The 72,089-nt window shown below is 42.3% G+C and overlaps 1 protein-coding gene across 1 annotated transcript; it reads left to right on the plus strand.

Annotated features, from left to right (window-relative positions):
- Positions 1-13,099: 13,099 nt before the first annotated feature.
- PRSS38 (serine protease 38) lies at positions 13,100-42,650 on the plus strand. Its single transcript, XM_024560648.2, has 5 exons — positions 13,100-13,265; positions 13,518-13,680; positions 14,411-14,682; positions 41,794-41,936; positions 42,396-42,650. Exons 1-5 carry the CDS (start codon positions 13,100-13,102, stop codon positions 42,648-42,650), a joined length of 999 nt encoding a protein of 332 aa, XP_024416416.2.
- The last annotated feature ends 29,439 nt before the right edge of the window (positions 42,651-72,089 follow it).

Below are 72,089 nucleotides of genomic sequence, written 5' to 3' on the forward strand. Positions count from 1 at the left end.
TGCTCCTTTATCTATGTTTGGTCTTCATCTAGGAAAGTCCAAGATGGCCTGTTATGTGCCAAAACAATAGAATAAAGGTTTCTTGTAAAGTGAGAGCCTCCATGAAGTATGGGGACTTGTGGCAGAAATGAGAGGTGAAAGGTAACAGTTTTAAAATGTTTTAGCATATGAGGGCATGCTGTCACCAAACAGGAGCTTGCATTAGAGTCTAAGTACGGGACATGGGCTCTGGGATCACCACTCACACCTGATCTGAGTAATAGGAAAGCACCTGCAGGGACTCACCCGGGTTATGGACCAGCAGGCAGAAAATCAAGCCCCCCACCCCAGCCAGGGGTGCCCAGAGTCCTGAGGCCCCAGCATTAGTGAGAAGAGCCCAGGGCTACATGCTTTGCTAAACTCGGTGGCCCAAAGGAAGAGGGAACAGCATCATATGTGCCCCCAGCCCACCAGGCTGCAGCAGGAGCACTTCCAGTGCCCTGTCTTCACCAGGCCTCCTGTGTCCTGAGAGGCTCCAGCTCTGCATACAGGGACTGCCACTCCTGGGCTCTGGGACCCCTGAGGGCGGGGGGGTGGGGGGTGGCAGGACTGAGCCCTGTCTCAACACCTGCATGGGTGAGCCAAATACAGCATTTGACTGCTTCCCAGTTCAGCCACACAGTCACTTGGCCATGAAATCCTGGGGACTGGGTTGTGGGTACAGGAGACAGGCAAACCCACTTTTTCCCTAACTCAGAGCAAACTCCTTCCTTCTTCCCAGGATGTTATACTTAGGGGGAAAATGGTCATCAGTTAGAATGATCATCTGGCCCAAACTGCTTGGGGATAAATGGAAACACGCTATATCCATATGTTTCATCTGTGTCGCCAGCTGTGTGGACAGGTCAGTATGACTCTGCAGGAGTCCTACTGACTCCTGCATCTAACCCCAAAAAGGTGCAAGCTCCACCCTGGGGACTGTGAGAGGCTCACCCACCCTCCTCAAGACCCTCATCCCCTCACCTCTTCAAACAGGGCAGCTTCTTCTCCAAATGCTCTTTACCTTCTTCCAATTGCACAGACTGTCTGCGGGCCATCCACGGGCATGGGTGCTGCACCCTGGGGGTCTGGAGAGGGCTCAGCAGGTGAGATCAGGGTGTCGAGTCCCTGAAAACATGACGTGGGTGCAGCAAGCCTCCAAGGGCAGTGGTCCCGAGCTGCATGCTGGGATGCGGGGCATTTGGGGGTGGCCCGCAAGCGAGAATGGGCTTACTGGGCAGGAGAGCTGCCTCTGAGATACTGATGGAGTCCTGAATGGGTTACAACATGAGCGACCCTAGGAATTTTGCATTTGACCTGTACCAACAGGACCCCATGGTCCTCTGGAGGAACACAGGAGTGGAGTCCTGGGAGCCCTGTGAGAATGGAGCAGGGCAACTTGCAAGGAGAAGGGGGCTCTAAAGGTGCCATGGTGTGTCAGAATGGTAGCATTGGCTTCCCTCTCAGCTCAAGAGGATCCAGGGGTATGTTTCCCCTCCCATTGGAAGGGTGAAAGAAGGAATAGCAACCAAAGCTGCATCACTTCAGAAAGAAGGGTAAGGAAGAAACTGCATTAAGTGCACAATGCATTTCTCATCAAAACATTTAAAACAGTAATTTATGGATGTATAATATTCATGATGAGTATATACATTCCACCCTCCAAATCATCATATCTCCTAAGGGAAAGTCCCAGATTCATTCCCTGTGAAGCAACTATGCTTCTGAATCACCCAGCACTGAAATTATTAGCTTGATATCAGATAGGAGAAAATAACCTGAAGAACTGGGAAAGAATGGGTTTGAACTGTCTCTTGCTGATATTTAAATATATTGTTCAATCATAAAGATTCAATGTGATTTAACTGCACTGACCAAGAGAAACAAAGAGAGAACATTCAAATTACTAAATGCAGGAATGAAAGTGGAATCACCATTACTGACCCTAACAATAAAAAGGATGAGAAGGGAGCCCTAAACGGTGTGGCTCAGTGGGTTGGGTATTGTCCCACAAACCGAAAGGTCTCCCAGTTGATTCCAGTTCAGGGCACATGCCTGGGTTGTGGGCCAGGTCCCTGGTTGGGGGCGTGAGAGAGGCAACAGATCAATGTTTCACTTGCACATCAATCTTTCTCTCCCTCTATTTCTCCCTTCCTTCCCCTCTCTCTGGAAATTAATTAATTAATTAATTAATGGGTGAGAAGGGAAACTAAGAATAACTACACCAACAGATAAGATAACTTAGATGAACTAGACAATCTTAAAATTGACTCAAGAATAAATACAGAATATGAATAGGCCCAGAACAAGTAAAGTCATTGGGTTAGTAATTGAGAAAATTCCCACTAATAAATGCCCAGGCCTAGGTGGCTTTGGTAGTAAATTCTACCAGACACTTAAAGAAAAATTAGCACCACAACTTCACAAACTATTTTAAAAAATAGAAGAGGAGGGAATGCTTCTCAACTTATTCTTTGTGGCTAGTATTTCCCTGACACTGAAGCCAAGAAAAAAAATCACAAGAAAACTATGGACCATTATTTCTTATGACACAGACACAAAAGTCCTCAACAAAATGCTATCAGAGTGAATCCAGTAACATATTAACATATTATACAACATGACCAAGTAGGGTATTTGTCCCAGGGATGCAAGGTTGGGTGAACATCCAAAAATTAACCAGTGTAATGAACTGTATGAATAGGATAAAGGCCAAAGCCTACATGATTATTTTATAGATGCAGAAAAAGCATTTGACAAAATCAAACACCCTTTCATGATTTAAGAGAAAAAACGTTAATGAATTAGGAATATAAGAAAATTCCCTCAACCTGATAAAAAGCATCTAGGAAAAAAAACACAGCTTTCATTGTAGTTAAGATAAACTCCTGGAAGTTCTCCCTCAAAGATCAGGAATAAGATAAGGATGACTGTTCTTGCTACTTCTGTTCAAAATCACATGAGAGAAAGAAGTGAAAGAAAATTAAACTTCTCATCAAGATTGGAAAGGAAGAAGTAAAATGACCCATATTTGCAGATGAGATGATCTTGCATGTACAAAAATCCTAAGGAATCCACTGAAGAATGTTGTAAGTAATAATAGTCATAGGACCTAATATCAATACACAGAACTCAGATGCATTTCTGCACACTAGCAACAGTAATCCAGAATGGAGTTAGGAAATCACTGCATTTACAACAGCATCGAAAAGGGTAAAATCCTTAGGAACAAATTTAAGAAAGAAATGCAAGATTTGTAAGAAATCATGATATTCAAAATCTATATATATGTTTCTATACATAGATTTTAGCAACTAAAATATATAGATATATAGAAACAAAAATCTAAATAAATAAAAACACATTCATGTCCCTGGACCTGATTTAATACTGTTAACATTATGTATTACTGTCCTGACCCTGGTCTAGGGGTCTTAGCTCACAGGAAGGGATGCTATCAAAAGGAAGCCCAACAACAATGCCATTGAATGGCAAGTTAAGGCTATTGCCAAGCTTGTCTTGTTGCCTCATGCCTCATGCCATCAACAAGCAAAAAAGGAGAAGCTGTGCTGGCTGGGTGATTGATCCTGATTACCAGCTGATCAAAGTGGAGTGAAGAACACAGGAGGTCCCTTACAGTGTCTCTGGTGTCACCATGCCCCATGGGTAAAATAAAAAAACTGGAACACCCCAACTTAGGCAGGACTGCTGATGGCCCAGATCCTTCAGGGGAGAAGGGTTTGAGTCCCCCATGAGGTAAAAATGATGCCCAGCTAAGGGGCTTGCTGAGAGCAAAGGGACTATGTAATGAGTAGTGGAAGAGAAAAGCTGTAAGTCCCTGCCAGGACCATTTGAAGAAACCAGGACTATAAAAGTTATGAGTATTTTTCCTCCCTTTGTTATGAATGTTTGTGTGCGTGTGTGTGTGTGCACACACAAGCATCTATGTGTGTATGTGTTACAGGATGTGAAGGAGAAAAGCACGCCTCACCTGAGGACTCTGCATCCTCTCTTGGGGAAAGGGCTAGTGCTTTTCAGTTGTTCAGGGTGGCTGTGTGACATTACACAGAAGGGCGACTTGGCTTTATTTATTGCCTTTAACTGGAGATTAAGTCTGGATTGGGAGATCTTGGAAAGGGAAGAATGTCATGATAACTTTATATTTCAACTTGATGGGGCCACGGTGCCCATTGTTTGTTCAGGTATTGTTTCAATGTTGCTGAGGGGTCTTTTGTGGAAGTGATCAACAATTATATTCAGTGACTCTAAGTGAAGGAGATTCCCCTCAATATGTGAGTGGATAGAAACATACATCAACAAAACAGAATTAAGAGTCCAGAAATGAACCCTTACATTTATGGCCGATTGTTTTTGGTCAAATATTCCGAGACAATCAAAGAGAAAATATCAGTCTTTTCAAAAAATCGTACAGGGATAACCAGATATCCACAAACAAAAGAAAGAAATTATATCCCTAACTCAAATCACACACAAAATTTAACTCGAAATTGATCATAACCATAAATGTAAAAGCTAAAATTATAAAAACACTTAGAAGAAAACATAGGAGTAAATCTTCATGATCTTGGGTTAAGCAATGGTTTCTTAGACATAAAACCCAAAGTATCAATGGCAAAAGAAAATAGATAAATTGGACATCTTTAAAATTAAAACTTTTGTGTGTTATAGAACACATTCAGGAAGCTGAAAAGAGAATACACTACTATGAGAAGACATTTGTACATCATATATCTGATGAGACTTGAATCAAAAATTTATAAACATCTTACAACTCAATAGCAAAAAGAGAATCAATGTGAAAGAATCACTCTCATCACAAAATGAAAGAAAATTCAGTAAAGCAGTATACAAAAACAAAGAAACAATAGCCTTCATACATGTATATAAAGCAATAATCAGTTAAAAGCCACCAGTATCATAAATGAAGGAGGGTCATTACTACAGGCATAAAAAGGATAAAAAGGTAATATTTACTAATAACTTTATGCCCATAAATTCAACAACTCAAGTCAAAGGACAATATTCTTTTTTAAAATTTAATTTAATTTAAATTATTTTATTGTTGTTCAACTACAGTTGTCTGCATTTTCTCCCCACCCCTCTCCCACACCCGAGCCAAACCCACCTCCTTCCCTTCCTTCCACCCTCCCCCTTGGTTTTGTCTATGTGTCCTTTATAGTAGTTCCTGAAAACCCTTCTCTCCACTGTCCCTTCTCCCCTCCGCTCTGGCTATTGTTAGATTGTTCTTAACTTCAATGTCTCTGGTTATATTTTGTTTGCTTTTTTCTTCTGTTGATTATGTTCCAGTTAAAGGTGAGATCATATGGTATTTGTCCCTCACCACCTGGCTTATTTCACTTAGCATAATGCTTTCTAGTTCCATCCATGCTGTTGCAAAGGGTATAAGCTCCTTCTTTCTCTCTGCTGCAGAGAATTCCATTCTGTAAATGTACCATAGTTTTTTGATCCACTCATTTGCTGATGGGCACCTAGGTTGCTTCCAGTACTTGGCTATTGTAAATTGTGCTGCTATGAACATTGGGGTGCATAAGTTCTTTTGGATTGATGTTTCGGGGGCTTAGGGTATAATCCCAGCAGTGGAATTACTGGGTCAGAGGGCAGTTCCATTTTTAGTTTTGTGAGGAAATTCCATACTGTTTTCCACAGTGGCTGCACCAGTCTGCATTCCCACCAACAGTGCACTAGGGTTCCCTTTTCTCTGCATCCTCTCCAACATTTGTTTGTGGATTTGTTTATGTTGGCCTCTCTGACTGGTGTGAGATGGTACCTCATTGTGGTTTTAATTTGCATCTCTCTGATGGCTAGTGATGCTGAGCATCTTTTCATATGTCTCTGGGCCCTCTGTATGTCCTCCTTGGAGAAATGTCTGTTCAAGTCCTTTGCCCAGTTTTTAACTGGGTTGTTTGTCTTCCTGAAGTGGAGTTCTTTATATATATATTTTTAGAGACTAGACCCTTGTCTGAGGTATCATTGGCAAATATGTTTTCACATATGGTTTGTTCCCTTTTCATTTTACTGCTGTTTTCTTTAGCCATGCTGAAGCTTTTTATTTTGATGAGGCCCCATTTGTTTATTCTTTCAAAAGGACAATATTCTTTAAAGACACAAAGTACTGAAACTCACTCAAGAAGAAACCAATAACCTGGGCAGTCCTATATGTATTACAGAAGTTGAATTCATAGTTAAAACCCCTTTAGAAAATAACATCCAAGGCCAAGTTGGTTTTACTGGCCACCCTGTGGGTGAATCTAAAATGTGTTATGCTAAGTAGAGAAGCCAGACTCTAAAAACGATATATACAATGTTCTGGAAAAGGCAAAACTATGTGGATGGAAAACTAGATTCGTTATTTCAAGGGGCTGGGGGTAGGAGGGTTTGACTGTAAGAGGGCACAGGGGACTGGGGACAGTGAGACTTTTATGGCTTGACGGTGCTGGTAATGTAACTGTCAAAACTTGCATAATTAGATAAATTTTACTGTGTGTAAGTTATACCTTGACAGAAAAGGTTTTGATGGCTGGATGACAGATCTAGAAATAGTAATTGACCTAACAGAATTGGGTGAGCTGTAAAGAAAGCTGAAAACCTCAGGATCTATAGCATAGACTTCTCAAAAAGAACCAATATGTCTAGATCTGACAAAGGGAGGGAGTGCTAACCCTAGGAGGATTTGGGGCAGGAACTATTTGAAAGCAATTACCATACCCCTAAGTCTTCTTCCCACACCATACTTCTGGACTTGTGTACCTTCCTATTGCAGAAATCTGGAGTTTCATTTTCTGCAAAGAGTGAAACAAGTTATCCCACTAGGGAGTCCCAGACACAGTTTAGGGCCTGGGTGCCAACTTTGGATGGTTAGGAGATGATGAACATACTTAATGCAGAATGTTTAGGCATAAACACCTTCCACCTAAGCTGCCAGAGCACTGCAATGAGACAGACCCTGGATGTGCAGGAAAGGTCTTTTGATCGCCTGTGAAGCTGACACGCCTAAGAGAGGTGTCACAGAGATACTGACGTCAGCAGCTCCTGTGACTCACCCACTTCTCTCACTAGGAAGCTCCAAGTAAATAAGCAATGCCTACAGCCCAAAGCTTCCAATCCCTTTTTATTCTAACAGTTGTAATTTCAAACAGAAGACAAAGGAATGCCAGATCTCTACAAGAAGGGCCTCTAACATGAAAAATAAACACCAACTCAATCAAGTGGAAAAATGGCAATTTGTGAGAAACAAACTTAGCTGGGAAAAGAAAAAAATTAAAGTTACAGAGTGCTTCCAGTTTTTTAAGATTTAAGACAAGAACGATGAACACATTCCATCTTATTCCTGCCACTAATCACACCACTACAAGTCACCTACTGAAAGATTCTGAAAGGTGAACAAAAGGAGGTAGACTAGCTGGGGACCTCTGGACCAGAAGAAGATCCCAGCAGGGAGTTCTTGGGGTGTTTCTTCTCCCCATGGGTCCAACTTGGAGTTATAGAAGTCTTCAACCTGGAAATGCCAACAGACTCCACCCTCCCAACCTCTACACCCCCCTCCCCCCACCCCCCCGGCCGCACACACACATTGGCCATAAGAAAAGCCAAAGGCTAGGAAAGGGTGGCCCAAACTGACAGAAACCTGCTCACCATCCTGCCTGTTCTTGAGGCAAACACGAGGAAAGCTGCATCCCTCTGTCCCCTGAAAAGCACTGAAGAGGTGGTGGGAGGCGATGTGCCAAGCCCTTCCCCTGCAGCAAGGTGGCCCCAGTTGAGCCTGCAGGCCAAGATATCTCAACCTCAGCATTACTGACATTTGGGGCTGGAAAATTTGTTGCTCTTCAAAGTGTCTTGTACACTATAGAATGTTTAGCAACAGCCCCCTGCAGAATTTTATAAACACAACTGCCATTGGAACTACAGTCCACTACTGTGAGCCAGGATATGCATTCTGAACTTAACAGGTTGACTGCCTGCTAAAATAGATTTAAGTGGAAACCACAGCATCATAAAATTATACTCAAAATGCATATGATATAGTCCAAAATTACTTGTCACATTGAGAACTAGGAAAATCTCAACTGTAATAAGAAAAGGCAATCGACAGAATTATTGGACAAAGATTTTAAAGCAGCCATCATAAAAATTCTCCATTGAGTAATTATGAACACACTTTAAACATATCGAAGTGCAAGTAACAGTGAAAGAAGAGAAATTATTGGCATTACAGATGTTCCTCCACTTATGATGAGGTTACATCCCAATAAACCCATCAAAAGTTGAAAATATCATAAATCAAAAATGCATTTAATACAACTAACCTACCAAACATCATTGCTTAGCTTAGCCCAGCAATTTTCAATCAGTATGCTGCATGAATTTTTAAAACATGCAATACCTGGGTTGTCAAATTAAAAAATAGCAATAGCCAACACAACAAGAGCTGTTCAGTGTGAATGAATCAAAATTTTACCTATTTTTTATCAGATAAGCAAAACATATTATTTTAGCGGGCTGCAGAATTTTAGTAATTAGTATGTATATTGTGAATTGAAAATCACTGGCCTAGCCTAACTTGAACATACTCAACACTAACATTAGCCTACAACTGGGCAAAATCATCTAACACAAAGGCTATTTATATTGAAGTATTAAATGTCTCATGCAGTTATTGAATACTGTACTGAAAGAGAAAGGAAGAATGGTTTTATGGGTATCACTTTTACACTGTTGTAAAGTAAAAAGAAATCCTTCTCAAAGCATTATAAGTCAGGGACCATCTATAAAAGACAAGGGATGAATATCAAGAAATATAAGGTACAGAGATTTCCCAATACCCCCTGACCCCACACATGCATAGCCTCCCCCATTATTGACCTCTGTACCTTCTTATTGGTTTTGCTGTGAATCCAAAACTTCTATAAAAAATAAAATCTATTTAAATAATAGGTATATGTGTGTGTATACATATATATACATATATGTATACATATATGTATATGTGTATGTGTATATATACACATATACACACACACACACACATATATCATCTGTCCAGAAGGTATCCAGCCACATACTATGAAAACAGAAACATTTATTGAAGAAGATACAATATACAGGAAGCACTGTACATAGGACAATGATGCCCCAGCCACCTTCAAAGTAGGCACCTTGGGACCTCACACAGTTCTCCCAATCACCATCAGCTGCCTCCTCGTATTTTCCTGAAATTCATCCATGGTATGAAATCTCTTCCCTTTCTTTCTTTTTCTTTTTTTTAAATATATTTATTGATTATGCTATTACAGTTGTCCCATTTCCCCCCCACTCCACTCCATCCTGCCCACCTCCTCCCTCCCACATTCCCCCCCTATACTTCATGTCCATGGGTCATACTTATAAGTTCTTTGGCTTCTACATTTCCTACACTATTCTTACCCTCCCCCTGTCTATTTTCCACCTATCATCTATGCTACTTATTCTCTGTACCTTTCCCCTCCCTCCCCCTCCCACTCCCCTATTGACAACCCTCCATGTGATCTTCATCTCTATGGTTCTGTTCCTGTTCTAGTTGTTTGCCTAGTTTGCTCTTGTTTTTGTTTTAGGTGTGGTCATTAATAACTGTGAGCTTGCTGTCATTTTTACTGTTCCTATTTTTTATCTTCTTTTTCTTAGGTAACTCCCTTTAACATTTCATATAATAAGGGCTTGGTGATGATGAACTCCTTTAACTTGACCTTATCTGGGAAGCACTTTATCTGCCCTTCCATTCTAAATGATAGCTTTGCTGGATAGAGTAATCTTGGATGTAGGTCCTTGCCTTTCATGACTTGGAATACTTCCTTCCAGCCCCTTCTTGCCTGTAAGGTCTCTTTGGAGAAATCAGCTGACAGTCTTATGGGAACTCCTTTGTAGGTAACTGTCTCCTTTTCTCTTGCTGCCTTTAAGATTCTCTCCTTCTGTTTAATCTTGAGTAATGTAATTATGATGTGCCTTGGTGTGTTCCTCCTTGGCTCCAGCTTCTTTGGGACTCTCTGAGTTTCCTGGACTTCCTGGAAGTCTATTTCCTTTGCCAGACTGGGGAAGTTCTCCTTCATTATTTGTTCAAATAAGTTTTCAATTTTTTGATCTTCCTCTTCTCCTTCTGGCACCCCTATAATTCAGATGTTGGAACGTTTCAAGATGTCCTGGAGGTTCCTAAGCCTCTCCTCATTTTTCTGAGTTCTTGTTTCTTCATTCTTTTCTAGTTGGATGTTTCTTTCTTCCTTCTGGTCCACACCGTTGATTTGAGTCCCAGTTTCCTTCGCATCACTATTGGTTCCCTGTACCTTTTCCTTTGTTTCTATTTGCATAGGCTTCATTTTTTCATCTACTTTTCGAACAGATTCAACCAATATTGTGAGCATCTTGATAACCAGTGCTTTGAACTGTGCATCCGATAGGTTGGCTATCTCTTCCTCGCTTAGTTGTATTTTTTCTGGAGCTTTGAAGTGTTCTGTCATTTGGGCCTTTTTTTTTTTTTTTTTTGTCTTGGCGAGTCTGTTACTTTAAGGGGAGGAGCCTTAGGTGTTCACTGGGGCGGGGTAACGCTGGTAGCTGCTCTGTGACGCTGTATGTGGGGGAGTGGCCGAGAGGGAGCAATGGCGCTCACTTCACTCTCCACCGGACTCCAATCTTTCACTCCACTACCCACAATCAAACTGGGCCCCTCTGGTGCTGGTTCCCGAGTGGGTGGGCTTGTGCACAGTCTAGGCCCCTGTGGGTCTCTCCATCGACCTCTCCTGTGAGGCTGGGAGTTTCTCCTGCTGCTGCCCCAACCCCCATGGGTGTTTTCACTCCGAGGTTTCAGGCTTTATTTCCCCTTGCTGGAGCCCTGGGTTGTGCACTCTGCTTCGCTCCCCCGCTGTTCCTCCTGGTTTATCTATGCACGAATGTGGGGCCGTGGGGTGCTACCCGCTGCTCTGCCTGCCACTTTCTCTGCCACTCTGAGTCCGGCCCTCTGGGTTTATCTGTGCGAATGTGGGGCCGCAGGGTCTGCTAGTTCTCGGACTGCCTGCGCCGTTCGTCCCACACTTCGCCAGTCTCAGTCCCGCCATGGCCACGCGAGTCCTCTCCACCCCGGCTGCCTGTCTCCGCCCCTCCTACTGGTCTGGATGAATGTTTATTTTTTATTTCCTTGGTGTCGGACCCCCTTGCCGTTCGATTTTCTGTCAGTTCTGGTTGTCCGAAGAGACGCAGTGTGTCTACCTACGCCGCCATCTTGGTTCTCTCTGAAATCTCTTCCCTTTCAAAGGCAATTTTAGTTTTGGGAAAACCTAGAAGTCTCAGGGTGCCCAATCTGGGCTGTAGAGGGGCTGAGTCACCTGGTTGATTTGATGTTTCACCAAAAAACTCTGCAGAAGATGTGATGCATCAGCAGGCATGTTGTTGTGATGAAGCTGCCAATCACCATTTGTACATAGCTGTGGGCTTCTGAATCATTCCAATAGTTTCCATGGAGGAACGTTTAAGCTTAACCCCAAAATTTGATTTAGATTCATTGCTCTATTCAGTCATTTTGAATGTGACAGCCACACAGTACACATGCTCACTCAATGGCGTCTACTGCCCCCACTGACTAGTACAGTGAAGTTGTCATTGTTCATGCATGTGCATTCTGTCCATGCTCCTTGGCTGCCAGGTTACATCAATGTTGTGCAAAACGTAACAATGGCTGGTTTTCTTCTAGACAGACCTTGTGGGGGACCCAAAAAAACAGGATTATCTCCTGTGGTTCAGACTGCTTTGTAGTATAGGCTTCCCCTGCTACGTGAATGTCTTAGGAACCCATCTGTATCAGTGTACCAACTGGCATTGTTGGGAGAGATTAAGTTCAGCTTCAGTTAATTTTTTTTTTTTGAAGACTCTTTCCTGAAGGGTGATTTATGAGCTCACCTACCCACACCATGCTGAGTGTTCAGCAGTTTTTGACCCAAAACCGCACAACCCACCCTGTGCCCCACCCTCTCTATTCACCCAATCTCACCCTAAGTGACTTTTTTGTTTGTTTGTTTCCCAGGATGCAAAAAGTCCTCAAAGGGAAACATTTTGCTGGTATAGAAGAGGTGAAACTACAAACAGCAGAAGCACTAAAAGGCATCAAAATCAATGAATTAAAAAACGTTCTGGGCAGTGGAAAAACATCTTGATAGGTGTATTGCATCAAATGGAGAGTACTTTGAAGGTGACTGAAGTTTAAACATGTAATAATACATTTACAATTTTTTATTAATAAATTCCATTTTGGGGGGGTCCCCCCTCATATGAAACACCCAGAGGCTGGCAAACTACTTCTGTACAACTCATGAGCTAAGAATGGTTTTTACATTTTTTTTAATGCTTGAGGAAAAACAAAAGAATATTTCATGAAATGAAGAAATGAAATGAAATTCAAATTTTGGTGTCTGTAAATGAGGTCTTATTGGAACACAGTCCTGTTCATTTGTGCACCTACTGTCACAAAAGCAAGAGCTAAGTTTTCACAGGGTTCAGTGGTATCATGTACTTTCCTGGCCCCTTTTTCTCTGACGATCACATAACTTGCTGTGTTCAATGTCACATTAGCACATATGATCAAGATGAGCAATTGCGCTTGCATATTTTTGTTATACAGCGACATATGACCAAACCTAATCTTGCTGGCTGCATGTTGGAAGACACTGTGTGGAAGTTATCCCCACTGCAGCAGCCAAGAGCCAGCCAGCTCACCAGAGCGAAACCACTGGAGACTACCGACCACAGCCTTCCGTGGAGCGAGGTCACCAGAGACCCCGGACCACAGCTCTAGTGGGTGCCCTAACACGTAAAGACAGAAGGACAGAAGGAGAGATGGGGGCAGTTCCAGCACATGTGGGCGGTTCCTGCACGGGCTGAGCCAACCCATTCCTGCGCTCAGGCGCATGCGCGTGTATCAGGCCCTCACGCCTCGCTTGCTCAAGCTCTGGCGCCCTCAGGCGTCAAGTGCTGGCAACCATCGCGAGAGCAGTGGCTCCGCCCTCATCCCCAAATCCTCTGCCACATGGCTGCCCTGCTCTTTTGCCCTTATGCTGGGCCAACACCTTCGCGCACAGTCTCAACCCTCCTTTTGCAGCTACTGCTGCAACTACTTCTGTCCCCCTCTTGGGACGCAGCCACGGTGCGCAGGCCCCCTGACGGCCAGGGGCTCACCTTGAGCCGTGACATGGGTAGGCAGTGGTTGAGGGCAGTATGGCGCTTCCCTCCTCCACCCCATAGCATCAGAGGCCCTTTCCCTCACCCTTTCTACCCGTCCCCGTCCCCCGCCCCCCTCTCCGTCTCCTAAGCTCCTCTCCCCTCCTCCCTCCTCTATGCTCCCTGCCACACTTCTCCCCCCACCCCCCAGTGTCTCCACTCGCCTTGGTGGGGCTGGCCTGCGCCCGCGGAGCTGCCCCTCATGCGCACCTCTCTGGTCCACACAGCTTGTGGCCAGCGTCACGTGCAGGGGAAGGTCCTAGGGGGCATGGACGCCCCAGAGAAGAAGTGGCCATGGCAGGTCAGCGTGCACTACAGGGGCTTCCACATCTGTGGTGGGTCCATCATCAATGAGTACTGGGTCTTGTCGGCAGCCCACTGCTTCAGCAGGTGAGTGAGTGGTGCCTGGGCTGTTCTGGGGAGGCCCAGAGCGGAAGGCTTGCTTTCGAGACACATGCAGCAAGACTTCTTGGCTTTGGAGAGAGAGTGGGGCCCATACAGCTCAGCCCACTGTAGCTCCTGCTTGCTCCGGGCGGCGAGGGATCCTCAGGGCCATCTGCATTTTTAGATGGGTGTGGAGCCAAGTCACAGGATGAGAGGGGAGGTGAGAAGACCCATCAGAGGATAAGCGGTAAAGAGACTCATCAGAGGAGGGGAGGCTCACTACAGGATGACAGGCTAGGAGACATGTGCCTCGCGGGGAGGAGAAGCAGCACAACAAGGGATGAGAGCTGAGCAGAGGCCTCTGAGCAGTCCTCTGTACACCTGACGAGCTCACCATCCTGGGCTGCTGGTGGCCAGTAGGTCCTGATGTTTCCCCCACCCTCCATGGGCCCGGGTCAGGACTTCTTTGGGGGCAACTCTGCAGACAACCAAGTCCCCACTGTCCTGCAAGGGATTGCTTTTCCCCATCCTGGCCGAGAGCCAGGATACCAGGCTGCCTCTGGAGCTCCAGGCCTGCCTGGGTCTGTGAGCTATTGACTTGTCATTAATTGACTTTTTTGTCCATTAAATTACTTTTTTGTCATTAATTGACTTTTTTGTCTGTGTCTGGAGGCGGTGGAGCCTCCCCGGGTTCAAGGTGCTTGAGCCACGGTGCCTTTTTTCTCTGTCCCCACAGGAACAGGGATATGGAGGCCTATGATATGTACGTGGGCCTTGTGGACCTCATGGTCGCAGGCAGTCACACCCAGTGGTTTGAGGTCAATAAGGTGATCCTGCATGACTCATATGAAGCACACCACCCTATCGGAGGTGATGTTGCTCTGGTGCAGCTGAAAACTCGCATTGTGTTTTCTGATGCTGTACTCCCCATCTGCATTGCCACCCCAGATGTGAGCCTTCAGAACCTTACCTGCTGGGCTACAGGATGGGGACTCATCTCCCAAAAAGGTAAGAGAACAAAAGTGTAGCGTCAGTACCTGCTTTATGGCTCTACAGGAAAGAAAGCGTGCTGTCAGTTATAGGGTTGCAGGCACCTGGGGACTGGAATTCCAACCTATTAATCACTTTTTTTAATGCCAGTGGGAAGTTTTGTTTTATCCCTGGCTGGCTTTGTGGTATATGGGGAAGTAGTTACTTCTGCTTTGAGTGTGGAAATAATATTTAGTATATGAAAACCACTAGTTTCACAGTAAAGTTTCTTAAGATTGTAAACTTAACTTAGAAGTAACCTTTTCAGCCTATTAAAAAAACTATTAGTTATTCTCACTTTCTGCATAAAAGCCTTGTTTTTCTCTCTAGGTTTGTACCTGGGTACTTTAGAGTTTGGTTTTTTTTTAAATTTTTATTGTTATTCAATTACAGTTGTATGCCTTTTCTCCCTATCCCTCCACCCCACCCCAGCTGAACCCACCTCCCTCCCCCACCTCCACCCTCCCCCTTGATTTTGTCTGTGTGTCCTTTATAGGTACTTTAGAGTTTTTATGTCTAAGTAAAAGATTATTTTATTTTTTGTTTTTTTAAAAATATTTATTTATTTATAATTTTAATTGTATTTTTTCCATTACCATTTACCCCCCTCATACTCTCCTCCCCCCTGCAATCACCACACTGTTTGTTGTCCATGTCCATGAGTCCTTTTTCCTTTTTGCTCCATCTCTTCACCCCTTAAACCCCCCTGCCAAAGCTGTCAGCCTGCTCTCTATGAGTCTGTCTCTATTTTGCTTGTCATCAATCAACAAACAACAAGTGCTGATGAGGCTGTGGAGAAAGGGAACCCTTGTGCACTGTTGGTGGGAATAGAGATTGATAGTCACTGTGGAAAGCAGTATGGACATACCTCCAAAAACTAAAAATGGAACTGCCTTTTGACCCAGTGATTCCACTTCTTTTATCCAAAGAAACCCGAAACACTAATTCAGAAGAACATAAGCACCCCTGTGTTCATTGCAGTGTTATTTACAATCGCCAAGATATGGAAGCAGCCCAAGTGTCTATCAGTAGATGAGTGGATAAAACAACTATGGGACATTTACACAATGGTGTACTACTCGGCTGTAAAGAAGAACATTTTACCCTTTGTGACAGCATGGTTGGACCTGGAAAGATTCTTTTAAATTGCATTTACTAATCAGTCATAGCTATTGATTTTTGCACATTGATCTTCTTTCCAGCTACCTTACAGAACTAATTTTTAATAGCTTGTGAATTGATTTTTTGACTGTTCTAAATATTTTAAAATCATATTTTTCTTCAAATAAGATTGTTTCATCACTTCCTTTCCTATATTTTATCTCATTTCTTTTTCTTATTGCATTGGTTGGCAACTCTAGTAGAAATTATACTAGGTCTCTCGTTATTTTATTTCATTTTAATGGAAACACTTCTAATAGCTTACTATTAAGTTTGTGGTTTGGCCCAGAGATTTTAGATTGGTATCTCATTCCAAGTTAAGAAAGTTTAAAATCTTGTTTATTTAATTTTAGAAAATGTTACTGAAGGTAAGCTGCTTTAAGTTAAAATTAGGATGGTAAATGTAATCCCCATGGTAACCACAAAAAGCTACAGAATATACAAAAAAGGATAATTTAAGGTAACTTAAACACTTCACTACAAAAAAAAATCAACTAAATGCCATGTAAGACAGAACGCTGGAAAGGAGGGACAAATTGCACACCTGCTGTGGACAATATTATGGAAGTTCATCAGAAATTAAAAATAGAATTGTCACTTGACCCAGCAGTTCCACTTCTGGGCATATACCTAAAATATTTGAAGGCAGGGTCTTAAAGCAGTTATTTGCACAACCATGCTCATAGCAGTATCGTTCACAATAGCAAACCAAGCGCCCACTGACCAGTGAGTGATGGATTACCAAAATATGGCATACACATACAATGGAATATTATTTAGCCTACAAAAGGAAAGAAACCCTAACATGGATGAACCTTGAGGACATTGTGTTAAGTACAATAAGCCAGTCACAAAAAGTCATATACTGTATGAGTCCATTTAAATGATATACTTAGGGTATATCATTCTAAATAAGTTTAAATTGTTCTCTACTAAAAAGAACAATTTAAACTTTATATTTAGAGGGGTTTTTTTTACCTATAATGGTAAGTAAGATGGATCTAGAATTTTCATAGCTGACCTTGACTTTTTTGACATCTGACTTTGCACAATGCGTTGTCTGCTCTGGAGTAGTTCCTATAAATGGAAATTAGCTGCTCCTTAAAGGTATGATATGATTTATCCATAAAACACTGTGCCCCTGGTACTTCTTATGGGTATAAATTATTACTACTATCTTTAATTTCTGTTGTTACTGGTTTATTTCATTTAAGAATTTATTCTTAGACCAATTTTTATGAATTATATTTTTCTAGAAAGTTATCCATTTCAGTCCAGGTTTTTAATATAATGGTATTATATAATAATGTAATTCACATATTCTCCTCTTATTTGTTTTTTTAAATATATTTATTGATTATGCTATTACAGTTGTCCCATTTCTCCCCCACTGCACTCCATCCTGCCCACCCCCTCCCTCCCACATTCCCCCCCCATAGTTCATGTCCATGGGTCAACTTAAAAGTTCTTTGGCTTCTACATTTCCTACACTATTCTTACCCTCCCCCTGTCTATTTTCCACCTATCATCTATGCTACTTATTCTCTGTACCTTCCCCCCACTCTCCCCCTCCCACTCCCCTATTGACAACCCTCCATGTGATCTCCATCTCTATGGTTCTGTTCCTGTTCTAGTTGTTTGCCTAGTTTGCTCTTGTTTTTGTTTTAGGTGTGGTCGTTAATAACTGTGAGTTTGCTGTCATTTTTACTGTTCCTATTTTTGATCTTCTTTTTCTTGGGTAACTCCCTTTAACATTTCATATAATAAGGGCTTGGTGATGATGAACTTCTTTAACTTCACCTTATCTGAGAAGCACTTTATCTTCCCTTCCATTCTAAATGATAGCTTTGCTGGATACAGTAATCTTGGATGTAGGTCCTTGCCTTTAATCTTGGGTAATTTAATTATGATGTGCCTTGGTGTGTTCCTCCTTGGGTCCAGCTTCTTTGGGACTCTCTGAGCTTCCTGGACTTCCCAGAAGTCTATTTCCTTTGCCAGACTGGGGAGGTTCTCCTTCATTATTTGTTCAAATAAGTTTTCAATTTTTTGATCTTCCTCTTCTCCTTCTGGCACCCCTATAATTCGGATGTTGGAATGTTTCAAGATGTCCTGGAAGTTCCTAAGCCTCTCCTCATTTTTCCGAGTTCTTGTTTCTTCATCCTTTTCTGGTTGGATGTTTCTTTCTTCCTTCTGGTCCACACCGTTGATTTGAGTCCCAGTTTCCTTCTCATCACTATTGGTTCCCTGTACATTTTCCTTTGCTTCTCTTAGCATAGACTTCATTTTTTCATCTGGTTTTCGAACAGATTCAACCAATTCTGTGAGCATCTTGATAACCAGTGTTTTGAACTGTGCATCTGATAGGTTGGCTATCTCTTCCTCGCTTAGTTGTATTTTTTCTGGAGCTTTGAAGTGTTCTGTCATTTGGGCCTTTTTTTTTTTTTTTTTGTCTTGGCACATCTGTTACTTTAAGGGGTGGAGCCTTAGGTGTTCACTGGGGCAGGGTAACGCTGGTCTCTGCTCTGTGACGCTGTATGTGGGGGAGGGGCCGAGAGGGAGCAATGAAGCTTGCTCCACTCTCCACCGGACTCCAATCTTTCACTCCACTACCCACAATCAAACTGGGCCCCTGTGGTGCTGGTTCCCGAGTGGGTGGGCCCGCGCACACTCTAGGCCCCTGTGGGTCTCTCCGACGACCTCTCCCATGAGGCTGGGTGTCTCTCCTGCTGTCGCCCCTCCCGCCAGGGGCGTTTTCAATCAGAGGTTTGAGGCTTTATTTCCCCAAGCTGGAGCCCTGGGTTGCGCGGTCTGCTTTGCTTCCTGCCATTTGTTGGGCTTATCTATGCACGAATGTGTGGCCGCGGGGTGCTACCCGTTGCTCTGCCTGCCCCTTTCTCCGCCACTCTGATTCCGGCCCTCTCAGTTCATCTGTGTGCGAATGTCAGGCCGCAGGGTCTGCTAGTGCTGGGACTGCCTGTGCCGTTTGTCCCACACTCCGCCAATCTCCGTCCAGCCACAGCCACGTGAGTCCTCTCCACCCCAGTGTCAGTCTCTGCCCCTCCTACCGGTCTGGATGAATGTTTATTTATTTTTTTTTCTTTGGTGTCGGACCCCCTTGCCCTTCGATTCTCTGTCAGTTCTGGTTGTGCGAGGAGGCGCAGTGTGTCTACCTACGCCGCCATCTTGGTTCTCTCCTCTTATTTGTTTTTCCTATCCCTTTTTTCCTGTCAAAATTTATCTATTGTATTGTCTTTTCAAAAACTACCTGCCAGAGATTTTATTTGTGTTGAAGTTATAGTGGTGGGTGGTATTTCATGGATTGGTTGCTTTGCTCTTTGTTCAGCTAGCCTTCTCTTCATTTTTCTACATTAAACTTTGAGTTTGCTGAGCCAACCTTTTCCAACCTTTTGAATTGAAAGTTTTGGTGATGTACCTTCAATCCTTTATACTTGTTCTATGAATGAATTTAAGATTATCAATTATCCTGGCTAAAGGACTCCGTTGTTCATTTAACATATTGCAGATGTATTTGAATAGCCTCTTGACACTTCCAAAATTTTTTTCTGCTTTCTTCCTCCTACAACTTATCCAACATCTTGAATATTATGTTTAATATTCCCATGCATGCTTTCATACATTTCCTGTTAGAAATGACCCATTAACTTCTGGTCAATATGGCAGCATAGGTAAGCACGGCTTGCTTCCTCATACAACCACATCAAAATTAAAACTAGAATATAGAACAACCATCACTCAGAATTGTCAAAATCAAGTTAAATGAAAGTATCACAACTATGGAATTTAGGAAACCACATCCATTCAGATTGGTAGGAGGGGTGGAGATGCGGAACTGGCTGTCCCACGTCGGTGAGTAGTAGATAAAAATTCAGGAGGGATATCTTGGGAGCAAGGAGTCCCAGACCCACCAGCCCAGGGTTCCATTGCCAGGAAGATAAGTCCCCATAAGTTCTGGCTGCAAAAACCATCAGAGATTGAGTTGGTGGAAGAAACCTCTGGAGTCCCAAGCAGTTCCTCCTAAACCCACACACGGACTTACTCAGACTCACTCTCTCTCAGCTCCAGCACTGGGAGAGCAGCTTGAAATGTACTAGTGGCATACAGGGAGGAACAGAAGTATCTGGCAGCAAGGCAGGAGCTGGAGGACAGCTTTCTCCCACACAGAAAGGTAGGCAGAGTCCACTATCCCTTTTCTGAGCCTTCCCCCTACACAGATCTGGCAGGCAGGTACCATATATGAGACCCCATCAATCTAGCTAACACTGCCCCGCCCTGGTGATACCCTGAGACCCCATCCCATTCCATCCCACCCAACAGTATGGGCCCACCCAAATTGTTAATGACTTTTCCATGTGAATGGCTGGTCTTGGCTCATTGTGCACAACTTCCCTAAACCCTATCAAGCAAGCAACAGCCAGCTTCAGTGAGCCCCCCGCCCCTCTACCACTTGCTAAATGGCCCCAGGCCCAGTGCTAGCAGCTGCCAGCCTAAATTAACAGCTTGGCTTCACCTGGGAATCTCCAACCCCAGCTCAAGTAGCTACCATCACAGATTGCTTTATAGTGCGTTCAGGGTGGCCCTGGGAAGAACACAGGAAGGGCTGACCTTGGCCAGCACTACCCGGGAAACCCCAGAGCCTGTGTACCCAGTGAACAGTTAAAGACCATATAGGAGCATCATCACCCTGCCCCTGCAGAGTTGATCCTCCACAGAGGGCAGAGGTTGATGGTCAGTGGTCACAGCCACTCCTTGCAGCTGACTGGCTTGGTTAAGTCCATCCCATTGACTTGCCTAAAGCAGTCAAAGGTCAGCTACAAGAAAAGGTATACTCAGCCAACATGGAGAGTGCACCTCGAGTACCCACCTTGGGTGATAGGGGAGGCTGTGCCATTGGACCCTATAGGACACCTACCACATTAGACCACGCTACCAAGATGGAGTCATAGCAGCTCTACCTAATACATAGAAACAAACACAGGGAGGCTGCCAAAATGAGAAGATGAAGAAACATGGCTCAAATGAAAGAACAGATCAAAACTCCAGAAAAAGAACTAAACAAAATGGAGATAAGCAATCTATCAGATGCAGAGTTCAAAACACTGCTTATAAGGATGTTCAAGGAGCTTAGGATTTCAACAACCTTAAAAAGATCCAGTCAAAAACAAAGGATACACTCATTGAAATAGAACAGTTTAGAGGGAAACAATAGTAAAGTGGATGAAGCTGAGAATCAAAGCAATGATTTGGAACATAAGGTAGCAACAACCAATCAGAACAATGAGAAGAAAAAGGAATCCAAAAAAAATGAGAATAGCATAAACAGCTTCTGGGACAAGTTCAAGAGGTCCAACATTCACATCATAGGGGTGCCAAAAGGAGAAGAGAAAGAGCAAGAGATTGGAAATCTATTTGACAAAAATAGTGAAAGAAAACTACCCCAATTTTGTAAAGGAAATACACATGTAAGTCTAGGAAGCACAGAGAGTCCCAAACAAGATGGATACAAAGAGGAACACACCAAGATACATCATAATTAAAATGCCAAAGGTTAGAGATAAAGAGAGAATCTTAAAAGCAGTAAGAGAAAAGAAGGTAGTTACCTACAAAGGAATTCCCATAGATTGTCAGCTGATTTCTCAAAAGAAACTTTGCAGGCTAGAAGGGATTGGCAAGGAATATTCAAAGTCATGAAAAGCAGGGACCTACAGCCAAGATTGCTCTACCCAAAAAAGCTATCATTTAGAATTGAAGGGAAGATAAAGAGCTTCCCAGACAAGAAAAGCTAAAGGGGTTCATCAACACCAAACCATTACTATATGAAATGTTAAAGGGACTTAAGGAAATACCAAAATTATGAACAATAAAATGGCAATAAATATATACCTGTCAGCAACTGAATGTAAAAGTCAAACTCAGCAAACAAGATCAGAGAGAGAGTCATGGATACAGGAAGTATTTTGATGGATGCCAGATGGGAGGGGGATGTAGTGGAATGGGTAAGGAGGTGACGGGATTAAGAAGTACAAATAGGACTTCCAGCCAAGATGGAGGTGTAGGTAGACACACTGTGCCTCCTGGCACAACCAAAAGAAGGACAACAACAATTTAAAAACAAAAAACAACCAGAACTGACAGAAAATCGAACTGTATGTAAGTCCAACACCAACGGATTAAAGAACACACATTCATCCAGACCGGTAGGAGGGGCAGAGAGCACAGCTGGGCGGAGAGGACCCAGCAAGGCAGCGGATTATGAAGCTGGGCAGGGAAGACTGCAGCTGGCCAGTAAGGAGCAGCTGGCAGATCCTGCAAGGCAGTGGCTTGTGGACTGGGTGGTCCCACATTTGCGCGCAGATAATTCAGCAGGAACAAAGGGGGGGTGAAACAGACCATGCAACCCTAGGGCTCCAGCGCAGGGAAATAAAGCCTCAAACCACTGATTGAAAACCTCTGGGGGGTTGAGGCAGCAGCAGGAGAAACTCCCAGCCTCACAGGGGAGTTTGTTGGAGAGAACCACAGGGCTCCAGAATGTAAACAAACCCACCCACACAGGAATCAGCACCAGAAGGGCCCACTTTACTTGGGTAATGGGGGAAGTGACTGAAAACTGGCAGAGAGCGGAGGAAGCGCCATTGTTCCCTCTTGGACCCCTTCCCCACATACAACGTGACAGCACAGCGACGTGGTTTGCCCCACCCGGGTGAACACCTAAGGCTACGCCCCTTTATGTAACAGGCACACCAAGACAAAAAAAAGTGGCCCAAATGAAAGAACAGATCAAAGCTCCAGAAAAAATACAACTAAACCACAAAGAGCTAGCCAACCTATCAGATGCACAGTTCAAAACACTGGTAATCTGGATGCTCACAGAATTGGTTGAATTTGGTAGCAAATTAGATGAAAAAATGAAGGCTATGCTAAGTGAAGTAAAGGAAAATGTACAGGGAACCAATAGTGATGGGGAGGAAACTGGGACTCAAATCAACGGTATGGACCAGAAGGAAGAAAGAAACATCCAACCAGAAAAAGAATGAAGAAACAAGAATTCAGAAAAGTGAGGAGAGGCCTAGGAACCTCCAGGACATCTTGAAACGTTCCAGCATCTGAATTATAGGAGTGCCAGAAGGAGAAGAGGAAGAGTAAGAAACTGAAAACTTATTTGAACAAATAATGAAGGAGAACTTCCCCAGTCTGGCAAAGGAAATAGACTTCCAGGAAGTCCAGGAAGCTCAGAGAGTCCCAAAGAAGCTGGACCCAAGGAGGAACACACCAAGGCACATCATAATTACATTACCCAAGATTAAGCAGAAGGAGAGAATCTTAGAAGCAGCAAGAGAAAAGAACACAGTTACCTACAAAGGAGTTCCCATAAGACTGTCAGCTGATTTCTCAAAAGAGACCTTACAGGCAAGAAGGGGCTGGCAAGGATTCAAAGTCATGGGAGGCAAGGACCTACATCCAAGATTACTGTATCCAGCAAAGCTATCATTTAGAATGGAAGGGCAGATAAAGTGCTTCCCAGGCTAGGTCAAGTTAAAGGAGTTCATCATCACCAAGCCCTCATTATATGAAATGTGAAGGGGACTTATCTAAGAAAAAGAAGACGATCGAAAATATGAACAGTAAAATGACAACAAACTCACAACTATCAACAACTGAACCTAAAACAAAAACAAAAACAAGCTAAGCAGACAACTAGAACAGGAACAGAATCACAGAAATGGAGATCACAACAGAGGAGTGGGAGGGGGAGAGAGGGGGAAAAGGTACAGAGAATAAGGAGCATAAATGGTAGGTAGAAAATAGACGGGGGACAGTAAGAATAGTGTAGGAAATGTAGAAGCCAAAGAACTTATATGTATGACCCATGGACATGAACTAAAGGGGGGAAATGTGGGTGGGAGGGGGTGTGCAGGGCAGAGGGGAACGAAGAGGTGAAAATGGGACAACTGTAATAGCATAATCAATAAAATATATTTTTTAAAATAAATAGAATAAATAAACAAATAAGTACAAATAGGTAGTTACAGAATAGCCATGGGGATCTAAAGTACAGGGCGGGAAATGGAGTAGCCAAAAAACTTATTATTATATGCATGAACCATGGGGTGGGGATTGCCTAAGGGAGTGGGTGGTGCTGGGTGGAGGTGGCAAAGGGGAAAAAATTGGGACAACTAGCATAATAGTAAAATATTATTTTAAATGAAGTGACCCATTGTTTTCTTTTTTTTTATTTTTAGTATATTTTATTGATTATGCTATTACAGTTGTCCTGTATTTTCTCCCCTTTATTCCCCTCTGCCCTGTACCCAGCCTCCCACCATCATTCCCCCACCTTAGTTCATGTCCATGGGTTGTACATATAAGTTCTTTGGCTTCTCCATTTCCTATACTATTCTTAACCTCCCCCTGTCTATTTTGTACCTACCATTTATGCTTCTTATTCCCTGTACTGTTTCCCCCATTCTCCCCCTTCCCACTCCCCACTGATAACCCCCCATGTGATCTTCATTTCTGTGATTCTGTTCCTGTTCTAGTTGTTTGCTTAGTTTGTTTTTGTTTTTGTTTTAGGTTCAGTTGTTGATAGTTGTAAATTTGTTGTCATTTTATTCTTCATATTTTTGATCTTCTTCTATTTCTTAGATAAGGCCCTTTAACATTTCATAAAATAAGGGCTTAGTAATGATGAACTCCTATTATCTTTACCTTATCTGGGAAGCACTTTGTCTGCCCTTCCATTCTAAATGATAGCTTTGCTGGATACAGTAATCTTGGATGTAGTTCCTTGCCTTTCATGACTTGGAATATTTCTTTCCAGCCCCTTCTTGCCTGTATAGTTTCTTTTGAGAAATCAACTGATAGTCTTATGGGCACTCCTTTGTAGGTAACTGTGTCCTTTGTTCTTGTTGCTTTTAAGATTCTCTCATCTTTAATTGGGTAACTTGATTATGATGTGTCTTGGTGTGTTTCTTCTTGGGTCCAACTTCTTTGGAACTCTCTGAACTTCCTGGGTTTTCTGGCAGTCTTATTTCCTTTGCTAGATTGGGGAAATTGTCCTTCGTTATTTTTTCAAATAAGTTTCAATTTCATGCTCTTCCTCTTCTCCTTCTGGCACCTCTGTGATTTGGATGTTGGAGCATTTAATGTTGTCCCAGAGGTTCCTCAGCCTTTCTTCATTTTTTTTTTTTTGAATTCTTGTTTCTTCATTCTTTTCTGCTTGAATGAAGAAAATTCTTTTGTTTTGTTTTATTTCTTCCTTCTGGTCCATACTGTTGATTTGAGGCCCTGTTTCCTTCCCTTCACTGTTGGTTCCCTGTACATTTTCCTTTACTTCACTTTGTATAGCCTTCATTTCTTACTTCATTTTGTGACCAAACTCAGTCATTTTTGTGAGCATCCTGATTACCAGTGTTTTGAACTCTGCAACTGATAGGTTGTCTATCTCCGTATCACTAGTTCTTTTTCTGGAGTTTTGATCTGTTCTTTCATTTGAGCCATGTTTCTTTGTCTCTGTGCCCCTGATACATTGTAAGGGGCATAGCCTTAGAGTTTTGCCAGGGCCAGGCAATCCCCTTTGCTGCGTTGTGGCACTATCTGTGTGGGAGCCATCAGAGAGGGAACAATGCCACTTGCTTGGCTCTTGCCCTACTTTCAGTCACTTCCCTTGCTTCCCACAAGCTGATTGTGCCCTTTCACATGCTAATTCCCAGGTGGTTGGTTTTGTGTACTTTCTAGGACCCCATGGTCCTCTCCAACAGACTCTCCTGTGAGGCTGGGAGTTTTTCCTGCCACTGCAACCCTCACAGGTTTTTACAGTCAGAGGTTTTGAGTCTTTAGTTTTCCCTGTGGAAGCTTTGGGTTTTGTGGTCTGTCTTGCTCCCCAGTTGTTCCTCCCAGCTTATCCGTGAATGAATGTGGGACCCTTCAGTCAGCCAGCACCCACCTCACTTGCACAGTCAGATGCCTTGCCATTCTCTCCTCCCCTTACCTGTCTGGGTGGATGTTTCTTTAACTCCTTCATTGTTGGACTTCCATGCAGTTTGATTTTCTTGCAGTTCTGGTTGTTTTCTGTTTTTAAATTGGTTGTTATCCTTCTTTTGGTTGTGCAAGGAAGTGAAGCATTTCTGCCTACACTTCCATCTTGGCCAAAACTCCCTTTTATTTTTTATTGTTTTCTGGATTTTTCTTTGTATTTGGCTTTAGCAGTTTAGTCATTATTTGTCTAGGTGTGCATCTCTTTGTGTTTGTCCTTCCTGAGCATCAGTGAGCTCCTTAGGTATAAAGATTCTTTTTCCCCAAATTCAAGAAGACTTGAATTACAATTCCTTCAAATTTTTCTTGTCTCTTCACTCTCCTTCTCTCCCCTCCTCTATTTCTGGGAGTCCTGCTAGTATATGTATGTTGGTGTGCTTCATGTTGTCCAAAGATCTAGACTGTTATCTTTTCTTCATTTTTTTGCTCAGTCTTTAAACTTGATAACTTATACTACTCTATTCCTGATTTTACTGATTCTGTTTTCTGCTGTCTCATGTCTTCTGTTGATCTAACCTGTTGAATTATTAGTGTTGATTACTGTACTTTTCAAGTCTATAATTTTTATTTTATTCTTTTTTTTAGTTATTGTTTTTCTCCTGAGATTCCCTATGTGTTGACTCATTATATGACATTTTATTTAACTTACATGTGGTTTAAAAGTAATTTTTTGAATTTTATAACAGCTGTTTTGAAGTCTTCATCAGCCCCTGGGTTCAATTTTGGTAATTTGTTTTTATGAATGTTTCCATTTCATGTAAGTTATCTAATTTGTTGACATAGAATTATCTGTAGAATTCTCTTATAATCCTTTTCATTTCTGTTAGTTTGGTCATGATGTTCCCTTTACGTTTCTGATTTTTGTCTTTATTTGTACCTTTTCATTTTTTTATAGTCAGTTTATTTAAAAGTTTATTGATTCTTTTGATTTTTTTCAAATAACTAACACTTGTTTCATTGGTTCTACTTTTTTCAGTTCTGTATTTCATTTTTTCTGCTCTAATCTATTCTTTCATTTTTCTTGGTAGCTTTGAGTTTACTTTACTCTTCTTTTCATAGTTCCTTAAATCATAAAGTTATTTTTTGAGGTCTTTCCTCTTTATTAAATGTAGGCATTTACAAGCTATAAATTTTCCTCTGAGTACCATTTTCACTGCATCCGATAAGTTTTGGTAATGTGTGTTTGTTTTAATTCATCTCAAAATATTTTCCAATATAATTTATTTCTATTGATTATTTAAAAGTTGTAGCATATTCTTTGAAATAAGGAATTGAAAGAAGCATAAATCTGGGAGTAAGTGGATTGGGTTAACATGTGCATGTTCCCAAATGAGCATGTCATCTATAAACTAACAGTAGAACGGTTGTGGTTGTAGGAAAACAACAAGATAGAATTCAAATACTGGGAAACAATAATGTACAAACTGAAAGGGACATAAAACATGTAAAGCAGGGTTCTTTTATTCCTTTGAAGAATGAGTATGTTCAAGTGTGCATGCTAAAAGTTTAAGAAGGAAGATTAAAATTAGATATTTAACTTATAAAACAGAGAATAAATAAATAATATAAAAAATCAGTCTACTGGGAATGGAGAAAGGCAGGAAAATATTTTTTAAAAAGCAGTAAACATATAGTAAAAAAATAAGTATTTAGAAATAAATCTGTACCTGGGGCTTCTGGCTCTGGTGGAGTGAAGATGTCAGCAAATCCTTTGCCAAATAAACAAGTATAAAATGGGACAGAATAGTTTAAAAAATGTTTTAGGGCTTCAAAGATCAACCAAAAGCAATGAAAATTAGAAAAGTGTTTATTTATGAAAAATTGGTAGAACTTTGGTCAGGAATGGCAGAAGTCTTTACCTCTTCACTGAGGCTTCACCACCCTGACCATCCCTTGTTTTGTCAAACTGGTGGGTTTACTATGGTTGGTCTGGCTGGGAAGACACTCAGCCTCTCCACCTGAGGGAGAGAACTTGGTTTGGAGAGGATGCTAAAACCCACACTTGGTACCATAAGTGAAAGAATCAAACTCTGTAAGAAATGAATGAGGAAAACTTAGTACTGTTTGTCTGAGGTTGTGGTTCTGGGTGAGGTTAACAGTGTCCCCAACAAAATTTATGGGGATACTGGAAATAAGAGAGCTATAGAAGGATTGGGTGAATCTTCCATTCATCTTAGCTCTGACTGGGAAACTATATGTATACATATGGAAGACAGGTGGGCTAAGTGGAAATAAAAGCTGGAGCAGACGTGGGAATCATATAGACTTGAAATGTGCTCACCAGCCCCCATGCATGGTGTACTGGCAGGCAAAAGCCTTAGCAGTTTCAGTGGTTAAGCATAATTTCTGCCCAAATTATTGGGTAACCAAGGAGCTATTGAGAATAGGGTAACCTGGAGAAGATGGCGGTGAGATAGGTGGGAGTGGAGTCCACTTCCCCTCAGGCACCAGTGAAACACCTAGCTGATCTGAGAAACAGAGCAAACAGCCAACGGTATTCCAGCATATATGAAGATCAGAGACCAAAGATAGAGGACATTGAAAGATCAGACAGTAAGAAGAATGCTTAAGGACAATAATGTCCCTGGGACCAGCACGGGGACCAGGGCGGCTGAAGCCCCCGGCTAGGGTGCAGGGTCTGCTGCAGGATTCTTGGGAGAGAGCCAGGCTGGCCTGTGTGAGAGGCCAGGTGCTTGTTTGGACAGGGAAGGGGGGGGGGCACTTGAATAGGAGGAATTTCTCCAAAAGAAAAAGAAAATAGAGGACTCAGTGGCTGTTTAGAGAATTCTCCACAGCAGCCCTGGCCTCTTGTACCCCCACCCTCTCAGCCCCTGGACTGTGAACACCAGATAAGCAGCCCCAGCACACACCTGAAGCACAGTTGGTGCGCACCCAGATTAGCTGCCTGGGCGCCCACACCTGAAACCCTGGGTGGGCATGCACCCTGATCAATGGCCTGGATGCCTGCGGGTGACCACACCTGAAGCACTGGGACTGAACATCTCCCACCTAGCCCCTGCGCAGAGAGCCCTGCAGGGCCTACTTGCTCTCTAGGAGGAAGGCAGAACGCCCAGCAGAGGGGAGCTACAGGGCTAGGGGACACTGCAGTCCCCGGAAAGACTCAACCCAGTAGGGGGCTGAACTACCCCATAGCAGCACCAAGAGCCCCTAGCATTTAAGACACCAAAGAGCAAGAAGGGGGAGTGTGAGTTGCTCCTAATTGGTGCAACTCAAGGACAGCACAACTGGTGAACTAAAGGCCTAGTGGGGAGCAGAAGAACCCTGAGGAACTGGACTGGAGGCTGGACAACAGTGAAGAGTGTGGCTCAGGAAGGGAGAAAAGTGAAACCAATCCCTCCACCCACCCCCTCCCTTTTCACAGACAGGAAGACCAGCAGAACTGACCTGACCGGTATTTAAAGCCAGCAGAAGACTTTTTTTTTCCCTTTCCCCCTAAATTTCTTCTTCCTTTCTGTCCTCCTTTCTTTTTTACTCCTTCTTCCTTCCTTCATTTGCTTTTTTATTCCTTCTTCCTGCCCTCTTTTATTTATTTTAATTTTTGTTAAAATTCTTTCTTCTTATCTTTCCTCTGATCTTTTTTTATTCCTTCTTCCTTCCTTCCTTCCTTCCTTTCCTTTTCTACTCCTTTTTCCTTCCTTCCCTTCTCCTTTTTTCCCCCCCTTCTTTCTCCTTTTCCCACAGGTGAGACAATAAAACCTGGAGTGCTGAAAAGACCAGAGTTAGACCCTGTTAGACCCATAAACGTCAGCTCAAACCAGTGAGCTCAGGAGATTAAGGAGATGGCACCACTGAATCCCACTGCCATTCTACCATAGAAGTTCATACCATAAACCCAGGGAGTCAGAACAGATCAATTTAAGAAGCAGAGGCTAACAAGAAAAGTCTCACAAACAATGGGAAGACAAGAAACAATCCCCAAATGAAAGAAAAGGAGGAAGCCTCAGAAAGAATGCTAACTGAAAAAGAGACAAATCAACTATCAGATACTGAGTTCAAAGCAATGGTTATCAGGAAACTCACTGAACTCACAGAGAACTACCAGAAACTACAGGGAAACTACAATGAACTCACTGCAAACTATATCAACATGAAAAAGGAAATAGAAACTATCAACAAGAGCCAAGAGGAAATGAAGAATACAATTTCTGAACTGAAGAACACAGTAGAAGGAATGAAAAGCAGACTTGATGAAGCAGAGGATCACATCAGCGAGCTGGAGGACAAGTAGAAAAAAACACCCAGAAAGAGCAAGGAAAGGAAAAGAGGCTCAGAAAGAATGAAGAGGGATTAAGGGAAATGCAGGACAACATGAAACGTAACAATATCCGTATAATAGGGATACCAGAAGGAGAAGAAGAGCAAGGGATAGAAAACCTGTTTGAGAAAGTAATGATGGAAAATTTCCCTAATGTGGTGAGAGAGAAAGTCACACAAATCCAGGAAACACAGAGAGTCCCAAGCAAGAGGAACCCAAAGAGACCCACTGCAAGACACATCATAATTAAAGTGGCAAAATTCCAACACAAAGAAAGGATCTTAAAGGCAGCAAAGGAGAAACCGGAAGTAACATACAAGGGAGCCCCAATAAGGTTAGCAACTGACTTCTCAATGGAAATGCTCCAAGCCAGAAGAGAATGGCAAAAGATATCCCAAGTAATGAGAACCAGAGGCCTGCAACCAAGACTACTTTACCCAGCAAGGCTCTCAATCAAGATAGAAGACCAAATAAAGAGTTTCCCAGACAAAAGAAGTCTAAAAGAATACAGCTCCACCAAACCAGCTCTGCAAGAGATGCTAAAGGGACTGCTTTAAGGAAAGGAAGGAAAAGAGAAAGACAGAGGAACACAGGTAGGAAATAATGGCAATGAATAACTACCTATCGATAATAACCTTAAACGTAAATGGATTAAATGCTCCAATCAAAAGACATAGAACAGCTGAATGGATAAGAAAACATGACCCACACATATGCTGCCTACAAGAGACCCATCTCAGGACAAAAGACTTACACAGACTGAAAGTGAAGGGCTGCAAACAAATTTTCCAAGCAAACGGACAGGAAAAAAAAAGCAGGGGTAGCAATACTCATATCAGACAAAATAGACTTCCAAAGAAGGGCCATAAAGAGAGACCCAGAAGGTCACTTCATAATACTCAAAGGAAGAATCCACCAAGAAGATATAAACATTGTAAATATATATGCACCCAACATAGGAGCACCCAAATACATAAAGAAAATCTTGGAGGATTTCAAGAAAGATATTGACAGCAACACAATTATAGTAGGGGATTTTAACACCCCACTATCAAAAATGGACAGGTCTTCCAAACAAAAGATCAACAAAGATATTGTGTCACTTAACAATACCCTAGAGGAAATGGACTTAACTGATATATACAGAGCTTTTCATCCCAAAGAAGCAAAATACACATTCTTTTCAAGTGTCCATGGAACTTTTTCAAAGATAGACCACATGATAGGACACAAAGCAAGCCTCAACGAATTCAAGAAAATTGAAATCATATCAAGCATCTTCTCTGACCACAAGGGGCTGAAACTAGAAACCAACACCAAAGGAAAAAAACCCAAACACTCAAAATCATGGAGACTGAATAGCATGCTATTAAACAATGAATGGGTCAAGAACGAGATTAGGGAAGAAATCAAAAACTTTCTGGAAACAAATGAAAACAAACTCACAACAACCCAAAACCTATGGGACACAACAAAGGCAGTCCTGAGAGGGAAGTTCATACCAATACAGGACTACCTTAAAACGATAGAAACATTCCAAACTAAAAACCTAACCCTACGCCTACAAGAACTGGAGGAACAACAACAAAGACAGCCCAGAGCAAGCAGAAGGAAGGAAATAGCCAAGATCAGAGCAGAACTAAATGACATAGAGACTAAAAGCACAATTGTAAGGATCAATGAATCCAGGAGCTGGTTCTTTGAAAAGATAAACAAAATCGACAAGCCTTTAAGTAGGCTCATCAAGAAAAAAAGACAGAGGATCCAAATAAACACAATTAGGATAGAGGAGAGATTATAACTGATATCACAGAAATACAAAGGATTGTAAGAAATTACTACAAAAAAGTGTATGCCAAGAAATTTGAAAACCTAGGTGAAATGGACACATTTCTGGAAAAATATAATCTTCCAAAACTGAAGAAGCAGAAAGCCTGAACAGACCAATAACAGCAGTCAAAATTGAAGCAGTAATCAAAAAACTCCCAGCACACAAAAGCCCTGGACTAGATGGTTTCACAAGAGAATTCTACAAAGCATTTAAGGAAGAGCTAACCCCCATCCTCCATAGACTATTAGGAAAAATGCAAAATGATGGAAGACTCCCAAACTCTTTTTATGAAGCCAGCATTATCCTAATCCCAAAACCAGACAAGGACACAACGAAGAAAGAAAACTTCAGGCTAATATTGCCGATGAACACAGACGCCAAAATTCTCAACACATATTAGCAAACCGCATCCAGCAATACATTAAAAAGATCATACACCATGACCAAGTGGGATTCATCCCAGGGATGCAAGGGTGGTACACTATTCACACAAATAAACATAATACATCACATCAACAACAGTAAAGACAAAAATCACATGATCATATCAATAGATGTGGAAAAAGCATTTGATAAGATACAGCACCCATTTCTGATAAAAACACTCAGCAGAGTGGGAATAGAGGGAGCAGTCCTCAACATAATAAAGGCCATATATGAGAGACCTACAGCCAGCATCATACTTAATGGGCAAAAACTTAGAGCTTTCCCACTAAGATCAGGAACAAGACAAGGATGCCCTCTCTCACCACTCCTATTCAACATAGTATTGGAAGTCCTAGCCACAGCAATCAGACAAGAAAAGGAAACAAATGGCATCCAAATTGGAAAGGAGGAAATGAAACTGTCACTGTTTGCAGATGACATGCTAGTGTACATGGAAAATCCTATAGACTCCACCAAAAAACTACTCGACCTAATAAATGAATTTGGCAAAACATCTGGATACAAAGTCAATACTCAGAAATCAAAGGTATTCCTGTATACCAACAATGAAACAGCAGAAACAGAAGTCAGGAAAAAAAATCCCATTTGATATAACAACAAGAAAAATAAAGTACCTAGGAATCAACCTAACCAAGGAGGTAAAAGACCTGTACTCAGAAAACTACACAACACTGAAGAAAGAAATTAAGGAAGGCACAAACAAATGGAAGCATGTACCGTGCTCATGGACTGGAAGAATTAACATCATCAAAATGGCCATACTACCCAAAGCGATTTATAGATTCAGTGCAATCCCTATTGAAGTACCCATGACACACTTCACAGATATAGAACAAACATTTCAGAAATTCATATGGAACCATAAACGACCCCGAATAGCTGCAGCAATTTTGAGAAAGAAGAACAAAGCAGGAGGGATCACAATACCTGATATCAAACTGTATTACAAGTCCACTGTAATCAAAACAGCCTGGTACTGGCATAAAAACAGGCACATAGACCAATGGAACAGAACACAGAGCCCGGAAATAAACCCAAGTCTTTACGGTCAGTTAATATTTGACAAAGGAGGCAGGAGCATAAAATGGAGCAAAAATAGCCTCTTCAACAAATGGTGTTGGGAGATCTGGACAGCTACATGCAAAAAAATGAAAATCGATCACCAACTTACACCATACACAAAAATAAATTCAAGGTGGATAAAAGACTTAAATATAAGTCGTAACACCATAAAAATCCTAGAGGAAAACATTGGCAGGAAAATCTCACACATTCCACGCAGCAACATCCTCACAGACACGTCCCCTAAAGCAAGGGACATGAAGGAAAGAATAAACAAATGGGACCTCATCAAAATAAAAAGCTTCTGCATGGCTAACGAAAACAGCATTAAAATAAAAAGAGAACCAACAGTATGGGAAAACATATTTGCCAATGATACCTCAGACAAGGGCCTGATCTCCAAAATATATAAAGAACTCACATGACTCCACTTCAGGAAGACAAACAACCCAATTAAAAAAATGGGCAAAGGACCTGAACAGACACTTCTCCAAGGAAGACATACAGAGGGCCCAGAGACATATGAAAAGATGCTCAGCATCACTGGCCATCAGAGAGATGCAAATTAAAACCACAATGAGGTACCATCTCACACCAGTCAGAGGGGCCAACATAAACAAATCAACAAACAAATGTTGGAGAGGATGCAGATAAAAGGGAACCATAGTTCACTGATGGTGGGAATGCAGACTGGTGCAGCTACTGTGGAAAACAGTATGGAATTTCCTCAGAAAACTAAAAATGGAACTGCTCTTTGACCCAGTAATTCCACTGCTGGGATTATACCCTAAGAGCCCTGAAATAGCAATCTAAAAGAACCTATGCACCCCAATGTTCATAGCAGCACAATTTACAATAGCCAAGTACTGGAAGCAACCTAGGTGCCCATCAGCAAATGAGTGGATCAAAAAACTATGGTACATTTACACAACAGAATTCTATGCAGCAGAGAGAAAGAAGGAGCTTATACCCTTTGCAACAGCATGGATAGACCTGAAGAGCATTATGCTAAGTGAAATAAGCCAGACGGTGAGGGACAAATACCATGTGATCTCTCCTTTAGCTGGAACATAATCGACAGAAGAAAAAAGCAAACAAAATATAACCAGAGACCTTGAAGTTAAGAACAATATAACAATAGCCAGAGGGGAGTGGGGAGGGGATAGTGGGGAGAGGGGATTACAGGAACTACTGTAAAGGACACATGGACAAAATCAAGGGGGAGGGTGGAGGTCCTTGAAGAGGACACCTAGGTTTCCAGCAGCCCTCCATCTCATCTGGCCAGAATCTCCACTGATTTTCACAGCCAGTTGTTGTGGGGTCTCCTCTTCCTGGCACTGATACTCTGGACTGGGGATCCCAGGGTGGGGCTGTGATGTTTGGTTCTGAGGGGGGACCTCCATGGCTGAGATATCCCTCCCTATTCTCAACTACCACGCGTGGGTGTGGGGCCAGCCCATTTCACTTATCCACCCCTCCTACCACTCCCAGTGTGGCTTCTTGTTGATATCCTTAATTATAGGGTTTCTGTTCAGCTAATCCTCAGGCCGTTCTCATGGGGTGTTTTTTCTATAATTTAGTTGTAATTTTGTTGTGGTCATGGTAGGGAGTGAGCATAGCATTTACCTCCTCCACCATCTTGACCAAAAGTTGAGTGGCTTCACTGGTATTCCATATTGTATCACACTCTAGAGAGATACATTAGGCAATAAGGAGAAATAAAAGGTTTCCAAACTGGCATGAAGAAGTAGATCTACGTCTTCACAGATGACAAGATCCTATATATAGAAAATCACAGTGAATCCTCAAAAAAACTACAGACAGTAATAAATTTAGCAAAGTTACAGGGCACAAAAATAAGTTCTGTTTCTATATACCTGAACAATGAAAAAGTACATTAAGAAAATAACACCATATCATCCAAAAGAAAAGTTACCTGTGAATAAGTTTATCCAAGGAGGTGAACAACTTATATTCCAAAACCACAAAACATTGCTGAGAGGAATTTTAAACGACCTAAGTGTAAAGCCAGCTCATATTCCTGGGTTGGATGACTTAATGTTGTTAAGATATGAACACTACCCAAAGTGATTGAGATTGCATTTCATAGAGATTGCTTTAAGTGATATTTAATGCAGTCTCTATCAAAACTCCAAAATTTTGTATAAGTGGGAAAGCCTATTCTCAAAATCTTATGCAATTGGAAGGGACCCTGAATACCCAAAACTGTCTTGAAAGAGAAGACCAAAATTAGAGTTTTCACACTTCCTGATTTCAAATTTTACAACAATGAGAACAGTGTGGTGCTGGCATGAGGACAGACACATAGACCAATGAAATAGAATGGGGGTCCAGAAATAAACCAATACATCTATGGCCAGTTGATTTTTGACGAGCATTCCAAGTTCATTCAGTGGGAAAAGAATAGCTTGTTTAGCAAATGGTGGTAGGATAACTGTTATTTCCACATGCACAAGAATGAGGCTAACCCATACCTCACACCATATATAAAATTTTAAGTGGATCAACAACCTGAAGTTATAAAACTCTTAGAAGACACATGTGGTAAATCTTTGGATTTGGCAGTGGATTCTTAGATGTGGTTCATCTTAAACTTCATGTTTATGAAATCATACAGCATGGATTCCTTTGTGTCTGCCTTCCTTCCCTTACCTACTGTATTTGGGATTCATCCAAGTTGTTCATATGGTAGTTTATCTTCTTTTTCTGTCACCTAGTGTTCCATTTTATGAACATGGCCAAATTTCTTCTCTCCATATTCCTGTAGATGGATATCTGGGTTGTCCCCAGTGTTTAGGTCATATGAGTAAATTGGCAGCAGATATTATGGTGCATGTCTTTTGGTGAACACACACTTGTTTATCTTGGGCATATACTTGGAAGTAGAATATGTTGACTACAGGGTGGGAGTAAATTTAACTTTACTAGAAAATCCAAACAGCTTTCTGAACTGCCTGTGTATTGTACATTCCCAGCGTCAGTGTATGAGACCTCTAGTTGCCCCACATCCTCACCCAGTCTAACAGCATCGGTCTTTTTCACTGTAGTTGTACTGATTATTGTGTAGTGACAGCTTCTTGAGGTTTTATTATTTGTAGGAGTTCTTTATATATTCTGGATACATGCACTTTGCTAGATACATAGATATTCTCTGCTAGACTGTGGCTTGCTTTCTACATTTCTTAATATATCTTTTATTGAAAAAAGGTTTTTTGACAGTTTAATTTATTATGTTTTTCCCTTTGTATGTAGGACCTCTTGTGTCATGTTTATGATGATCTGCCTCTTGTAGGGCCATGAAGATAAGTGTTTTCATTTATTCTAGAAGCATTATGAATTAAATCTTTACATTTATCTATAGGATCAATCACAGCTAATTTTTGGCATGTGATGTGAGAGAAAGATTAAGAACTACTTTTTTCCACATTGATACCCACTTGTTCCAGCACCATTCACCTAGAAGCCCTTTTTCCCCCCACTGAATTGTATTAGCACCTTTGTCAAACACTGTGAGACCGTGTGTGGGGAATACTCTGAACTTCCCACTCCGCCTCAGGGGCCTCTGTGTGATACAGTTGTATGATGAGTCTTATGGGACATGTCATCCACGTGCCTCTCTTCTTCATGATCACATAGCACTTGGGGTCCTTTGCATTTCCATATGAATTTTAGACTTTGCTCTCCAGTTTCTACAGTAAACCTGCCAAGATTTCAAATGACTGTTTTCTGAGGCTCTTGGCACTAAGCCAGGGGTGTCAAACTCACTTTCACCAGGTGGCCACATCAGCCTCATGGTTGCCTTCAAAGGGCTGAATGTAATTTTAGGACTGTATAAATGTAACTACTCCTTAACAGTTAAGTGAGAGCTCGGGGCACCACTGCCAGGTAGAAACAAGGTTCTGGGCCACATAGAACAAGGGGAGGGCAGGGTTTGGCCCGAGGGCCTTGTGTTTGCCACCTGTGCTCTAAGACATCTATCTAATACCACTTTGCTACTTCTTAAAAGAGCCTTGAAAAACGCCACATTGAACATCTTTCCCAGCCTCTCCTGGGGGCCCAGAAACCTTGTGACATTTGACAAAGGTATGAACATCTCATACCTTTTAGTCCAAACAGGCAGCACTGTAACAAGTCTTCACTGACTTCCTGAGCTGCCCAAGCCACATCCCCATTCTTTTTGAGATCTGCACCTCTGAGTTCAGTCCCAGCCTTTCTGGGCACATCAGCGTGCTGTGGAATGGCCTGGTTAGGATTTCTAGGGTCCTTTTTTCCAGCATGGAACATCGACTAGGCAAAATCTTAATTCTTCAAGCTCTCAAAAAAGGTGCTGACGACCAAGCCTTTGACTGAGACCAAAGCAGTTTCATTTCCAACCCAGAGGACACAGCCTGTGTGACGCAGATCCCGGCCAGCAGGATCTGTTGTGGTTGCAAGATGCAGATACACACGGACTACAGAAATCCTGTGGAGAAAAAGGGGCTGCGTGGCCACTCTCCAAGTTAGAGAGAGGGCCCCTGACCCCTGCCTGGACAGGCTTTTATTGTTTTTCTGGGCACATTACATCAAGGGTGATCCTCATTTACCATGCACAGGTTCACCACAGGTGATTACCTTTTAAGGATGAAAAAGGACAGAACACTGCTAATTACTTCAAAGAGAAGGATGTTACAGCTCAAGGGGGAAGCTGCTCACACTCCATACTTGGGTGGTTTAGCACAGACCTTAGGAAGATGAAGATACTCAGTAAACATTTGCTGCCTCAGGGTGAGGGAGTTTTAGCAAAAGCAAGTCTCATAGCAGTCTAGGTACAATGCAGGCCTGATTTCCCACTGGAGAACCTATCCATGGACATGGGTCCTGCCAGCCAACCTCGCTCCCCACTGGCTTTTCCGAGTGTGGGCTGAGCCACATTTCCCACACTTGGAACGGTTCTCCACACCTGTGGGCCCAGTCACACCCATGGCTTTCTGTGTTGCTGTCAATCTTGGGATGGCTTTTGTATTTTCACATAGTCCATATAAAACCAAAAGAAGAAGAGTATTTCATGAAAATATGAAGACTGTATAAACTCTGAAGTTCCATGTCCATAAGTACATTTGCATTTGAACACAAGCATGCTCATTCATGTGAATATTGTCTGGCTACGCCCTGCTCCAGCAGCAGAGTTTAATACCCATTACTGAGGTGGTCTGGCCTGCAAAGCCTCATGGTCCCTTCCAGGAGGTTTGCTGACTCCTTCTTTATTTTATACCCTCTACCCTGTACTTGAGAATTGGTGTGTTCTATTCTGAGTTCATCTTTTTTGTAGTACTTTATACTCAGCCAGAAGCAACCTCTAGACTTTCATAATTCTGCCTGGAAGTCGTCATCTCAAGTTTCTTATGTTCAGTAAGTATGTTTTCGATCTTCCAAATTGCCATTGGTAACTTCAGAACACAGACCATCCAACATTTTTTATTCACTGTCTTTTCATTTTTCTAGATTATACTATGGGAACCTTTTTCTATCTATCAGGCCCCCAAACCAGTGCCACATTCTTGTTATTTTTACAGACACCTCCAATTTCAAGGTACCGATTTCTGTGGCACTTATGCATGGACACAATAACACTGTATGACAGTGAACTGTGAAAGCCTGCTGTGCACAGTGGTGGGCCTGCACTCAGCTCCCATGGCCGTGGGTAGTCTGTGACAGGCAAGCTGGAGCACTTGACCCAGGCATCGTTTGCTGTTGAGAATGTTTAAAACATGCAATAGCTGGCTGTTTAGTCAGGGGCACTGACCTCTTTTACCTTAGATTGTCAGATAAAAACATGACGACATCCAACACAGCAATAGCCATTCAATGTGAGTGAATCAAAATTATACCTGTATTTTTGTCAGATTGGCAAAAAGTATATATTTTTTGTGTTGCAGGATTTTAGTAATTAGTTTATGTCTGCCACGACACAAGAAAGGTTGAAGTTGCCACTCCAGCAGGCTTTGCCCATTTTTTAATCAAGTTGGTTGTTTTATTGTTGAATAGTTTCATATATTCTGGATATTAACCCCTGATCAGATATTATTTGCAAATATTTTTTGCCCTTATGTGGGGGTTGCCTTTATACTCTAGTAAAGAGTGTCTTTTCACATACATTTTAAATTTTTCATGAAGTCTAATTTGTCTAGTCTTCTTTTGTTGCCTGTGCCTTTGATGTCATAATGAAGAGATCACTGCCAAGCCCAATGTTACCAAGCTTTTATCCTATCTATCTTTTAAAACCTATAGAGACTTAACTTGTGGCCTCACATACAATCTGCTTGGGAAATGCCCCCATGAACATGAGATAATGTGTGCGCTGCTGTCCTTGGGTGGAGTTCTCTACATGTGTCTGCAGAACTGGCCTGTTTGCTGTGTTGTTTAGGTCTCTGCCTCCTTCTTTGCCTTCTGTCTGCTTGTTCTTTCCATCACTGGGGTGAGGGGTATCAAAGTCTCCGGCTGTTAGTATGGAACTGTCTACTTGCTAGTGTAGACAGTTCCACTACCTTTGATAGTGTGTCACTAGGTGGGTAAATGTCATGACACCCTGGCCGCAGACCCCTGCGCCTGTGGCAGTGGGGGAGCAGGCTGACCTCTGGTGTCACTGCTGTTGTTCTTGGGTCCAGAAGCTTTTCAGGGACATGGGCCTGATTTCTGCCCTTTCTCCAGAGGGGTGCACCTGTCCAGGCCCTGGGGGCAAGAGTATATGATGGCCCCTCTGGTGGAAGGCTTCTGCTCTGTGTGCAAGAAGAGAAGCAAGCTGTGTTTTCTTGGTCCTCCAGTGGCAGCTGGCTGTCTCCTGAACACCTGAACCGAGGAACCCTCTCTCTGATCCTTGCCCTGCCCCCCATATTAATCATGACCTCCCATTGGAGACCCAAGGAAAACCTACCCTGTGCACAAACCTCTCTCCCCTGGTTTCCCATTTCCTGAGCTGGCACACCGCCAGCATTTAAGAACTCATGGAAATGATAGCTGACTTCTTCCCACCTGCATCCGTGCCTCACATCTGCCTCTGCGCCCTGCCACAGGTGGAGCAGTGTTTTGTACTGATCATTGTGGCCCTCTGTCTGCCCACGTCTGTGTGGCCTCAGCATTCATGTGAGCACAAAGGGATGTTGCCCCCACCTCAACACTGTCTCTCCATAAGACTTACTCTTGACTCGTTGGAAGTCAGCCTCCTACCTTGACAGAGCCCCAGGCACTGTGCAGTCCCTCCTTGCCACCATCTGCCATCGCCGTGAATGCATGCCCTCTGTGCACAGGGCTCTGGGCCCAGCAGCGGACCATGGTCCGCTGGGGTCCTGTGCACCCCCGCAGGGCTGTTTCTCTCTGGAGCACCCTCCTCCTGACATCTGTCCACCTTGTAGATTCCAGCTGCCTGTGCCCCTTGCACGTCTCAGCCCAGAAAGTGCTCCTGGCAGGAGGGGGTCCCTTGGAGGCCTTGCCAGCTCCCCCACCCCAGAGTTTTCAGTGGCACTGTGGAAGGCCTCAGGGACATTGGTAGCTGGCTGGGTAGTTTCAAAGTAGTTTCCTAACTGCCCTTTCCTGGGCAGCCTCTCCCAGCCCTGCACCCCAAGTCTGTGGACTCTGCTGCTCTGCATTCCTGTGTGCACCAGCCAAGGCCTGTGTGTCATTCCCTGGTGTTAACTGACTACCTCACCAGCACAGCCAGCAGCCACCACAGACATTGCTGACATTCTGTTTGCTGTCTCTTCCCCGGAGGGTACATGCATCAACCCCCTTGGCTCCCGGTCACTGGGTCCCCAGCCTGTGAGAGCAGCTCCTTCCCATCAGACTGGGGCCTTAGGACCCCCTCACACAGTGGTCAGGGAAGCCCATAGTTCCTGGGACCAATTACTTTTTCCCTCAGCATAGAGGGGACACAGGGATGACAGACCACAAAACTTGAGTGTTCCTTTCTTGTGCACATACTGTCAGCCCCACAGTCACCCAGGGACAGAGCTGATGGAGCTGTTTGCACTCAAGCTACAGCAGCGGGAAGGGGATGAGCTCTTATGTTTCTCTTAGAAAGTTCCATGTGGCATTTCCAGTCCCATGTCATTGACCAAAGCCTGAGTCCCAGTTCTGGGAAGGGAGCCATGGGAGGGCAGGAGTGAGAAAAGCCACTGGTGGAGCACACTGAATGGAGGGTGGGGCTGGGCATGTCCTGGGGAACAGGGCTGGGAGGCCCTGTCCCTAAACCTGTGCTGCTTTCTGACAGGTGACTCCTCAGACCACCTGCAGGAGGTACAGGTGCCTCTGATACCGTTGATCCTGTGCCAGCTGCTCTATGGACACCCGTCACTAATTCAGCCAGACATGATGTGTGCCGGGGACCTCATGAACATGAAGACCGTGTGCGAGGTGCATCCCACCGCAGGGGCAGGCCCCAAGCCCATGGCTTTCAACTGTTAATCTGCTTGGAGCCTTGGGAACACTTGTACTGAGTGGGTGGGTGGTCTCTGAAGGCCTGGCCCCTTCTGGTCTTGGAGCACATCACCATGCAGCCACAGGCTGGGCAGGACAGTAAGGTGGCCTAGGTATACATGGGACACAGGCCCAGTCAGTGCCTAGTGCCTTGTAGACCCCAGTGCTGGCCAGAGCAACCCAGGGCTATGTGCCCACCTGGGGGTCTTGCCCGCCACCTGTCACCCTGGGGCACCTGCTCTGTCTCCCACAGCAGGACCTGGCACTGGCAAGGCATGGCTGTAGAGTGAAGGGGCTTTGGCCTTGGCTTTGCAGAGTTGGGCTCTGGGCCACCCTCCTGCAGGAAGTGGCAGGCGCCAGTCATCAGGTTCACAGGAAACTCCTCTTTCCTTCCAGGGTGACTCTGGGGGCCCACTCGTCTGTGAACTCAACGGCATCTGGGTGCAAATTGGAATAGTGAGCTGGGGCCGTGGTTGCCTGTTCCCTGTGTATCCTACAGTGTATGCCCGAGTCTCTCATTTCTCAACATGGATCCACCATCAGATAGCACACACCCCCCCACCTCTTCAGCCACTCCCCACACTCTCCTGCACTTTGGGGGTTTCTATCAGTGTCCTTGTGACCATGATGGCCTTCCTGCCAATGTTGTGAGTACAAGGCCCCCACCCTGGCTTCCTCATGCTGCATGCCACTGTCCCTGCCCTGCTCAGCCCCTCAGGTCTCTGGATACCTGAGTGAGGTGAGGACTGCCAGCCAGGCCAATTCAGGGTCAGGGAGGGGCTGAGCAAGGGCCACAGCTGAGAAGCAGACCCAGTTACCACAGAAGGACCAGGTGCCCAGGGAGAGCAAGGTGCCCAGGGAAAGCAAGAGTGCTGTGGCACCTGAGGTTCAGTAAGATATTAAATGTTTAAAAAGTAAGCATCCTAGAAGTCCTGCGTCTGTGTTTCCACCCAGAGTGCTGGCTCCCTCATGCAGACCGAGCGGCACTGTTGGGATGCCAGGTGTCAGGGGAGATGAGAAGTATAAAGCAGATGCAGTGTCTCTAGAAAAAAAGGACGGCCACACTGACACATGCCTGGGTCTCGAGTCCAGTCCCCTGGGAAAGGCACCATTTTAAATATAACTATTGGTTTCACAGTGTGTTAAATACTTAAAATTCCAGTTTGAAAATTGGGAAACGTGAGCTGAGAGCAAGCACATAGAAGAAACTGAGTAAAAGCGGGAATCAGTGAACCAAACACCAGAAAACACTCAGACTGACATTTTAAAAATCAACAATAGGAAAAGAAATATCAAGATATAAAACGAGACCAAAAATACACAAAACAAGAAATAGCAAGAGGGAAATAGCCATTAAACACAAATTTTAAAAAATCATAAGAGATATTGTACAACTCTACATAAAAGAATTTGAAGTGGAAAGTATCACTTTGTAGGAAAAATACAATTTACTACAGCTAACCCCAGTCAAGCTAGAAGGTTTAACTAGACCAAATTCCATGGAAGAAATGGAGAAATTTAAGAAAGAGCTTCCCTGTCCCAGTAAAAGCTCTTGGCTGAGGTGGTTTCCCAGGGAATCACACCAGACCTCCCACTGCAGGGTCATCCAGTGCTGCCCCACTGCTCCGACACGGCGGTCAGGGAGGAGCGCGGGTGTCCGTAAGCTTGGCAGCACATGGCTATAAGGACATAAATCTAGTCACACAGAAAGAGGAGGTTGAGACAGTCCAACTTATGAATTCAAAGGCCCTAGCGAGATATTCATAAACAGAATCCAACTTTATTTTTTAAATAGTACATTGTAATCAGGTAGGATTTATTCCAGTGAGGCAAGGATGATTAAATATTAGGAAACCCACAGATGTAATTCACCAAACCTTTGCTTTGCTAAAGAGAATAATATTAATGAAAAGTCTTTTAAGAAATTCAAAGCTCATTTCCAATTTAAAAAAAAAGAGATAGGAGTCAATGGGTAATAAGATATATGTACCACAGCCTGAAAGCTAGCCTTCCCTAGTGGGTAACACTGAGTTTATTCCTGCTAACATCAGGGTCAAGGGCAGGCTGCCTCTTTCTGTCCTGCTCCTTCCTGCAGGAGATAAGCCACTGCAGCTGCACAAGAGCACCATCCAGGGAAACAGAAAAGAGCCATTGAAACTCTCTTGTAAACAAGACTCCGAGCATATCCAGAATCCCCAAGAGAAAAATGTGAAACTGCCACAAACAGTAAGAAAATTCAGTAGTCACAAGATAAAACATGACACAGTCACTCTATTCCAGTTAAAAGGCATACGTCTGAAGAGAAGACACCAAGTATAATAGCAACGAAAAAGATAAGGTACCTGTGGCCTTAAAAAGAGATGTGAAAATATAGGAAATTTTTTAAATACTCCTAGGGGAAAAAAGGTTTGATTGAATGATAAGGAAGCTTATATTCTTGAACAGATCAGGTCAAAATGTGTTTTTCCCCCTGGATCTAGATAAATTGATTTCAAAGTTTGTATCAAAACACAAGCAAGAAAACCCAGGAATAAAACTAAATATGTGGTGGGAAATAATCTAACAGAGATTCAAAGCTCCCATAAAGGTTCTGTAATTGCAACAGGCCACAAGGACTGGACAAATTGTGTCTGTGCAGACACAGCAGTAGGTAAAACTCTAGAACTTGGCCCAAGTAGATGTGGAAAGTTCGTGGACAATAAATGTATCCATTTAAATCAGTAGTGCAGACCTGGCCTGGTAGCTCAGTTGGTTAGAGTGTGATCCTGAAACGCCAAGGTTGTGGGTTCATTCTGGTCCAGGGCATGCAAGAAGCAACCAATGAACGCATCAGTAAGCAGAACAACAAGGCTATGGGTCTCTCCAGCTCTCATCAATAAATAAATAAATCAGAAGTTCAATTTAGCATGGCCAAATAGAGTTGGACCCAGAAGCAGTATTCACTGTGACTAAGAAATTTTATTGAATCCCTTCAGTACTGCAAACATGACCGAAGTCACCCATGTTTGGAGCAGCAACCGGCAGTCGCCGATCTGGAGTGAAGGCTGGGGGCTGTGTGCTGGCACGAGCAGGTGTGTCAAACAGCAATTGGACAAGACCAACTTTAATGCATTTGGTGTCTTCCCCCTTCCTTCCCAGCCTGGTTCAGCCAGCTAAGGGGAAGTTACTGTGGCGTGCGTCTAACTTCCTCACAAGTGTTGCGGGGTGTGCAGAGCACAGAGGGGAATGGTGCGGGGCAACGTGGGGCGCCACCAGCCCGAGCCAGGGGCTAGTCCGAGGGCGAGGGTTTTGTCCTAAACTTGAAGGTCAAGACGGAGCCCTCTGCCACAGGCAGCACCGCGGGCTGTGCTGTGTGTGCTCACGTGTGTCCTTGCCGGGATGGAGTTACGTGACAGAACTCCGGGGGCAGGAAAGTGTCAGAGCGCTGACCGTATGGACCGCCCGCACCGTGCAACCCTTCCTGGCCCAGGTCTGCATCCACCCTGCAGGTCGACTGGCTCCTGTGGACATGCCTCGCAGAATTTCTGCAGGGACAGCCAGCTGATTCTGGGAAAGACTAGTGAAGCAGCCCAACACCAGGCAGTGAGACCGGAGCCGCAGCTCATCGAAGGAAGCAGCGACTTGGAGCACGTGTGAACTGTTCCAGTGGGTGCCTTGACGTCAAGTTCATCTGTACATTTTTTTCAGATTTACTGATCACACTAAAACTCAGATAGTATTGATAACAGCCAGGGAGTAGCCTCCCCAAACAACCAATACAAAGAAGCCAAAAATGTAAACTGGGAAAAAAAGACTTTAAAGAGACAAAACCTGTCATCATATCATAATGGAAACTAACCCTCCGTTGGTTGAAGTCATGGGGAAAATCAAGGCAGTTTGTCAGGAGAACCAACAGACAGGTGCAAATGATGGCAGAAGGGCTGAGGCAGATATGAGGTCAGGACACTCCAAGGAGGAGGCTAAGGGCCACCAGGGACGCTTGCAGGTCCCCCCGGTGGCGTTGTGCACCTTTGTGAGTTTATGCTCTTCCACTGTAAGTGTTAACTGTGAATGAGTTTATCAGGCACGATTCCAGTAATTACTGTATCTAGAGAATCAAACAGAACATATATTGAGAAGCTTCTCCAACAGATGTTAAAAAATGTTTAAGTACTCAAACTTTAAGATGCCTTGGTTGTATTCTCCAAAATTAAAGTTTTTCACTTACTGTTTTGTTTAGACTATTTTTATGGTGGTAAATATACATAACAAAATTTACCATTCCAATCATTTTGAAGTATACGCTTAGTTCTGTGGCATTAAGTACATTCACATTGCTATGCAGCTGTCGCTATTATTCCAGAACATTTTCTTCTTCCCAAGCTGAAACTCTGTGCATACTAAACAGTGGGTCTTGTTCCCTCCTCCCTTAGGCCCTGTGTGTTTATTTGAACATTTCTTTAGAGAAATCCCATGCCCATTTTTTATTTTGTTATTTGATTTTTTGTTTCAGAGTTTTAGGGGCTCATTATATATTCTAGATATTAATCCATTATCAATCAGATATGTGATTTGCAAATATTTTCTCCTATTTTGTGGCTTGCCCTTTTACTCATTTTTTGTCATTTTTTATTGTGGTAAAATACACATAACATAAAACTTACATTCATAACCATTTTTAGTGCGCATTTCAGTGGCATTAAATATATTCATGTTGTGCAACCATCACCACTGTCTGCCTCTAGACTAGAACTCTTTCATTTTGAAAAACTGAAAATCAATACCAATTAAACAATAACTCCCAGGCCTCTTTTTCCCCAGTCTAGCAATCTCCATTCTACTTTGTGTGTCTATATAATTTGACTGTGTAAGGCTCATTTGGGTGAAATCATTCAGTATTTGCCCTTTTGTGTCTGGCTTATTTCCCTGAACATAATGTCCTCAAGGTTCATCCATGTTGCAGCGTGTGTCAGAATTTTCTTCCTTTTAAAGGCTAAGTAACATTCCATTGTATGGACAAACCACCTTTTGTATATTCATTCACCCACTCATGAACATTTGGGTTGCTTCCACGGACCCTTGGTGATTGTAAATATTACTGCAATGAATGTGGGTATGCCAATATCTTTTTTGAGACCCTGCTTTAAAATCTCTTGGGTACATACCCACAAATTGTTAGTTCATATGGCAGCTCTATTTTTAGTTGTTTGAGGAGCCACTATACTGTTTTCACAGCAACGATACCATTTTACATGCCTGCTGAGAGTGCATACAGGTCTCAATTTCTCTACATCCTTGTCCGCTTTTGTAATTTTCTATTTAAAAAATTTTAGTTATTTTTCAATTACAGTTGACATAAAATTTTGTATTAGTTTCAGGTATACAGCACAGTAGTTAGACATTTATATAACTTACGAACTGGTTCCCCCAGTAAGTCTAGTACCCTCTGACACCACACATAGTTATTGCAATATTACTGACTGTGTTCCCTATGCTGTACTTTCCATTCCTGAACTACTTTGCAACAACCAATCAGCACTTCTTAATCCTTACATCTTTTGCACCCAGCCCTGTAACCCCCTTCCCATCTGGCAGTCATCAGTTTGTTCTTTGTATCTATAAGTTTGTTTCTGTTTTGTTTGTTTATTTTGCTTTTCAAATTCCACAAGTAAGGGAGATCATATGGTATTTGTCTTTCTCTATCTGAATTATTTTATTTAGCATAATATCTGCTAGGTCCATCCATGTTGTAACAAATGGCAAGATTTCATTTTTTTATGGCCAAGAAATATTCCATTCTATATGTGTACCACTTCTTTAACTATAAGTCTACCAATGGACACTTAGGTTGCTTCCATATCTTGCCTATTATAAATAAAGCTGCAGTGAAAATAGGGGTAAATATATCTTTTCAAATTAGTAGTTTAGATTTCTTCAGATAAGTACTCAGAGCTATAATTGCTGGGTCATACAGTAGTTCTATTTTTTTTTTTTGAGGAACCTCCATGCTGTTTTCCATAGTGCATGAACCAGTTTGTAATCCCACCCACAGTGTACAAGGGTTCCTTCCGTTTTATCCAGATTCTCCCCAGCACTTATTTCTTATTTATTGATGATAGCCAGTCTTACAGGTATAAGATGATATCTCACTGTGGTTTTAACTTGCAATTCTCTGATTATTAGTGATGTTGAGCTCCTTTTTAGATCCATTGGCCAAAAAGACATTCCTCTTTGAAGAAATGTATATTCAGGACCTCTGCCCATTTTTCAACAGTATTGTTTGGGATTTGGGGTAACTTGTATGAGTTTGTTATATATTTTGGATATTATCCCCTTATTAGATATATCATTTGCAAATATCTTCTCCCATCCAGTAGGTTGTCTTTTTGTTTTGTTGGTGGTTTCCTCTGCTATGCAAAAACCGTTCAGTTTGGTGTAGTCCCATTTGTTTATTTCTTCTTTTGTTCCCTTGCCCACGAGATGTATCCCTAAAAAAATATTATTAAGAATAATGTCAAAGAGTTTACTGCCTATGTGTTCTTTTAGTTTTGTGATTTGGGGTGTTACATTTAATCTTCAATACATTTTGAGTTTATTTTTCTATAAGATGTAAGAAGGTAGTCTAGTTCCATTTTTTCTATGTACCTGTCCCATTTCCTCAACAAAATTTATTGATCACACTGTAGTTACCCCACTGTATATTCTTGCTTCCTTCATTAAATATTTTTTTATTGTTATTCAATTACACTTGTATGCCTTTTCTCCCCATCCCTCCACCCCACCCCAGGTGAACCCACCTCCCTCCCCCCTCTCCACCCTCCCCCTTGGTTATGTCCATGTGTCCTTTATAGTAGTTCCTGTAATCCCCTCTACCCACTGTCCCCGCCCCCACCCCCCACCCCCGCCCTGGCTATTGTTAGATTGTTCTTAACTTCAATGTCTCTGGTTATATTTTGTCTGCTTTTTTCTTCTATTGCTTATGTTCCAGTTAAAGGTGAGATCATATGGTATTTGTCCCTCACTTCCTGGCTTATTTCACTTAGCATAATGCTCTCCAGTTTCATCCATGCTGTTGCAAAGGGTATAAGCTCCTTCTTTCTCTCTGCTGCGTAGAATTCCATTGTGTAAATATACCATAGTTTTTGGATCCACTCGTTTGCTGATGGGCACTTCGGTTGCTTCCAGTACTTGGCTATTGTAAATTGTGCTGCTATGAACATTGGGGTGCACAGGTTCTTTTGGATTGGTGTTTCAGTGTTCTTAGGGTATAATCCCAGCAGCGGAATTACTGGGTCAAAGGGCAGTTCCATTTTTAGTTTTCTGAGGAAATTCCATATTGTTTTCCACAGTGGCCTCACCAGTCTGCATTCCCACCAACAGTGCACGAGGGTTCCCTTTTCTCCACATCCTCTCCAACATTTGTTTGTGGATTTGTTTATGTTGGCCATTCTGACTGGTGTGAGATGATACCTCATTGTGGTTTTAATTTGCATCTCTCTGATGGCTAGTGATGCTGAGCATCTTTTCATATGTCTCTGGGCCCTCTGTATGTCTTCCTTGGAGAAGTGTCTGTTCAAGTCCTTTGCCCATTTTTTAATTGGGTTGTTTGTCTTCCCGGACTGGAGTCGTGTGAGTTCTTTATATATTTTGGAGATCAGGCCCTTGTCTGAGGTATCCTTGGCAAATATGTTTTCCCATACTGTTGGTTCTCTTTGTAATTTGGTGCTGTTTTCTTTAGCCATGCAGAAGCTTTTTATTTTGATGAGGTCCCATTTGTTTACTCTTTCCTTCATGTCCCTTGCTTTAGGGGATGTGTCTGTGAGGATGTTGCTGCGTGGAATGTCTGAGATTTTACTGCCAATGTTTTCCTCAAGGACTTTTATGGTGTTACGGCTTATATTTAAGTCTTTTATCCATCTTGAGTTTATTTTCATGTATGGCGTAAGTTGGTGATCGAGTTTCATTTTTTTGCACGTAGCTGTCCAGATCTCCCAACACCATCTGTTGAAGAGGCTGTTTTTGCTCCATTTTATGCTCCTGCCTCCTTTGTCAAATATTAATTGATCGTATAGACTTGAGTTTATTTCTGGGCTCTCTGTTCTGTTCCATTGGTCTATGTGCCTGTTTTTATTCCAGTACCAGGCTGTTTTGATGACAGTGGCCTTGTAATACAGTTTGATATCAGGTATTGTGATCCCTCCTGCTTTGTTCTTCTTTCTCAAAATTGCTGCAGCTATTCGAGGTCGTTTATGGTTCCATATGAATTTCTGCAATGTTTTTCTATATCTGTGAAATATGTCATGGGTACTCTAATAGGGATTGCATTGAATCTATAAATTGCTTTGGGTAGTATGGCCATTTTGATGATGTTAATTCTTCCAATCCATGAACATGGTACATGCTTCCATTTGTTTGTATCTTCCTTAATTTCTTTCTTCAGTGTTGTGTAGTTTTCTGAGTACAGGTCTTTTACCTCCTTGGTTAGGTTGATTCCTAGGTACTTTATTTTTCTTGTTGCTATATCGAATGGGATTTTTTTCCTGATTTCTGTTTCTGCAGTTTCGTTGCTGGTGTACAGGAATGCCTTTGATTTCTGAGTATTGACTCTGTATCCAGCTGTTTTGCCAAATTCATTTATTAGGTCGAGTAGTTTTTGAGTGGAGTCTATAGGGTTTTCCATGTACACTATCATGTCATCTGCAAACAGTGACAGTTTCATTTCCTCCTTTCCAATTTGGATGCCTTTTATTGCTTTTTCTTGTCTGATTGCTGTGGCTAGGACTTCCAATACTATGTTGAATAGGAGTGGTGAGAGAGGGCATCCTTGTCTTGTTCCTGATGTTAGTGGGAAAGCTCTAAGTTTTTGTCCATTGAGTGTGATGTTGGCTGTAGGTCTCTCATATATGGCCTTAATTATGTTGAGGACTGCTCCCTTTATTCCCACTTTGCTGAGTGTTTTTATCAGAAATGGGTGCTGTATCTTATGGAACGCTTTTTCCGCATCTATTGATATGATCATGTGATTTTTGTCTTTGCTGTTGTTGATGTGATGTATTATGTTTATTGATTTGCGAATATTGTACCATCCTTGCATCCCTGGGATGAATCCCACTTGGTCATGGTGGATGATCTTTTTAATATATTGCTGGATGCGGTTTGCTAATATTTTGTTGAGAATTTTAGCGTCTATGTTCATCAGCGATATTGGCCTGAAGTTTTCTTTCTTCGTTGTGTCTTTATCTGGTTTTGGGATTAGGATGATGTTGGCTTCATAAAAAGAGTTTGGGAGTCTTCCATCAGTTTGGATTTTTTCGAATAGTCTGTGAAGGATAGGGGTTAGTTCTTCCTTAAATGCTTTGTAGAAATCTCCTGTGAAACCATCTGGTCCAGGGCTTTTGTGTGATGGGAGTTCCTTGATGACTGCTTCAATTTCCTTTGCTGATATTGGTCTGTTCAGGTTTTCTGCTTCTTCTTCATTCAGTTTTGGAAGATTATATTTTTCTAGAAATGTGTCCATTTCATCTAGGTTTTCAAATTTCTTAGCATACAGGTCTTCATAGTAATTTCTTACGATCCTTTGTATTTCTGTGGTATCAGTTGTAATCTCTCCACTTTCATTTCTAATTCTGTTTATTTGGATCCTCTCTCTTTTCTTCTTGATAAGCCTACTTAAAGGCTTGTCGATTTTGTTTATCTTTTCAAAGAACCAGCTCCTGGATTCATTGATCCTTACAATTGTGCTTTTAGTCTCTATGTCATTTAGTTCTGCTCTGATCTTGGCTATTTCCTTCCTTCTGCTTGCTCTGGGCTGTCTTTGTTGTTGTTCCTCCAGTTCTTGTAGGCATAGGGTTAGGTTGTTTGTTTGAACTGTTTCTAACTTCTTAAGGTAGGCCTGTATTGCTATGAACTTCCCTCTCAGGACTGCCTTTGCTGTGTCCCATAGGTTTTGGGTTGTTGTGAGTTCGTTTTCATTTGTTTCCAGGAAGTTTTTGATTTCTTCCCTAATCTCGTTCTTGACCCATTCATTGTTTAATAGCATGCTATTCAGTCTCCATGATTTTGAGTGTTTTGGGTTTTTACCTTGGGGTTGGTTTCTAGTTTCAGACCCTTGTGGTCAGAGAAGATGCTTGATATGATTTCAATTTTCTTGAATTCGTTGAGGCTTGCTTTGTGTCCTATCATGTGGTCTATCTTTGAAAAAGTTCCATGGACACTTGAAAAGAATGTGTATTTTGCTTCTTTGGGATGAAAAGCTCTGTATATATCAGTTAAGTCCATTTCCTCTAGGGTATTGTTAAGTGACACAATATCTTTGTTGATCTTTTGTTTGGAAGACCTGTCCATTTTTGATAGTGGGGTGTTAAAATCCCCTACTATAATTGTGTTGCTGTCAATATCTTTCTTGAAATCCTCCAAGATTTTCTTTATGTATTTGGGTCCTCCTATGTTGGGTGCATATATATTTACAATGTTTATGTCTTCTTGGTGGATTCTTCCTTTGAGTATTATGAAGTGACCTTCTGGGTCTCTCTTTATGGCCCTTCTTTGGAAGTCTATTTTGTCTGATATGAGTATTGCTACCCCTGCTTTTTTTTTCCTGTCCGTTTGCTTGGAAAATTTGTTTGCAGCCCTTCACTTTCAGTCTGTGTAAGTCTTTTGTCCTGAGATGGGTCTCTTGTAGGCAGCATATGTGTGGGTCATGTTTTCTTATCCATTCAGCTGTTCTATGTCTTTTGATTGGAGCATTTAATCCATTTACGTTTAAGGTTATTATCGATAGGTAGTTATTCATTGCCATTATTTCCTACCTGTGTTCCTCTGTCTTTCTGTTTTCCTTCCTTTCCTTAAAGCAGTCCCTTTAGCATCTCTTGCAGAGCTGGTTTGGTGGAGCTGTATTCTTTTAGACTTCTTTTGTCTGGGAAACTCTTTATTTGGTCTTCTATCTTGATTGAGAGCCTTGCTGGGTAAAGTAGTCTTGGTTGCAGGCCTCTGGTTCTCATTACTTGGAATATTTTTTGCCATTCTCTTCTGGCTTGGAGCGTTTCCATTGAGAAGTCAGTTGCTAACCTTATTGGGGCTCCCTTGTATGTTACTTCCCTTTTCTCCCTTGCTGCCTTTAAGATCCTCTCTTTGTCTTGGAGATTTGCCATTTTAATTATGATGTGTCTTGCAGTGGGTCTCTTTGGGTTCCTCTTGTTTGGGACTCTCTGTGATTCCTGGATTTGGGTGACTTTTTCTCTCCTCAGATTAGGGAAATTTTCCATCATTACTTTTTCAAACAGGTTTTCTATCCCTTGGTCTTCTTCTTCTCCTTCTGGTATTCCTATTATACGGATATTGTTACGTTTCATGTTGTCCTGCATTTCCCTTATTGCCTCTTCATTCTTTCTGAGCCTCTTTTCCTTTTCTTGCTTTTTCTGGGTGTTTTTTTCTACTTTGTCCTCCAGCTCGCTGATCCGATCCTCTGCTTTATCAAGTCTGCTTTTAATTCCTTCTACTGTGTTCTTCAATTCAGAAATTGTATTCTTCATTTCCTCTTGGCTCTTGTTGATATTTTCTATTTCCTTTTTCATGTTGATATAGTTTGCAGTGAGTTCATTGTAGTTTCCTTGTAGTTTCTAGTAGTTCTCTTTGAGCTCAGAGAGCTCAGTGAGCTTCCTGATGACCATTGCTTTGAACTCAGTATCTGATAGTTGACTTGCCTCTTTTTCGGTTAGTATTCTTTCTGAGACTTCCTCCTTTCCTTTCATTTGGGAATTGTTTCTTTGTCTTCCCATTGTTTGTGAGGCTCTTCTTGTTGGCCTCTGCTTCTTAAATTGCTTTGTTCTGACTCCCTGGGTTTATGATATGAACTTCTGTGGTAGAATGCCAATGGGATTCGGTGGTGGTGTCTCCTTACTCTCCTGTGCTCACTGGTCTTGAGCTGACATTTATGTGTTTAACACGGTCTAACTCTAGTCTTTTCAGCACTCCCGGTTTTGTTGTCTCACCTGTGGGAAAAAGAGAAAGCGGGGGAGAAAGAAAAGAAAAGAAAAGAAAAAGATGGGAAGGAGGGAACAAGGAAATAGGAAAGGAGGAAAGGAAGGAAGGAGGGAAGAAGGAATAAAGAAAGATCGGAGGCAAGATAAGAAGGAATTTTAACAAAAATTAAAACATAGAAATAGATAAAAGAAGGCAGGAAGAAGACATAAAAATGGTAAAGGATGGGAGGAAGAAGGAATGAGGAAAAAAAAAAAAGAGAGAGGAAGAAGGAATTCAGGGGGAAAGGAAAGAAAAAAAAAAAATCTTCTGCTGGCTTTAAACCGGTCAGGTTAGTTCTGCTGGTGTCCTGTCTGTGCAACGGGAGGGGGTGGTTGGAAGGATTGGTTTCACTTTTCTCCCTTCCTGGGTCACACTCGTCGCTGTTGTTCAGCCTGCAGACTCTCCTCTCACTGCAGCTCACCTCTACTGGGTGTTCAGCCTTTGTCCTAGAGAGCTAGTAGGCCCTGCAGGGTGCGCACTTGTTAGGTAGGCGTTGTAGGTGTGGTCCCTGGCAGGCAATCTGGCCGTTGATCAGCCAATCCCGCAGCTTTGTTCTTGGGACACGCAGGCGGCGGCTCCAGCCGCTTTGGCTTGGGACGCGTGCGCGTGCAGCAGGGGGATCCAGCCGCTTTGGGTTTGTGACGTTCTCAAGCTGCTTGGTGCTCTGAGCGCACAGCCGGCCGATTGAGCCGCCTGGGCTTGGGACGCTGGCGCGCAGGCGGCAGATTCAGAATCCGCCGCCTTGGGGTAAGGACACCCGCCAGCAGCTTTGTGCTTGGAAAGCGCACATCCAGCCGGCCCTGCGCTGGGTGAGCACGCAGCCCACCGAGCCAGAGGCTCTGTGCTTGGGGGCCGATCCAGCCGCCCTGGGCTTGAGTCTCTCGGGCGGGTGGGGCCGCCCTGGGACTGAATCACGCGGCACTCGGTTCCGAGGTTTTGGGCCTGTGGGTGGAGCAGCTAGCCTCAGCTCCAAATGATCTCGGAGGTTTCAGGTGTGGGCGCCCCTCCGGGGTTTCATGTATGGCCCCGTTCGCTAATCTGCGCGCGCGCGCAACCGGACCTCAGGTGAGCGCCGTGACTCCGGTGCTGCTTATCCGCGCTCACTGTCCAGGGGCGGAGGGGGGAGGGGTGCCAGGGGGCTCGTCTACTACCGAGAGTTCTCTAACTAGCCCCTGAGTGTCTCTATTTTCTTTTTCTTTTTGAGAAATTCCTCCTTTTCAAGCCCCCCTGGTCCAGTCAAGCACCTGGCTCCTCACAGCGCAGCCTGGCCCTCTCCCAGGACTCCTGCAGCAGCCCCTGTGCCAGGGCTGGCGCTTCTGCCGCCCTTGTACCGGGTCCCGGGGACCTTATTGTCCTTGAGCACTCTTCTTACCGTCAGATCTTTCAATGTCCTCTATCTTTGGTCTCTGATCTTCGTATATGCTGGAATACTGTTGGCTGTTCGCTCTGCTCCTCAGATCAGCTAGGTATTTCCCTGGCATTGAGGAGAAGTGGACTCCGCTCCCACCTATGTTGCCGCCATCTTCCCTTCATTAAATATTAATTGAACATATAGGTGTCGATTATTTCTGGGTTTTCTAGTCTGTTCCATTGATCCGTGTGTCTTTTTATGCCAGTACTGTGCTGTTTTGGTTACTATAGCTTTGTAGTATAGTTTGATATCAGGTAGCATGCTACCTCTAACTTCTCAAGATTGCTGTGGCTATTTGGGGTATTTTGTAGTTTGTGTAAATTTTACAATTATTTGTTTTATTTCTGTGAAAAATGTCATTAATATTTTTAATTTATTTTTTATTGATTATGCTATTACAGTTGTCCCAGTTTTCACCTTTGCCCTCCTCCACCAAGCACCCCCCACTCTCTCAGACCATCCCCACACCATTGTTCATGTCCGTGGGTCATACATATAAGTTCTTTGGCTACTCCATTTCCCCTACTGTACTTTACATCCCCATGGCTATTCTGTAACTACCTATTTCTGCTTCTTAAACCTCACCTCTTGGCTGTTTCCCCAACACCCCCTTCCCACCTGAAAACCATAAAAATGTCTTCCATATCCATTGTATCTCTGTTCTTCTTGTTGGCTTAGTTTGTTTTTTAGATTCAGTTAATGATAGATATGTGTTTATTGCCATTTTATAGTTCATAGTTTTGATGTTCTTCTTTTTCTTCAATAAGTCCCTTTAACATTTCATAGAATAATGGTTTAGTGATGATGAACTCCTTTAGTTTTTTCTCGTCTGGGAAGCTCTCATCTGCCCTTCAATTCTATAAGATATCTTTGCTGAGTACAGCGTTTTTGGCAGTAGGTCCCTGCTTTTCATGACTTTGAATATTCCTTGCCAATCCCTTCTAGCCTGCAAAGTTTCTTTTGAGAAATCAGCTGACAATCTATGGGAACTCCTTTGTAGGTAACTAACTTCTATTCTCTTGCTGCTTTTAAGACTCTCTCTTTATCTCTAACCTTTGGCATTTTAATTATGATGTGTTTTGATGTGTTCCTCTTTGTATCCATCTTGTTTGGGACTCTGTGCTTCCTGGATTTGCATGTCTATTTCCTTCAGCAAATTAGGGAAGTTTTCTTTCATTATATTTTCAAATATATTTCCAATTGCTTTCTCTTTCTCCTTCTGGCACCCCTATGATGCGAATGTTGGAATGCTTGAAGTTGTCCTAGAGGCTGCTTACACTATTCTTGTTTTTTTGGATTCTTTTTTCTTCATGTTGTTCTGATTGGTTGCTGTTTGCTTCCTTATGTTCCAAGTCATTGATTTGATTCTCAGCTTCATCCACTCTACTGTTCTTTCCCTCTAAATTGTTCTTTATTTCAATGAGTGTATCCTTCATTTCTGATTGAATCTTTTTTATGCTATTGAGATCCTCAAGTTCCTTGAGCATCATTATACACAGTGTTTTGAACTCTGCATCTGATAGATTGCTTATCTCCATTCTGTTTAGTTCTTTTTCTGGAGTTTTGATATGTTCTTTCATTTGAGCCATGTTTCTTTGTTTCCTCATTTTGGCAGCTTCCCTATGTCTGTTTCTATATATTAGGTAGAGCCGCTATGACTCCCTGTCTTGGTAGTGTGGCTTAATGTAGTAGGCTTCCTATAGAGTCCAATGGCACAGCCTCCCCCATCACCCTAGCTGGGTATTCCAGGTGCTCCCTCCATGTGGGCTGAGTATACCCTACTCTTATAGTTGAGCCTTGATTGCTGTTGGCAGGTCAATGGGATGGATTTACCCAAGCCAGTCAGCTGCAAGGAGTGGCTGTAACCACTGACCATCAACCTCTGCCCTCTGTGGAGGATCAGCTGTGCAGGGGCAGGGTGGTAGTGCTCTGATGTGATCTGTAGCTGACCACTGGCTGTGTAGACTCTGGGATTTCCTGGGTGGTGTAGATCAACGTCAACCCCCACCTGTGTGTTTAGGAAGTTGTGCAGCATGAGCCAAGACTAGCTCATGTTAATATATGAATGGGTGGGGCAGTAAGTTAGTGGGACAGAGTCTCAGGAGATATCCAGGGTGGGGCAAACAATGCCAGCCAAGTTGATGGAGTTTCAGTTATGGCACTGGGCTGTGGGCTCTGTGGCTAAGTGTGGTGAGAGCTCAGAAAGAGACAATGGCCTCTGCCTGCCTTTCTGTCTGAGAGGAAGCTGTCCCCCAGCTCTTGCTTTGATGCCAGACACTTCAGTTCCTCCCCATATGCCACTGGTACCTTTCAAGTTGTTACCCTGGTGCCAGAGCTCAGGGAGAGTGAATCTGAGTAAATCTGTGTGGGGGTTCTTTAAGGGGAGCTGCCTGGGACTCCATTGACTCAATCCCTGCTGGTTTCTGCTACCAGAAGTTATGGGGACTTATCTTCCTGGCACTGGAACCCTGAGCGGGGAGCCTAGTGTGGGGATGGTACTCCAGAGATATCTTTCCCGTATTTTTATCTGCCAGACATGGATGTGGGACCAGCCTGTTCTGCTTCTTTGCCCTTTGTGCCAGTCTGGATGGATGTGGTTTTTAATTCTGTAGTTGTCAAGACTTCCATTCAAATAGATTTCTGATGGCTCTGAGTGATGGTGGTTCTGTATTTTAGTTGTAATTTTGATGTGGTTTGCGAGGAGGCAAGCATGTTTACCTATGCTGCCATCTTAACCAGAAGCCTCATCATTAATATTTTTATATTGATGGCATTGAATATGTAGATTGCTTTGGGCATTATTTCGATGTTACTTCTTTCTATCAATAAACACAGTATATGCTTCCATTTATTTGTATTTTCTTCAATTTCTTCCTTCAGTGTCTTACTCTTTTCTTTTTATGTGTGTGTGGACCCACTATTTTATTTATTTATTTTATTTTAAATACTTTTTATTTTTCAATTGCAGTTGATGTACAATATTATATTAGTGTCATGTGTATAACCCAGTGATAAAATATTTATATAACTCATGAAGTGATCACCCCAGTAAATCCAGTATCCATCTGATACCACACATTGTTATTACAATATTATTGACTATATTCCCTATGCTGTACTTTACATCATCATGACTATTCTGAAACTATCAATTTGTAATTCTCAATCCCTTCACCTTTTTTACTCACTCCTCCTAGCCCCTTCCCATCTGGCAATGATCAAAATGTTCTCTATCTATGAGTCTGTTTCTGTTCTGCTTGTTTATTTTGTTTTCTAGATTCCATATATAAGTGAAAACATCTGGCATTTGTCTTTCTTTGTCTGACTTATTTCAGTTAATACAATACCCTAGGTCCATCCATGCTGTAGCAGAGTCCATTTTTTTTATGGCTCAGTCATATTTCATTGTATATATGTATATATATGTGGTCTATAGCTGACCACTGGCTGTGTAGACTCTGGGATTTCCTGGGTGGTGTAGGCCAAGGTCAACCCCCACCTGTGTGTTTAGGAAGTTGTGCAGCATGAGCCAAGACTAGCTCATGTTAATATATGAATGCGTGGGGCAACCACTTCTTCTTCATCCATTCATCAATAATGGAAATTTAGGTTGCTTCCATATTTTGGCTACTGTAAACAAATGCAGTGAACGAGTGGTTGCATATGTATTTTTGAATTAGTGTTTTGTGGGGGTTTTTTTCACAGATACCCAGAAATGGAATTTCTGGGTCCTTTTTTGTCTCTTGTTATAGCCTTTGTTTTAAAGTCTATTTTGTCTAGCGTAAGTATTGCCACCCCAGCTTTTTTGTTTGTTTCCATTTTTATGAAATATTTTTATCCCTTCACTTTCAGTTTGTGAGTCTCTTGTAGACAGCATATATAAAGTCTTGTTTTGTTAGCCATTCAACTACCGTACGTCTTTGGATTAGAGTATTTAATAAATTTGCATGTAAAGTAATAGTTGCCCTTGCTGTTGTGGCTCAGCGGATAGAGTTATGGCCTGTGAACCAAGGGGTGACCATTTCAATTCCCAGTCAAGGCACATGCCTGGGTTGCGGGCTAGGTCCCCAGTAGGGGGTATGTGAGAGGCAATCACACATTGATGTTTCTTTCCCTACCGTCTCTGCTTTCTAAAAATAAATAAAATCTCTAAAAACAAATAAAGTACTTGTTGATAGATATGTATTTATTGCCATTTTTAAAATATATTTTTTCTTATTCTTTTTAACATTTTTGTAATACTGTCTGGCTGTTGACGAACTCCTTTAGCTTTTTACTGCCTGAGAAGCTCTTTTTCTGCCCTTTGATTCTAAATACTGGCTTTGTTTGGTAATCTTTTTTATTGAATTTACTGGAGTTACATTGGTTAATAAATTTATATAGGTTTAAGGTATACAGTTCTATAGTACAATATCTCTGTATTGTATTGTGTGTTCACCACCCCAAGTCACGTCTCTTTCCATCACCACTGATCCCCCATTTACCCTCTCCTGCCTTCCCTACCTCTGCTTCCCTCTGGTAATAAACATACTGTTGTCTGTCTATGAAGTTTTAGTTGTTAGGTTTTTTGTTTTGTTTTGCTTAATTCCTTCCCCTTACCTTTTGTGACAGCATGGTTGAATCTATTATGCTAAGTTAGATAAGCCAGTCAGAGAAAGACAAATACCATATGATTTCATTTCTGTGTGGAATCTAATGAATAAAATAAACAAACAAAATAGAAACTGACTCATAGCTGTCAGAGGGGAAGGGTGGAAGGCTGGGTTTTAACGGTGAGTAAAGCTGGTTGTAGGTCCTTGCTTTTTATCACTTGGAATATTTCATGCCAATTGCTTCTGGCCTGAAATGTTTCTTTTGAGAAATCAGCTGACAGTTTTATAGGAGCTGCCTTGTAGGTAACTAACTGCTTCCTTCTTGCTGCCTTTAAGATTCTCTCTTTGTCTTTAACCTTTCGCATTTTAATTATGATATGTCTTGATGTGGGCCTCTTTGGGTTCATCTTGTTTGGGACTCTCTTTACTTCCTGTGCTTATTATACTGTTATTTCCATCACCAGGTTAGGGAAGGTTTTCATATTTTTCAAGTAGGTTTGCAATTTCTTGTTTTTTCACTTCTCCTTCTGGTACCCCCATGATGTGAATGTTGGTATGCTTGATGTTGTCCTGGAAACTCCTTAAAATTTCCTAACTTTTTGAATTATTATTTCTTTTTGGTGTTCTCATTGTGGGTTTTCTGCTTTCTTATCTTCCAAATCACTGATCGGATCCTCTGCTTCATCTCCTCTACTATTCTCTGTATTTTTCTTTTCACTAATTGTATTCTTCATTTCTAACCAACTTTTTTGTTTTCTATCTCCATTTTTATGTTTCCTATCTTATTGTTCAAGTTCTCATTAAGTTCTTTTACTGTTCCCCTAAGTCAGCAATTTTCAACTGCTGCACCACAAGAATTTTTAAAACACACAATACATGTATTTAGTCAGGGGCACTCACCTCTTATCCCTTAGATTGTCAAATAAAAAAATGACAACAGCCAATAGACTAATAGCTATTCAGTGTGAATGAATCAAAATTACACTTTCTGTCAGATTGAAAAAATGTATATTTTTTGGTTTGCCACAGAATTTTAGTAATTAGTTTATATGTTCCATGAGATGAAAAAGGTTGAAAAATGCTGCCCTAAGTTCACTGAGTTTCCTCATACTAGTGTTTTGAACTCTGCACTGTAGATTGCTTATCTGCATTTTTTTTTTTTTAGTTCTTTTTGTGGTGTTTTGTTCTGTTCTTTCATTTGGCGCATGTTTCTTTGTCTCCACATTTTAGCTGCCTCCCTGTGTTTGTTCTATGTATTGCTAAGAGCTGCTACATCTCATGCTCTTTGTCAAGTAGCCTAATGTAATGGGTGTCCTGTAGGACCCAGTGGCACAGCCTCCCAATCATCAGATCTGGGCACTCTAGGTGTGTCCCCCCAAGGAGGCATGCAGCCTCCTGTTGTAGTTGAGCCTTAACTGCTTTTGGCACATTACTGGGAGGGACTTAACCACCAGGCCAATTGGCAGCAAGGAGTGGCCAAGACCACAGCAGAGGAGCTGTTGTGCAGGGGCTAACACTATGAAGCAGGATTCACTTCTTTAGGACTCTGTTGCCTGCTGAGTCAGCCCCTTGAGTGTGTTGCTCACAGAGGTGATTGTGTGGTGCTCCTGTGTGGTCTGATGCTGTTCATCAGGTATACTAGTTCTAGAGTCTCTTGGGAGGTGCAGGTCTAGGTCAGCTATCACCTGTACCCTGCTCAGGGCCACCTGACATGAGATATAAAGCAATCTGCAGATGGCTGCTGCTGAGCTGGGCTTCGAGGTGTGCAGGAGAAACCAAGCCAGAACCAAAGCCAGCTTCCACTAGCACCAGGCCTGGGTTCTTAGCAGGAGCTCTGGAACATGCTGAGGCCAGATACTGCTTGTCTAAGATTTTAGGAAAGTCTGCAGCATGAGCCAAGATAGGCCCTTTTTTATGGAAGAGCCACTGGAAACAGCTTGGGTGGGCCTGAACATTGGGTGGGGCAAGGTGTCAGGGAATCACCAGGGCTGGAAGAACAGTGCTAGCCAGGATGATGGAGACTCAGATATGGCACCTGCCTGACAGCTATGAGAGGGGAGGGCTCACCAAAGGAATAGTACTCTCTGCCAGCAATTGTGACTGAGAGAGAGCCACTCCTCCAGCCCTTGTCATGATGCAAGACCATTAACTTCCTCCCCTGTCTCTGATGCCTTTCAAGGTGCTGCCTCAGTCCTTAAACTCAGAGAAACTCTTAAGTCCAGCTGCAGGTCCTTTAAGAGGAGTGCCTGGGTCTCCAGATGTGCTCTGTCTCACTCATCCACAATCTCTACTGGTTTTTACAGCCAGAAATTATGGGAACTTCTCTTGATAGCACTGGAACACTGGACTGGGGCACCTGGTGTGGGTCTGGGACCCCTTGCTCATCAGGGGTGGGCCTTTGCAGCTGAGATATCCCTCCTGATGTTTAAACACCACAAGTGTAAAAAATTAAATAAACAAACAAACAAACAAACAAACACCACAAGTGTGAATGGAACCATCGCATTCCCTGTCTCCTCTCTCCTACCTCTCTCGATGTAGCTTCTACTTTATACCCTTAGTTGTAGGACTCTGTTCAGCTAGATTTTCAGCAGTTATAAATGATGGTTGTTTTGTAGTTAGTTGTAATGTGATGTGGTTGTGGGAGGATGTGAGTACTGCATTTACCTACTCTGCCGTCTTGACAAGTACTCGCAATGTCATAATTTTCTGAGTACAGGTCTTTTTCTTTCTTGGTTAAATTTATTCCTAGACATTTCATTTTTTGCCTCAATTGTAAATGGGAGTGTTGCCTTAATTTCTCTTTCTGATAGTTCATTATTGGTTTATTAAAATACAGCCAATTTCTGAATATTAATATTGCATCCTGCTACATTACTGAATTCATTTAAACGTTCTAGTAGTTTTTTGGTGGAATCTTTAGTATCATGCCATCTACAAATAATGACAGCTGTCTGTCTTCCTTCCCAATTTGGATGCCTTTTACATTCGTTTCTTGCATGACTGTTGTGGGTAGGACTTTCAATACTATGTTAAATAAAAGTGCTGAAAAGTGGACATCCTTGTCTTGTTCCTGATCTTAAAGAAAATGCTTCCAGCTTTTCCCTGTATGATGTTAACTGTGGGGTTGTGACATATGGCCTTTATTATGATGAGGTATGTTCCCTCTATTCCCACTTTGCTGAGAGTTTTTATCCTAAGAAGATGCTGGATCTTGTCAAATGCTTTTTCTGCATCTATTGATATGACCATGTGATTTTCATCCTTTATTTTGTTTATGTGGTGTGTCACATTAATTGATTTATGGGTACTGAACCAACCTTACATCCCAGGAATATATCCCACTTTATTACAATGTATGATATTTTTAATGTATAGCTGATTTTGGCTTGCTGATATTTTCTTGAGGTTTTTTGCATCTATGTTTATCAAGGATGTTGGCCTATAATTTTATTAGTAATGTCTTTATCAAGTTTTAGAATCAATGTGTAATGCTGGCCTTGTAAAATGAGCTTTTTGCAATAGATTGACAAAGATTGGTGCTAATTCTTCTTTGAATGTTTGGTAAAATTTACCTGTGAGGCTGGTCCAGGACTTTTGTTGTTGGGAGTTTTTTGATTACTGATTTGATTGTATTAGTAGTTATTGGTCAGTTCTGATTTTCTGTTTCCTCTTGATTCATTCTTGGAAGATTGTATATTTCTAGGAATTTGTCCATTTTTCCCAAATTACCCAATTTGCTGGCATATAATTGTTCATAGTATTTTCTTATAAATCCTTTGTATTTCTTTGGTGTCAGTTGTTACTTGTCCTCTATTATTTCTGGTTTGTTTATTTGGGTCCTCTCTCTTTTTTTCTTAATAAGTTTGGCCAAAGGTTTGTCAATTTTCTTTATCTGTTCAAAGAACAAGTTCTTGGTTTCAATGCTCTTCAGTATTTTTTGGCTCTATTTTATTTCCACTATGATCTTATTATTTTCTTCCTTCAATACACTTCAGGAATTATTTATTCTTTTTCTGTTTCCTCTAAGTGTAAAGTTAGATTGTTTATTTGAGACTTTTCTTGCTTCCTGAGGTAGGCCTGTAATGCTATGAATTTTCCTCTTAGGACTGCTTTCACTGTGTCCCATAGATACTAGGTCATTGTGTGTTCATTTTCATCTGCCTCAATGTATCTTTTGATTTCCTCCTTGATCTCATTGTTAACACATTCATTATTTAATAGCATGTTGTTTAGCCTCCATGTGTGTTTTTCCCTTCTCTTCTTGCAATTGATTTTTACTTCCATATCATTGTGATTAGAGAAGTTACTTGATATGAATTCAGTCTTCTTAAATTTCTTGAGACTTGTTTTGTGGCCTAATATGTGATCTGTCCTGGAAAGTGTTCCCTGTGCACTTGAAAAGAATGTATATTCTGCTGCTTTTTGGTGAAATACTCTAGAAATATCAATTAAATTCACTACTCTAATGTGTCACTTAAGGTCACTGTTTCCTTGTTGATTTTCTCACTGAATATCCTTTAACTGTATGTCTGTTAGTCTCTCCTTTTATGTCTGTCATTATTCTGTTTATATATTTAGGTGCCCCTATGTTGGGTACATAAATACTTACTAGGGTTATATCCTCTTGTTGGATTGCTCCCTTTATTGTTATGTAGTGTCCTTCTTTATCTCGTTTTATAAGCGTCATTTTAAAGTCTATTTTTTCTAATATAAGTATTGCTACCACAGCTATTTTTCATTTCCATATGCATGAAATACCTTTTTCTATCCCTTTACTTGCAGTCTCTGTGTGTTTTTTACTTTGAAGTGAGTCGCTTACAGGTAACCTCTGTAGGTGTTGTTTTCTTATCCCTTCAGCCATCCTGTGTCTTTTGATTGGAACATTTAATCCATTTACATTTAAAGTAATTTTTGGTAGATATATAGTTATTGCCACTGTATTATTCAGATTTTTGTCTTTTTTCTTCTTTAAGAATAGTCACTAACATTCATTTCTTGTATTACTGCTTTGGTAGTGATGAACTCCTTTATTTTTTTCTTGTCCCAGCAGCTCCTTATTTCTCCCTTGATTTTATAAATTTTTTAAATATATTTTATTGATTATGCTATTACAGTTGTCCCATTTCCCCCCTTCACTCCCCTCTGTCCTGCACACCCCCTATCACCCACATTCTGCTGTTTTAGTTCATGTCCATGGGTCATACATATAAGTTCTTTGGCGTCTACATTTCCTATACTATTCTTAGCCTCCCCCTGTCTCTTTTCTACCTACCACTTATGCTACTTATTCTCTGTACCTTCTCTCCCTCTCTCCCCCTCCCACTTCCCTGTTGATAACCCTCCATGTGATCTCCATTTCTGTGGTTCTGTTCCTGTTCTAGTTGTTTGCTTAATTTGCTTTTGTTTTTGTTTTAGGTGTGGTTGTTAATAACTGTGAGTTTGCTGTCATTTTATGTTCATATTTTTAATGTTCTTTTTCTTAGATAAGTCCCTTTAATATTTCATATAATAAGGGCTTGGTGATGATGAACTCCTTTAGCTTGACCTTATCTGGGAAGCACTTTATCTGCCCTTCCATTCCAAATGAAAGTTTTAAAAAGGACACATGGACAAATCAAGGGGGAGTGTAGAAGTGGGGGAGGGAGGTAGGATTGGCTGGGGTGGAGTGGAGGGATGAGGAGAAAATGCAGACCACTGTAATTGAGTAACAACAAAAATTTTTTAAAAAGTTATTCAATAAAAACATATTGGAAGGATGGATGGATGCACAGTGTAATGATATTTAAATACTGTGTAATTATGATTTGAATAAAGAATAGAGACATCAGCAAAAAAAAAAGAAAAAAGAAAGAAAGCTTTGCTGGATAGAGCAATCTTGGATGTAGGTCCTTGCCTTTCATGACTTGGAATACTTCTTGCGAGCCCCTTCTTGCCTCTAAGGTCTCTTTTGAGAAATCAGCTGACAGCCTTATGGGAACTCCTTTGTAGATAACTGTGTCCTTTTCTCTTGCTGCTTCTAAGATTCTCTCCTTATTTTTAATCTTGGATAATGTAATTATAATGTGCCGTGGTGTGTCCAACTTCTTTGGGACTCTCTGAGCTTCCTGGACTTCCTGGAAGTCTATTTCCTTTGCCAGATGAGGGAAGTTCTCCTTCATTATTTGTTCAAATAAGTTTTCAGTTTCTTGCTCTTCCTCTTCTCCTTCTGGTGCCCCTATAATTTGGGTGTTGGAATGTTTAAACATGTCCTGGAGGTTCCTAAGGCTCTCATTTTTTAAAATTCTTGTTTCTTCATTCTTTTCTGGTTGGATGTTTCTTTATTCCTTCTGGTCCACAATGTTGATTGAGTCCCAGTTTCCCTCCCATCACTATTGGTTCCCTGTACATTTTCCTTTATTTCACTTAGCATAGCCTTCATTTTTTCATCTAATTTACAACCAGATTCAACCAATTCTGTGAGCATCCTGATTACCAGTGTTTTGAACTGTGCATCTGATAGGTTGGCTATCTCTTTTTTGCTTAGTTGTATTTTTTCTGGAGCTTTGATCTGTTCTTTCATTTGGGCCGTTTTTTGTTTTGTTTTGTTTTTTTTGTCTTGGCGCGCCAGTTATTAAAGGGGGGGAGCCTTAGGTGTTCACCAGGGCAGGGTAACCTGCGTTGCTGCACTGTGATGCAGTATGTGGGTAAGGGGTTCTAGAGGGAACAATGGCGCTTGCTCCGCTCTCCGCCAGATTTTAGTCACTCCCCCCAATACCCAGAAGCAAAATGGGTTCTTGTGGTGCTGATTCCCAGATGGGTGGGTTTGTGTACGTTCTAGGACCCTGTGGATCTGTCCCACGAACTGTCCTGTAAGGCTGGGAGTTTCTCCTGCTGTCGCCTCAACCCCCACAAGGTGTTTTCAATTAGTGGTTTGAGGCTTTAGTTCCCCCAGCTGGGGCCCTGGGTTGCATGGTCTGTTTCGCTCCCCATTTGTTCCTCCGGGTTTATCTGCATGCTCCACCAGCCGCCATCTCGCCAGGTCTGCCAGCTGCTACCTTGCCAGCCAGCTGCAGCCTTGCCAGCCCCTCTCCATGATCTGCCACCTCTCTGGCTCCACCAGGCACCCGTCTTGCCTGCCCTGGTCCTCCTGCCACTGCCTTGCCCTAAGTCCTCTCCACCCGGCTGCCCATCTCTGCCTCTCCTACCAGTCTGGATGAATGTGTTTTCTTTAACTCCTTGGTTGTTGGACTTGAATACAGTTCAATTTTCTGTCAGTTCTGGTTGTTTTTTGTTTTTAAATTGTCCTTCTTTTGGTTGTGCAAGGAGGCATAGTGTTTCTACCTACGCCTTCATCTTGGCCAGAAGTCCTCCTTTGATTTTAAATAATAGCCTTGCAGGGTAAAGTAGCCTTGGTTGTATAGGTGCTTGCTTTTCATCACTTTGAATGTTTCATGCCACTCCCTTCTGGCCTGAAATGTTTCTCTTTTTTTTTAAGTATATTTTATTGATTATGCTATTACCGTTGTCCCAATTTTTTTCTCCCCTTTAGCCCCCCTCTGCTCTGCAACTCCCCTCTCCAACCCTCAGCAGTCCCCACCCCCCTTAGTTCATGTCCATGGATTATACGTATAAGAAGTTCTTTGGCTTCTCTATTTCCTATACTCTTCTTAACCTCCCCCTGTCTATTTTATGTCTACCATTTATGCTTCTTATTCCCTGTACCTTTTCCGCATTCTCCCCCCACCCCCTCCCAACTGATAACCCTCCATGTGATCTCCTTTTCTCTGATTCTGTTCCTGTTCTAGTTGTTTGCTTAGTTTTTGTTTTTGTTTCTTAGTATCAGTTGTTGATATTTATGAGTTTGCTGTCATTTTACTGTTCATAGTTTAATTTTATATACTTCCATTTCTTAGATAAGTCCCTTTAACATTTCATATAATAAGGGCTTGGTGATGATGAATTCTTTTAACTTGACCTTATCTGGGAAGCATTTTATCTGCCCTTCCATTCTAAATGATAGCTTTGCTGGATAGAGTAATCTTGGATGTAGGTCCTTGCCTTTCATGACTTGGAATACTTCTTGCCAGCCTCTTCTTGCCTGCAAGGTTTCTTTTGAGAAATCAGTTAATAGTCTTATGGGAACCCCTTTGTAGGTAACTGTCTCCTTTCCTCTTGCTGCTTTTAAGATTCTCTCTTTATCTTTAATCTTGCATAATGTAATTATGATGTGCCTTGGTGTGTTCCTCCTTGGGTCCAATTTCTTTGGGACTCTCTCGGCTTCCTGGACTTCTTGGAAGTCTATTTCCTTTGCCAGATTGGAGAAGCTTTCCTTCACTATTTGTTCAAATAAGTTTTCAGTTTCTTGCTCTTGTTGTTCTCCTTCTGGCACCCCTATGATTCACATGTTGGAGTGCTTAAAGTTGTGCCATAGGTTCCTAAGCCTCCCATTTTTTTGAGTTCTTGTTTCTTCATTTTGTTTCAGTTGGAAGTTTCTCACTTTTATTCCAAATTGTTGATTTGAGTCCCAGTTTCCTTCCCTTCACTGTTGAATCCCTGTATACTTTGCTTTATTTCACTTTGGGTAGCCTTCATTTCTTCCTTCATTATGGGACTGTGTTCAATCAATTCCATGAGCATCCTGATTACCAGTGTTTTGAACTCTGATTCAGATCAGTTATCTATCTACTCATCCCTTAGCTCTTTTTCTGGAGTTTTGATCTGTTCTTTCACTTGGACCATATTTCTTTGTCTTGGCACACCTGTTATATTGTAAGTGAATGGAGCCTTAGGTATTTACCAGGGCGGGGCAACCCTCTTTGCTGTGTTGTGGCACTGTCTGTGGGGGAGGGGTGAGAGGGAACAATGCCACTTACTCGGTCCACTTTAGCCCCACTTTCCAATGAACTCTCCTGTGAGACTGGGAGTTTCTCCCACCGTCACAACCCCCACAGTACTTTACAGCTAGAGGTTTTGAGTCTTTCGTTTCCCATTCAGCCAGCCCCGCCTCACTCATGTGGTCTGCTGCCTTGCCGCACGTCTTCTCTGCTTGGCTTCCCATTGTTGCCCCTCCTACCAGTCTGGATGAATGTTTCTTTAACTCCTTGTCAGATTCCCATGCAGTTTGATTTTCTGGCACTTCTGGTTGCTTATGGTTTTTAAATTGGTTGTTATCCTTCTTTTGGTTGTGTGAGGAAGTGAAGCATTTCTACCTACACCTCCATCTTAGTCTGAACTCTGTTTTTTGATTAGTAATCAGATGACAGCCTAATTGGTGCTTTCTTGTAGGTAACTACCTGCTTTTCCCTTGTGTCTCTTAGGGTTCTCTCCTTGTCTTTAAGCTCTGTCATCTTAACTATGATGTGTCTTGGTGTATGCATCTTTGAGTCCAACTTATTTCACACTCTGAACTTCCTGGATTTATGCAACTTTTTCCTTCACCAGGTTAGGGAAGTTTTTTGTTACTGTTTTTCAGATAGATTCTCAATCCCTTTCTTACTCTCTTTTCCTGGTATTCCCATGATGCAGATATTGTTATACTTCATGTGTTCCAAGATGTTTCTTAAGCTCTCCTCATTTTTCTTAATTCTTTTTTCTTTTGGGGGGCTCTCCCTAAGTTTTTTTTTCTACCTTGTCTTCCAAAACACTGATTTGATCCTCTGCTTCATCTAACCTAGTGTTTATTCCTTCCTAGTGTATTATTGATCTCAGATATTGCATTCTTTATTTCTAACTAATCCTTTTTTATAGGGTCTGTCTTTTTTCATACTGTTGAGTATAGTTATAATCATTACTATAAACTATCTGATAAATTGGTTACTTCCAGTTCTTCTGGAAAATTCTCTTGTTCTTTCATTCGGGGTCTGTCTATTTGTCTTCCCATTTTGGCTGCTTATTTTAATTTTCTACCTTAGATGTTAAACTAATCAGCTGCTAGCTGATTGGCTATTAATCTAATCAATTTGTGATCAGAAGTCAGGCTTAAGCACCACAGGGTGGGGCAGAGTATTTCCTGCAGGTGGGGCTATTGCTTCCCCTCAGGCTGATGCCTTCAGAGAGGAGTGCTCTGCCTGAGAGAGATGTCTCGTGCAGTTTGGGGAATGACTCAGCACAGGGATCCTAGCAGCTATTCCCTCAGTTCTGTCCCCAAAGCCACTGGCCCCAGTCTCTTCTCAAGTGTCTCTAGTCCACTCTGTCCTCCCTTCCCTGGCACCCAGGGTAAGTGGCAGCAAACAAAATTTTGTGCTTTGGCCCTTTAAAAGATTTCTGCTTCTCCAGCCACCTCTCCCTGGCCAACATAGCCCCTGCTACTTCTCACAGCTGGGTGTTATCTGGGCTTCTCTCTGGCTCTGGTGCTATAGGCTGAGGAGCCCAGCTTGGGGCTTAAACCCAACACTTCTCAGGGGGAAATCTCGCCCTGGCCACTGAAATATCCCTTTGGAACTTCAGCTGTCACCCGCGGGAGCCCAGCCAGCCCCCTTGCGTCTCCTCCACACTCCCCACTAGTCTTGCTGTACTGAAGTGTTTTCTTCTGTTGTCCATGGTTGTAAGGCTTCTCTCCAACTAGTGTTCACTTGGCTATTCAAGATGATTTCTCTATAATTTTGTAATTCCAGATTGGCCCTGGGAGGAAGTTCCACTTACTCCTCCACCATCTTGAATCTATCTTTAATCTTTAATTAAGAGTAAGTTAAGATCACAAGCTATAATTTGAAGAATAAAACTAAAAGAATAGAAACAGTCTGTGTAAATGTAAATAACAGGTGGAAGTGAAGAACTTTAAAAAAATCAGCCAATTCAAAAGAATGCAGGAAAAAGGGAAAGTGAGCCAGAGAAAGGAAGGAAGAATAGACAGCATGAAAGTGTTGGAGAGTCACCCTCAGACATATCAATTACATCAAACGTGAATGTACAAGACACCCCCGTGAACATGGTGGTGCTCAGACTGGTGAAAACAAACAAACACCATATGCTGCAATAGAGATGTACCTAAAATAAGACAGATTAATTAATTAAAATTAAGAGTAGAAATTAAGTGTATAATAGCATCAATAAAGTCAAAAGTGGCCAAGATGGAAGCATAGGTAGATACACTTTGCCTCCTTGCACAACCAAAAGAAGAACAACAACAAATTTAAAAGCAAAAAATAACTAGAACTGCCAGAAAATTGAACTGCACGGAAGTCCAACAATCAAGGAGTTAAAGAAGAAACATTCCTTCAGACTAGTAGGAGGGGTACATGCAGGCAGCCTGGGTGGAGAGGACACATAGCAAGGCAGCGACTGGTCCCACATTTGCATACAGATAAACTGGGAGAAACAAATGGGGAGCAAGACAGACCATACAACCCAGGGTTCCAGCACAAGAAAATAAATCCTCAAAACCAGTGGGAAATATTGCCAGACTCACAGTCTGTTGGAGAGACCCACAGGATGCTAGAACATACACAAACCAACCAACCCGGACTCAGCGCCTGAAGGGCCCAATTTGCTTGTGGGAAGTGGGGGAAGTGACTAAAAGTCGGCCGAGAGCTGAGGAAGCTGCACTGTTCCCATTTGGGCCCCTTCCCCACATACAGCACCACAACACAGTGATGTGGGTTGACCCTCCCTGGCAAATACCCAGGACTCCACCCCTTAGAATGTAACAGGCATGCCATGACAAAACAATATGGCCCAAATGAAAGAAGAGATCAAAACTCCAAAAACAGAACTAAGTGACAGCCAGCCTACTAGATGCAGAGTTCAAAACACTGGTAATTAGGATGCTCACAGAAATTACTGAGTTTGGTTCAAAATGAAAGAAAAAATGAAGGCTATGAAAAGTGAAATAAAGGAAAATGTACAGGGATCCAACCGTGAAGGGAAGGAAACCAGGACTCAAATCAATGGTTTGAGCAGAACGAAGAAATAAACCTTCAACCAGAACAGAATAAAGAAACACAAATTCAAAAAAATGAGGAGAGGTTTAGATACCTCCAGGACAACTTTAAATATTCCAACATCCAAATCATAAGAGGTGCCAGAAGGAGAAGATGAAGAGCAAGAAACTGAAAACTTATTTGAACAAATAATGAAAGAGAACTTCCCCAATCTGACAAAGGAAAT

The sequence above is a fragment of the Desmodus rotundus genome, chromosome 9 (genome assembly GCF_022682495.2).
Source record: "Desmodus rotundus isolate HL8 chromosome 9, HLdesRot8A.1, whole genome shotgun sequence".
Classification (NCBI taxonomy): Eukaryota; Metazoa; Chordata; class Mammalia; order Chiroptera; family Phyllostomidae; genus Desmodus; species Desmodus rotundus.

Excerpts from the sequence above, each read along its gene's own strand:
- PRSS38 (XM_024560648.2), top strand. The coding sequence starts at position 13,100 with ATGGCTGCCCTGCTCTTTTGCCCTTATGCTGGGCCAACACCTTCGCGC. Across the intron at positions 13,266-13,517 it reads CACCTTGAGCCGTGACATGG|CTTGTGGCCAGCGTCACGTG; the intron begins GTAGGCAGTGGT and ends TGGTCCACACAG. Across the intron at positions 13,681-14,410 it reads GCAGCCCACTGCTTCAGCAG|GAACAGGGATATGGAGGCCT; the intron begins GTGAGTGAGTGG and ends CTGTCCCCACAG.